The sequence below is a fragment of the Sceloporus occidentalis genome, unplaced genomic scaffold, assembly GCF_023333645.1.
Source record: "Sceloporus occidentalis isolate IW3139 unplaced genomic scaffold, rSceOcc1.0.p SCAF_103, whole genome shotgun sequence".
NCBI classification, from domain to species: Eukaryota; Metazoa; Chordata; class Lepidosauria; order Squamata; family Phrynosomatidae; genus Sceloporus; species Sceloporus occidentalis.
Window position 1 is genome coordinate 617,300 of NW_028317083.1, and position 72,089 is coordinate 689,388.

The 72,089-nt window shown below is 41.9% G+C and overlaps 5 protein-coding genes across 5 annotated transcripts; all 5 read left to right on the forward strand.

The window, feature by feature from the left end:
* Positions 1-4,506: 4,506 nt before the first annotated feature.
* On the forward strand, positions 4,507-5,856 carry LOC149283485 (protein kinase C delta type-like). Its single transcript, XM_089497443.1, has one exon. It carries the CDS (start codon positions 4,507-4,509, stop codon positions 5,854-5,856), a length of 1,350 nt encoding a protein of 449 aa, XP_089353569.1.
* A 4,707-nt stretch (positions 5,857-10,563) lies between these two features.
* Positions 10,564-23,522, forward strand: LOC149283486 (protein kinase C theta type-like). The gene is made up of 9 exons (XM_089497444.1): positions 10,564-10,732; positions 16,958-17,082; positions 17,426-17,593; positions 18,019-18,110; positions 18,280-18,342; positions 19,875-20,013; positions 20,315-20,506; positions 22,628-22,753; positions 23,496-23,522. Exons 1-9 carry the CDS (start codon positions 10,564-10,566, stop codon positions 23,520-23,522), a joined length of 1,101 nt encoding a protein of 366 aa, XP_089353570.1.
* A 10,059-nt stretch (positions 23,523-33,581) lies between these two features.
* On the forward strand, positions 33,582-34,931 carry LOC149283487 (protein kinase C delta type-like). The gene has a single exon (XM_089497445.1). The coding sequence runs from the start codon at positions 33,582-33,584 to the stop codon at positions 34,929-34,931; it is 1,350 nt and encodes a 449-aa protein (XP_089353571.1).
* Positions 34,932-39,645: 4,714 nt separating this feature from the next.
* Positions 39,646-52,316, forward strand: LOC149283488 (protein kinase C delta type-like). The gene is made up of 9 exons (XM_089497446.1): positions 39,646-39,814; positions 46,040-46,164; positions 46,508-46,675; positions 47,101-47,192; positions 47,362-47,424; positions 48,957-49,095; positions 49,397-49,588; positions 51,704-51,829; positions 52,176-52,316. Exons 1-9 carry the CDS (start codon positions 39,646-39,648, stop codon positions 52,314-52,316), a joined length of 1,215 nt encoding a protein of 404 aa, XP_089353572.1.
* A 9,654-nt stretch (positions 52,317-61,970) lies between these two features.
* LOC149283489 (protein kinase C delta type-like) lies at positions 61,971-63,320 on the forward strand. The gene has a single exon (XM_089497448.1). The coding sequence runs from the start codon at positions 61,971-61,973 to the stop codon at positions 63,318-63,320; it is 1,350 nt and encodes a 449-aa protein (XP_089353574.1).
* Positions 63,321-72,089: the final 8,769 nt, after the last annotated feature.

Sequence of the window (72,089 nt, forward strand, 5' to 3'; positions counted from 1 at the left end):
AACATCCTGTTTGTTTATTAAATTATTTTAAATAAATTAAAAATTTACATTCATTTTTTTATCCGATTAATCGAAAAAATAATCGGCCAACTAAAGATGTAGTGTATAACTGCACATACACCTGTCTGCCGGACTTACATCATCATGAGGTCACTCAGCGGTGTAACAAACAGTGACATAGTTACACAAACACATTTACAAACACAGTGAAATACTTACACACGCAGAAACACGCTATTCCAAATATATAAACATACTTACGCATGCTAACATATAAACACACACACTTATATACATTGTAACAAACACACCTCTATCTTTGTTGGCTGAGAAGGGGGGATCCAGCAACATATTTGCACACACATAATAATACATAAAGTAGCGTATTTACACATACTCATACACAAACACAGTAACATACTTACACACACATACTCGCACAAACAGTAACACACTTATACAAATACACACAGCAACATACCTACACATATACGCACACACATACACAAACTGTAACATACACACAGCAACCTAGGGTTTCGGTCTGGAGACATTCTTTAGCAAGACATTGGTCACCTTGGAGGTGTGTTTGGGGTCGTTATCATGTTGGAATACTGCCCTGCGGCCCAGTCTCCGTACGGAGGGGATCATGCTCTGCTTCAGTGTGTCACAGTACATGTTGGCATTCATGGTTCCCGCAATGAACTGTAGCTCCCCGGTGCCGGCAGCACTCCTGCAGGCCCAGACCATGACACTCCCACCACCATGCTTGACTGTAGGCAACACACACTTGTCTTTGTACTCCTCACCTGGTTGCCTTCACACACGCTTGTCATCATCTGAGCCAAATAAGTTTATCTTGGTCTCATCAGACCACAGGACATGGTTCCAGTAATCCATGTCCTTAGTCTTCTTGTCTTCAGCAAACTGTTTGCAAGCTTTCTTGTGCATCATCCTTAGAAAAGTCTTGTGGGACGACAGACATGCAGACCAATTTGATGCGGCGTATGGTCTGAGCACTGACAGGCTGATCTCCCAACCGTTCTACCTCTGCGGCAATGCTGGCAGCACTCATACGTCTATTTCCCAAAGACAACCTCTGGATATGACGCTGAGCACGTGCACTCAACTTCTTTGGTTGACCATGGCGAGGCATGTTCGGAGTGGAACCTGTCCTGTGAAACCGTTGCATGGTCTTGCCCACCGTTCTGCAGCTCAGTTTCAGGGTCTTGGCAAACTTCTTATAGCCTAGGCCACCTTTATGTGGAGCAACAATTTTTTTTCACATCCTCAGGGACTTCCTTGCCATGAGGTGCCATGTTGAACTTCCAGTGACCAGTATGAGAGTGTGAGAGCGACAACATCAAATTTAACACATCTGCTCCCCATTCACACCTGAGACCTTGTAACACCAAAGAGTCACATGTCACCGGGGAGGTAAAATGGCTAATTGGACCTAATTGGGACATTTCCACTTAGGGGTGTACTCACTTTCGTTGCCAAGGTTTATACATTAACGGCTGCGTGTTGAGTTATTTTGAGGGGACAGGAACTTTACACTGTTACTCACTCGTTTACATTGTAGCAGAATGTCACTTGTTCAGTGTTGTCACATGAAAATATATAATACAATATTTACAAAAATGTGAGGGGTGTACTCGCTTGTGTGAGATACTGTATACATATATATATATATATAGGTAAATTGGATCGGGCGGTCTCCAACATGTCCAAAATAGTACATGGGAGCAGAATGACCGGATTTGAACTTATTATCCTATAACTTGCAAAAAAGCAACAACAAAAAAACCATAAAAAGTGGGTATTTTGAAACTCAGGACAAATAGAATGTTTTTAGCATTTTTTGTTTTTCATTAGCTTTTGTAGAGGAGTAAATGATTTTTCAAATGAAAGTGAGAAAAAGGTGCTCTTTTCAATTTATCATCATATTTTATTACTTTTTATGAGAACTTACATGATATGATCCAAATGATATCTGAAGAAAGCCCATCTTGTCCTGTAAAACAACAAGAAATAACTTGTGTGAGTAAACTAAATGAGGGAGGAAAAAAATAACAGCTAAACAGGAGCACCGCAAAACTGTTAAAATAGCCTGGTTTTTAAGGGTTTAATAAAGAAATTGTGATATTCCATTATCAGATTTCCCATTAGATTTAGAGTTTGATCTGATCTGATCTTTTCCATATTGTCAGTTTTCTACTTTTGAAGTACTTTGAATTAATAACTTACAATTATTTCAATAAATAGCGGATATAAACTGTGTTTGAGCTCCTAGAGAAGTAGATTGCTCATCATGGAGTACCTGTACTTTTAAATGGGAGGTTTGGGGACCACAAGCTGCTTGGTAAATCCATGCATTTTATAGCTGGGGTGTCAAGGGGCCAGTTGCCTACTATATATATAGGGTATTTTATTTTGAAAATGACATCACCCAAAAGAGGAAACGTAACTTATTTGGATACAGAACACTCCCTGAGAATCTACACAAAATTCTAAAGCTGTTGAATTTATTGTTTTCTTTTATGTAGGGCTGAAATAACTAATCGATAAAATCAATAATAATCGATAATGAAAATCGTTGTCAACGATTTTCATTATCGATTAATCGAATCGATTTTTATCGATTATAAAAATTATAATCCGACCTCAAACAGAGATCGGATTATAACACTAGAATCCAGATCCCCCGCAACGCTGCAGGGGACCTGGATTCCCCTCACTGTCGGCCGGTCTCTCACTTCCGTCTCTCTCCCCCTCCCATACACCCCTCTGACTCCTCCCCCCTCCCATACATCACTCTGCCTCTCTACCCGGCTCCGTTACTGACAGGAACTTTCACTGCAGCCTCAGCGTAAGTGAAGGGCAGTAACGGAGGCTGGCTGTGCGCATCGTGCAGACCCCCACCGGCTGACAGAGAATCATCCTCTCTGTCAGCCGGTGGGGGTCTGCATCGCACAGACAGCCTCCGTTATTCACCTTCACTTACGTTGAGGCTTCTATGAAGTTGCAGTGAAAGTTCCTGTCAGTAACGGTGCCGGGTAGAGAGGCAGAGCGGTGTATGGGAGGGGGGAGGAGTCAGAGGGGTGTATGGGAGCCACCCTCCCATACACCACTCTGGCTCCTCCCCCTCCCATACGGCACTCTGCCTCTCTACCCGGCTCCCTGGTGTCTTGTGAACCTCCGTTGATGACAGGAGGCAGAGTGGAGTATGGGAGGGGGAGGAGGCAAAGTGATGTATGAGAGGGGGAGGACCAAAGTGATGTATGGGAGGGGGAGGAGGCAGATGGTGTATGGGAGGGGGGAGGAGGCAAAGTGGTATATGGGAGGGGGAGGAGGCAAAGTGGTATATGGGAGGGGGAGGAGGCAAAGTGATGTATGAGAGGGGGAGGACCAAAGTGATGTATGGGAGGGGGAGGAGGCAGATGGTGTATGGGAGGGGGGAGGAGGCAAAGTGGTATATGGGAGGGGGAGGAGGCAAAGTGGTATATGGGAGGGGGAGGAGGCAGAGTGGTGTATGGGAGGGGGGAGGAGCCAGAGTGGTGTATGGGAGGGGGAGGAGCCAGAGTGGTGTATGGGTGAGTTATAGTGGTGTATGGGGGGGTATTATGAATTTCAGGGCATATAGGGGGTATAAGGCATATCGATATTAGGCATATCAGGGGGGCATAAAACATATCTGGGGGTAAAAGGTATATCAGGGGGCTCAGTTGCATATCACTGGCACATAAGAGGTATAAGGCATATATGGGGGCAGAGTGGCAAGCTGGGGGTCAGATGTGCATAACCGAGGGCAGTTTGGTAAATAAAAAAAAATTTAAACAAGGCTTTTTTCTCATAGTTTTTATTAAATATGAAAAATAGTTAACATATGAATTAATATTTACTAATAACTTTGTATTAAAACCTAGTTTGAGAAACACTGTGTTTGGGTTCTTGTAGCTTTTATTATTATGTCAGTAAAATAAGAAGGTGAATAGAGAGAGGCCATTGCGATAAAGAGATGAAAGTGTAAATTGTAAGTTTTTTATTACATTATTTTAAATTGAAAAAAAATTGCATTTTTTTATCCGCTTAATCGATTAATCGAAAAAATAATCGGCCAACTAAAATAATCGTTAGTTGCAGCCCTACTTTTATGTAGGATTTGTTGCCGTATACAAGTGCGTACCATGACAGTCTACTCTCAAAAATTAAACATCAGCTTTCATGTTACATAAATGAAATAATCATTTAAACTTACACATAAAACTGCATTATTGGTTATTTATCATCGCTGTTGGATATCTACAAAAACAGCACAGCAGCACCTTCATTGTTCTATAACCTGGTCAGTGCATTGTGACATTACGAGTGCATTGTGACATCATCACCCCTATAAAGCTGAGCGCCACGCCTCTTTCTCTTTAGTGCAGTTGGGCACCCGGCACTTGCAAGGTACTATCACATAGTGAACTTGAAGTGTTGCTACCAACTACCAAACCAAATATGGACAAGAAAAGCGAACCAATCGCTGTGGAGGATTGCTGCCTCCTTTGTGGACTGAGGTGGTGCGTGAAGAGATGCTGCCCCAAAAGACTGAGAACATTCTGTAAAAGATTCAGAGTAGCTTTCACAAATCTTGTAAGACAGAGAACAAGAGGTGAAAGCAACCAGCGTTCGGCCAGTGGAGTCTTAGTACTCAAAAGCAAGAACGAGACCGCTGCTAATGAGAGAGAGGATAACAGCCAGGATCTGGGGCAGCAGGAGGAAAAACAGGCAAATGAACACCTGGAGCAGCACGTGCAGCGGGGGAGAATGGTTGCCACTAAAAGACGCAGGAGTCAGGAGGAAAGTGGCATTCCTGCTAAACGATTTAGGAGCATTCTCCCAATGTCAGTGCTCTCCTTTACTTTTCATTCAGTGCTGGGAGAAGGCACCTTTGGAAAGGTCATGTTGGCTTCTGTTCCTGGCAGGGATTCCCAGATAGCGGTTAAGATCATCCGCAAGAAAGCTATGCAGCCAACACTCATACTGAAAGAGAGGAGGATCCTGGAGGTGGCTCGAAACAGCCCATTCCTGTGCCATGGATACGCGGCCTTCCAAACAGAGACCTGCGCTTTACTTCTCATGGAGTATTTGGCTGGAAGGAGCCTACGGTCATATCTGAACAGGGTGGGTTGTCTCACTGAGACCTCAGCTGCATTTTATGCAGCTGAAACAGTGTGTGGCATCCAGTTCCTCCACTCTCAGGGAATCATACACCGTGACCTAAAGCCCGACAATGTCTTGCTTGATGCAGAGGGCCATGTAAAGATCTGCGATTTTGGTCTTGCTGCAGAAGGAATTTTTGGAGACGCACAGACAGCAGAATGTTGCGGCACATTTCCGTACATGGCCCCAGAAGTACATCTGAAGAAAGCATACGGTGTTGCTGTGGACTGGTGGTCCTTCGGGGTGATGCTTTTCCAGATGCTTAATGGTGTTTTCCCATTCCGTGTTGGCAGAGATGGGAAGATAAGTGTCTTTTCCATTCTGTTCGACAAACCTAAGTACACCAAAGAGCTCACCGAAGAAACTGTGGATATCTTGAGGCATCTCCTACAGAAGGATCCTCAGCAACGCCTTGGGGTCATAGGAGAAATCAGAGAACATCCGTTCTTTCAGACCATCAAGTGGGATGATATAGAGAGTCGGCGTTCAGCTCCGCCTTACCAGCCGACATTAACATCAAATCGCCACCTAACGAAATGCCAGCCGATTCCATCTGTTCTAAAGATGACAGATGACATTTCCTCTTCATCCAGTAGCCAAAGTCTCCTTGGCTTTTCCTTTGTAACACCAGACTGGATGAATTGAAGGATGGAATGCGTCCTGGCAAAGAGACTCTAGATCTTCTTACCAACATAAAATGACAATAAATTAAGAAAAAAGAGGGTTAGACCTCACAATACAGTTTCTTCCTTTGTGACATCATATACCATGGTACAGTTGATATACTCTGAAATATCTAGACAAGTATGTCCCAAAAGGACAAAAAAATAATAATTCTGCTTTATGTAGCCCGGGATTAACGCAGGGCTCGACAAATCCCAGGCGCCAGGTCGCCATGGCGACAGAGAATTTTGTCCTGGCGCCTAGGTTTTGTCAGCCTCTTACATCCAGAAAAAATTGTGGATGTAAGAGGCTGAGTCACCACACGGGGGCACCACAGCGAGCACAGCCACACAGAGCCCGCCCCCGAGCCTGAGATCACTCCCACGGAGTGATCCTGTAGGCTGAAAACACGGTTGCTGGAAAACCAGCAATCGTGTTTTCAGCTGCCACAGGCAGCTTCAGGGAAGGGGGTTGTGTGTTGATTGGGCCCCCACACAAGTGTGGGGACCTGACCCAACACCCCCCAGCTGCCTGATCGCTCCATGAGAGCGACAGTGCAGCGTTAACCCCTTCAATGCCGCCCTTCATTTAGGGGTTAATTCCCATTTTGTACGGGACTCTGCTGCTTGTGGTCTGCCTGGAAGCCCAGGCAGACCAGCAACAGCAAAAACGAGCCCCCACAAGCCCTTTGATGATTCCTATAGGCATGGAAGCCTACAGTCGTCATCAAAGAGACTCCCCCTGCAATGGCTGGTCTATAGACCAGCAATTGCTTCCCAGCTGCCAGAGGCAGCTTCAGGGACAGGGGAGAGGGTTCTTTGGTCTCCCCATGAGTGTGGAGACCAGCCCCAACACCCCCCTGCTGCCTGATCGCTCCATGAGAGCGACAGTGCAGCGTTAACCCCTTCAATGCCACAATTGTGTATGACACATTCGTGGCATTGCAGGGGTTAACATTTGTCCCCACAAGCTTGTGGGGACTAAATATCAGTCAATGCTGTGCTCCAATGGAACATCAGCATCGAAAGAGTTAAAAAAAAAACCAAAAAAAAACAGCACTGACCTGAAAGTCCAGGGTGCTTCCAGGTCAAACGCTGTGATTTTAGTAAGTGGGCTGATGATGATCAGATCACTCCTGACCAACTGTTAGTTTAAAAAAATCCTGGCTCCTAACTTTTTTACCTGGCGCCTAGATTCACAACAAATTTGTCAAGCCCTGGATTAACGTAACGATGCGATACCGTACACAATAAGGTGCACCGTTCTCAAAGACTTTTCCCATCACAGTAATATTTTATTTCATTATTAGTAACTAGATCATTTAGGGTTTTTAAATGACAAGTGTTTATATATAAAAATGTCATTTTAGGGATCGAAACTCTTCTTTTTCTTACTTTGGTGTCCCTGTACTCTAGGATCTAAGGATTTTGCTGTGGCTGAGTATATTTCACTGAGCTTTAGATGTGTATTAGACGTAAATGAAATGTTTTCTAGATATATTTGCATATATGAAATATGCTATACAACGAAGTTTCTTAGTTATATAAATAAGCAAAGCAGCTCTTGAAGCCAAGTAGGAATGGTTATTAAGGCAGAGGGTGTGCAAATAACAAAGGGTCATCAGTTATTAAAGAGGAATCATCATCTTTTTAACAATCATTCCAATTTTAATAACCTTAAAAACCTTTAATAATTGATTATCAGGGGGGTTTAACCACAGAACTCTAGATACCTATCAAGCATTTCAATAAAACAAAGCAAGACATCTGAGGCATAGATAATGTGGAGTTTGTCACATTATATGGCCGTATATTTTGGTTATCCAGCCACTACGTCGAAGTACAGCAAATTTGGCAAGTCCTTTCTAGGGCTTCAACAACTTATCGATAAAATCGATAATAATCGATCATGAAAATAGTTGTCAACAATTTTCATTATCGAAAAATTGTTACTTGAATTGATTTGTTCAAACATAAGATGAGGGTTTTTTTCCCACAGCAAATGTTATTTACAAAAAAAAATACCCCTCGTCTTATAATAGAGGTCAGGCTACAAGACTAAGATCCAGGGGGGACCTGGATCCTCCTCTCTGGCAGCCGGTGGAGGTGGCATTTCTAGGGGCAGAGTGGTATATCTGGGGCAAATGTGCCAAACTGGGTGTTGGCAAATAAAAGGAAATAAAAACAAGAAATTAATTTTACTCAATCATACCTTTGGATTTACATTTACTGGTAAAACTTTTATAGGTTTTAAAACCTAGTTTGAGAAATATTGTGTATGGGTTCTTGTACCTTTAAAATGTAGCTTTTATTATTATGTCATATTAAAAAAGGAGCCCTTTGTTATTCGCAGCCCTGGTGCTTTCTATTTGCTCGGGTCATATTGCTTTCCAAGGAGCCGAGTCACTGGGACGGCAGTGCATTGTAACCCAAGTGACTCTCAAGCAATTTAAAGCCTTCTCTGGAGACCATTAATGAGACCTCCATGTGGGACGAGGGGCGGCTCAAACCTAAGGTTTGGTCAGAACCTACAAATATACCCAAAAAACAAACAAACTAGGGGAACGCACAACCTACAAAAGCACAAAAGGCTGCTAGAATAATAATGACCAATAAATCATCAAAACAAAGCAAGAATTCAGTGCAAACCCAGCAAAAACCATTCAAAAAAACACGTCAAATTGTTACTGCCGATACCCTTTTCAGTCTCTGATTTGAGGCAGTTTTTAAGGATAGTGGGGTTTTTCTAATGGCTATAAGAAAACTTTAATTTTTGCTCAGTGTGCTAAATATGTGCAACAACATTTTATATTTCCTCATTGTCATAGCTACCAACAGTCCGGTTTTCACTGGACAGTCTCAATTTTGGGGCACTGTGCATTGGTGGAAAGTGGAGAGCATGGCCCATTTGCACAGACCCTGTGATTCCCCTAACCAGACCAGGGAGGTGAGAAATCAGATGAGACCGGGTCCCACTCCTTCACGGCTCATGCCACACCTGAGAAGTTGGTGGGTACGCATTATTGTGCTCAAAGGGATGCACAACACTCTTTGGTCTGTAGACTCAAATAGGTAGTACCAAAAAAGATGACTCAGGCAGTCTGTTTGGGGGCTAAGATGAAAGAAACATAGAATGTGACATCACCCATCGGCCCATCTAGCCTGCTCATGTCTCCTGATGTAAAGAATCAGACCATAATTAGTTATTGGACTTCTCTTAGATTCAGGATAGCTTTATGTCCATCACATGCATGTTTAATTTCCCTTACTGTATTAGCCTCTACTCAGTAAAATATCACGCCCTTACACTACCTCAACACCTTGTTTTGTTGTGTTTTATTTATTTTTATAGTTTCAGGAAAACAAAACAAAAATATAAAAAAACTGAGCTGGTACATCAAACGTTAACCCCAGATAGACAACAAAACCTGCCCTGTGCAAAGAGGGAACAGACAGTCCTTTTAACTCAACAAAGAGACCTAAGCGAGAGGGAAATCACTGGTGGGAGAGTGAACATTTATAAAATAACTTTACAAAGTCTACAGGATGGCCCAGACAAGCTGTTTGGGGCACTAAAAAAGTTGCTTGTGAACAACGGTGACACAGAAAGGCTGTTTGCGGACATTGATAAGCTTTTGTAGTTCCCTACAAATACTATGAAATCTGAAAAGACTTCTGCATGCGCATTGAGCTGATGAAAACTGCAAAAGGGCTGTATCATAAATATTACGGCAAAGATAAAAATTGCAAGAGCCCCTTAGTCTTAATGGCTACCATAAAGGCTACATATTGCTTGTATTACAGCACAAGCTAGTGCAACCTGGGCCTGATACAGTTAAATAATTACACAAATAATCAAAACCATTGCGATCATGCCGGTGGTTCTAATAAATACAGGGCCAATTGTATAAATGGTGCTGTTACATTTAGTTTGATGCAATTTATTTTAATAAATGAATCAAAATAAAATGATTCCTCTTCCATCATGACATGAGTCCCATCAGGCTGGCGCCCAAATGTCATCTACCTTAAAAGGATCTTTCCATTGATGATTAACAAAGCCCTGGATCCTAAGGTTTCGGCTCTTGGAAAGGGGTTACCCAAAAAAACAAAGTGGATCGCAAGGAAAATGTCACAGAAGAAGCTACCTTTGCCCAATGCCGCTACCTTCGAAAACGGCTGCTGGTTGTGTGGCTGTGGACTTGCATGCTAATGCACAACAGCCCCAGTGTGAGCCTTTACCGCAGCACAAAATGATCAAGACGAGACTCCTACTGTCCTGTGAAGAATATCATGCATCTGAAATCATAAGTTTCATGATCAGAAATGATTTTATGTATATCAGTGTTTAATTCTGTCATAATATATACATCTAGTACAAGAGATTGCAACTCGATACATACAGGCTCATCTATAAATGTTACAGCAACTTCAAACTGGCAACTTATTAATTCTGTCAATGTGATCTCTACATATGTTCAATTGTAAAGAAAAGCTACATAATAACACAAATACCTATTTGCCATGCCTAACTGGCATTGCCTTAAACACTCAGTGGCATGTGCCAGGCTGCTCAGCCAATCATAGGCCAGCATGCGGAATTCAAACGGTCATTTTCTTTCACCTCTCAGCGCACTAAGAAGTGTATTCCTTTGAGGTCATTTTCTTTGGGCTTTAAAAGACTACGGCCATGGAAAAACGGAAGAGAGAAGTTGATGGAGAACCTGCAGGTGTGATGGACCAACACCAGGGACAAGAGGATGGACCACCTGCCAAGAAGAACCACCTAGGGGCTGTACATCTTCCAGAACAGCCCCTTGACAACACCATGGGGACACCTGCAGTGGATCCATCAGCAAGTGAAAGAAAGAAAAAGAAAAGGAGAAGACAGAAGAAGAAGAAGCACCACCAAGCCTCAGGAGGAGCTATTTTGTTGAAGAGGCTTTCTTTCCAGAGAGTGCTTGGCGAAGGCGGCTTCGGAAAGGTGCAGAAGGACTATTTATTTCTTTTACATGTAGATTCTCAGACAAACTGCTTTATTTAGTTCATACAGATGATGGTTCTGTCATAGTCATCTTGTTACATGATACATTTCTGTACTCCTTGTACTTACATTGTGAAGGTCTTTGCAGATTGGAAATTAGAGCCATTGGTTACTGTTAATATTTGTACTACTCTTATTATAGGATTGTTTTATAAGTTAATATGTATTAACATCACCTTTATTTGAGGTTACTTACTTTTAAACTGTCTGTTTCTTGGTCACATGGCTGTAATTTATGGGAATATATGTTTCTTTACATTTTTAAGCAATATGCTGTCTTCTGCGCGAATAACTTGTTTGTTGTGAATTTTGCTAATAAAATATCAGTCGTTTATAGCCGTGTAGATGGATGCGTATTTATGTACTGTATGTATCTCTATCTATCTATATATGTTTCTTGCTTCTTACGTGTAATTTGAAATTAATTTAATGAGACAGGATAATTAGGTTACTTATAGCTATGTCTCTAATGGAATCAGGCAGTTGCTGCATGTTTATTATACCTTAACCGAGTGCAGTTATTTGGGACAAGAAAAAAGGGAAAGTTTGGTAATTATTGTACTGTATTGTATGGCTAATATTAAAAATTATTAGTAAACTATTTTCCCAGAGGCTTTATTCTCATATTCTCCTATATAAAGCAATGGGTCTAGCTTGATGGCCATCTAATGCATTTAAAAGGATGTTAAATATGATTAAGTGAGCGGGGGCACTTGGCAGTCGTTGTTACCCTGGGCTTTTATTAATATTGGGCAACTCTGCTGCTTTGGGGTTTATTCACAAAACAGCGAGTTTGACGGTGAGGTCGGGTCAGGTAAAATATTTGAAATCACTTGCATTTTGGATTGTAAAGGCCAACCCTGGGGAGTTTTACTCCTGCAATAAATTGCGTTAACACAATATGTCTGAATAGATTCCATGGGCAGATCGGGTCACAATGAAAGAAGTCATTGGCATTTCGTAACGTTACTTCATGATCTCAGTGACACTGGTTGTTTCTTGCTGTATATTAACACGTTCATTTAATTGGGATAAATAGCATGTTGACATCAACATTCAATGCCTAATGGCACATATCACATTTACTGATACAACACGCTCGGTTACATAACTATATGTTAACCTTGGTAGTATGGCAGCCCGGTAATATATTCTCACATAAACCTTGTTTGGACCTGCTTGGCTTTTCAAATAATGTAGATTGAATGTCATTTTTAACAATTCCCTATATGCCACTCTGCCCCATAATATGCCTTGTAACCCCTTAAATGCTAGTGTGGCATATAGGGGTATTAGGCATTTCTGGAGGCAGAGTGGCACATAGGGGGGTCAAAAGGCATATCATGGGGCACAGTGGCATATAGGGGGTATAAGGCATTTCTGGGGCAGAGTGGCAAGCCTGGGTACAGAGGTGCATAACTGGGGGGCAGGTTGGAAAATAAAAACCAAAAAAATATTTTTCTCAATCATAGCTGTTATTAAAGAAATAATAATTGTTTACATAGTTACATGAATTAACATTTACTAGTAAAACTTATTTCCTATAGGGTCATCTTATATTCAGGCTTTTTCTTTTTTTCCTAAATTAACATACAGATGTTGGGGGGCATCTTATAATCGAGGAAATACGGTAGTTTACATTTGAATTAATATTTACTAGTAAAACGTTTTAGGTATTAAAACCTAGTTAGGGAAATATCGTGTTTGGGTTCTTGTACCTTTTAAGATAGCTTTTACTATTATGTCATAGTAAAATAAAAAGGCGATTAGAGAAATGTCATTGTGATAGAGATTGTGTTGTTTTTAACACTTAGTTTGTTCATTAAATAATTTTAAACAAATACTTAGCATTTTTTTATCCAATTAGTAAAAAAAAAATCAAAAAAAAAATAAATCGGCTAACTTCACATAACGATTCTATATGGATCATTTTGGATTTTTTATTAGCACAGAGCAACCTGCAAAACACTTCATGAAATCCAATTCTAATTGGACTAGACTAGGATCACGACCACCAAACTAATGAACCCTATTCTTATGGAAGATGCAAGTAGTCAATCGTGATGTAGTTCCTTGAGGAAGATTTCAATACGGACCCTAAAACATATGAATAGGACCCCATTGCTTCATGTTCATCACTTTGGTAGATGCCCTCCAACAATGTTGATACTTGGCAGATATGCTGCAGCATCATTATTACATATGACACAGTTCTATTAAATATGAATTGTTTAACATTAGCTTGTCTTTGGACCGTAAAATACCCGGACTCTCATACTGTGAACTAATAGTCTGGTCCGGTTCGGTAGAGGATTTTTCTACCAATACAAAATAGAGCTTTGTTAAAATATCTAAAACGCAGTGATCCGCCCAAAACTCCCAGGTAGGAATACTTAATACTAATCTTGTAAATTGTAAATCCATTCACTTACAGGCATTGGCGAGGCAGAGAAGATTGGAAAGGGCATTAATATAAGGGACAGAACTTAAGGCTATAAATATAGCATTCCTTGGCTGCTTGCATCTTCCATAAGAATAGGGTTCATTAGCTTGGCAGTCGTGATCCTAGTCTATTAATTAGAATTGAGAATTGGATTTCAGGAAGTGTTTTGCAGGTTGCTCTGTGCTAATAAAAAATCCAAAATGATCCATATAGAATCGTTATGTGAAGAAAGCAGGAGGAATATTCTTGTAAAATCCCATTATATTTGGTAAAAGGGGCCCAATAAATGAAGGGGGATGTCCTATTCAAGAGGGACACAGTTTGCTCATTAAGTATGGACGACGCGTTTATTCTTCTCCCTTTAAAGAACAAATCGATTAGTTGGCCGTTTTTTGTTTTTTTTACAAATTGGATAAAAAATGTATTCGTTTATTTTAAATTATTTAATGAACAAACTAGGTGTTAAAAACAACATAAACATGTTTCACTGTACTCTGCACACAATACTTTCATCTCTTTATCACAAGGCATTTCTCTAATCGCCTTTTTATTTTACTATGATAATAATAAAAGCTATATTAAAAGGTACAAAAACCCAAACACAATATTTCCCTAACTAGGTTTTAATACCTAAAAAGTTTTACTAGTAAATATTACCGTATTTGCTCGATTATAAGACAAGGTTTTTTCCAGAGCAAATGCTCTGAAAAACACCCCTCGTCTTATAATCGGGGTCGTCTTATAATCAGACCTCAAATAGGTCTGACTATGAGACTAAGATCCAGATCGACCTGGATCCTCCTGTGTTATGCCCTCCCCCCTCAACTTACCGGTGCTTCTGAGTCCCCGGTGCTTAGTACGGGCAGCGTGTAGAGCTCTACGCGAAGTTGTCTACACGAATTGCGTAGAAATCTACACGCTGCCCGGACTAAGCACCGGGGACTCAGAAGCACCGGTAAGTTTGGAGGAGGGAGGGGGAGGGAGTGTTAAATGGGGGGGGGCATAAGGCATTTATGGAGGCAGAGTGCTCTGTAAAATGCCTTTTAACCCCCTTAATGCCACTCTGCCTCCAGAAATGCCTTTTAACCCTCTATACGCCACTCTGCCTCCTGAAGTGCCTTATACCTCCCTATATGCCACTCTGGCCCCATAATATGCCTTTTAACCCCCTAAATGCCAGAGTGGCATATATGGGTATAAAGCATTTCTGGAGGCAGAGTGGCACATAGGGGGTCAAAAGGCATATCATGGGGCACAGTGGCATTTAGAGGGTTAAAAGGCGTATCATGGGGCATAGTGGCATATATGGGGTATAAGGCATTTCTGGGGCAGAGTGGCAAGCCTGGGGGCAGATGTGCATAACTGGGGGGCCGGTTGAACAACTGGCCCCGCCCCTTCCTTCTCCAGAACCACATGGCTGTGACACTCATCTAACAGTAAGTATAAAATTATTATTTGGGATACTGAAAGTTAGGGGAGGTGGGGGTTAATTTAGGGGCAGTTATGGTTAATGGGGTGTTTAGGATTAATTTAGGGGCAGTTATGGTTAATGGGGTGTTTAAGGTTAATTTAGGGGCAGTTATGGTTATTAGGGTGTTCAGGGTTAATTTAGGGGCAGCTATGGTTAATGGGGTGTTTGGGGTTAATTTAGGAGCAGCTGTGGTTAATGGGGTTAATTTGAGGCAGTTGTGGTTAATGGTGTGTTTAGGGTTAATTTAGGGGATGCTGTGGTTAATGTGGAGTTTAGGGTTAATTTAGGGTACTTGTTTTGATGGGGTATTTAGCGTTAATTTAAGGGTAGTTATGGTTAATGGGGTGTTTAGGGTTAACTTAATGATGAGAACTGAGGGTTAATTTAATTAATTTAATAACGTTAACTTAAGGTGCAGTTAGAGGTGGCAAAACTAAGGGGAATCTAAATCCTGGGGGCAGTGAAGTGACATATCTGTGGGTATAAGGCATATACAGTGTATAAGGCATATGTGGGGAGGGCAGCGTGGCATGTCTGGGGAGGACGGAGTGGTGTATGAGGGTGTATAAGGCATATCTGGGGCCACAGTGGCATATCTGGGGGTAGAGTGGAGTGGCATATCTGGGGAGGGCAGGGTGGCATGTCTGGAAGGCAGGGTGGCATGTCTGGGGAGGATGGAGTGGTGTATCAGGGGTACAAGGCGTATCAGGCACAGTGGCATGTGGGGGGTAGAGTGGAGTGGCAGATGTGGGAGGCAGCGTGGAGCGGTATATGTGGGAGGCAGCGTGGAGTGGCAGATGTGGGAGGCAGCGTGGCGTGGTATATGTGGGAGGCAGCGTGGCGTGGTATATGTGGGAGGCAGCGTGGCGTGGTATATGTGGGAGGCAGCGTGGCATATGTGGGAGGCAGCGTGGCGTGGTATATGTGGGAGGCGGCGTGGCGTGGTATATGTGGGAGGCGGCGTGGAGTGGTATATGTGGGAGGCAGCGTGGAGTGGCAGATGTGGGAGGCAGCGTGGAGTGGTATATGTGGGGGGCAGCGTGGAGTGGTATATGTGGGGGGCAGCGTGGAGTGGTATATGTGGGAGGCAGCGTGGAGTGGTATATGTGGGAGGCAGCGTGGAGTGGTATTTGTGGGAGGCAGCGTGGCAAGCCTGGGCTCAAATGTGTATAAATTGGGAAGGCTGGTTGGGAAAAAAAGACAAGAAATACATTTTATCAAAGTTTTTTTTATTCTGCTGTTTGTATTTAGCATCATTTGTTTATTAAATTATTTTAAATAAATGAAAAATTTACATTCATTTTTTTTATCCGATTAATCGAAAAAAATAATCGGCCAACTAATCAATTATGAAAATAATCGTTAGTTGCAGCCCTAGTTTACATGAATTAACATTTACTGGTAAAACTTTTTTCCTATAGGGTCATCTTATAGTCAGGTGTTTTCTTTTTTTCATAAATTAATATTCAGATTTGGGGGGGGGGTCGTCTTAAAATCGAGCAAATACGGTAATTCAAATGTAAACTACCATACGTGCTCGATTATAAGACGACCCTGATTATAAGTCGACTCCCCAAAATCAGTATATTCATTTAGGAAAAAAGAAAAAGCCTGAAAACGACCCTATAGGAAAAAGGTTTTACTAGTAAATGTTAATTCGTGTACCTATGTAAACTATTTTTTTAATAACAGCTATGATTGAGAAATATATTTTTGGGGTTTTTATTTTCCAACCTGCTCCCCAGTTATGCACATCTGCACCCAGGCTTGCCACTCTGCCCCAGAAATGCCTTATACCCCTATATGCCACTCTAGCATTTAAGGGGTTAAAAGGCATATTATGGGACAGAGTGACATGTAGGGAGGTATAAGGCATTTCAGGAGGCAGAGTGGCGTACAGAAGGTTAAAAGGCATTTCTGGAGGCAATGGCATAAAGGGGGTTAAAATGCATATCTGGAGGCAGAGTGGCATCCAGGGGATTAAAAGGCATATCACAGAGCACTCTGTCTACAGAAATGCCCTATGGGTTGACGGGGTGACCACATCCAAGCACTCTAAAAAGCAGAGGAGCATCAGGACTGTGAGGACTTACCCTCAAACAGAGTCCTCTCCTCTCTGTCCCCAGGGTCATCCCCGGAGGGAATCCCTTGCCGCTCCACCGCTGCAGTGTCTCCGGAGCTGGCAGGTATTCACAACATACCCGCTAACAGGTCACGCAAACGACCAGTCATTCCAACAGTGCTTGATCACGTGATGACATCACATGATCTCGCATGACCTGAAATTGCATTGTTTTCAGCACTAAATTAGCTCAGAAACCTCAGTATCTCATTGTCCTTGCACATTTTTGGCACAAGTTTGTGCCATTTTTTCCATAAATATCTCTGCCATATCATTCGGCACCAACAATGACTGCCTAATCTACCTCTGCACCTTCGCAGTATGTAACATCATTACGATGGAATGCTCTTTGGTCCACCAGCATTATCATCAAAATGCAAAATTCACATTCTCTCCAAAGGTTGTTTGCAATTATAAAGGATTGACCTAGTAACCTACAGACTCCTTTATATGCATACTTTGTCTCTTCCAGGTCTTTCTGGCATCAGACCTGAAGACCAACAAACAGCTGGCAGTAAAAGTTGTGAGAAAGAGAGCCATGCTGCAACGCCTTGAGGGCATTTTTGTTGAACGGAGGGTCCTTGAGGTTGCCACCGGAAGCGCCTTCCTAACACAGGCCTATGGCACCTTCCAGACCAAGGTACCAACAGGACTGTCTCTCCTCCGTCTCCCTGTCTTCCGTTACAATATGATCTGCTTGATCTCAGCGCCTAATGCTTTCCTTGGCCTCCACTCGCTCTGGTCTCTTTTCTACATTCATCTGATACATCTTTCGTTTTTTATTTATGTTACCTTTCATATGGTATTTAACTCACTAGAATAATATATTACTGGAATATATAATAATATATACTAGGGTTAATAAGAAAACACAATACCACAATTTGTGATAGATTTTTGTAACACTAAATGCTTTTACTTATATTTTTTTCTTAGTTTTGTTTGGAAACATTGACAATGTTATAGACAAAAAAAATACATCAATCAATCAATATTCGATAATGAGGTTGTTGGAAAAGAAGGCATTTTAGACGGCTATCTAACTATAACTGACTTGTTACGCAGGACCATCTGTATTTTGTTATGGAGTACGTGAGCGGAGGAGACTTGTTTTCCTATCTGGAGAAGAACGGAAGGCTAGATCTCTGCACCACAACGTAAGAAAACATGATTTTTACAGCAGAGGATTGCCATAGAATTAGCACATGAAAAGTAGACTAATGAAGATGTTACTGTACTACTGAGCCATTATAAATTAAAATGTTAACTCTTTAACGCTGCATTTTTTCAATACTTGTGTCTGATAAATGTTCTGATAATTGTCAGATTCTTTGCTGCGGAGATGGTGTGCGGGATGCAATACCTCCACGAGAGAGGAATTATACATCGGTAAGCATACCTTCTTTCCACATTAGAAAATTGCTTTTGCTCTTCTATCTAGCAATAACATGTATTTATGATCAAACTCCTTGAAGATTGGGCTGTTTTTTACATTTTTTAACTAAATGTTTCTGTGGTGTTTGTGTTTAGCTGTCATTTTCTTCCTTCTCATTTAGTTTACCCACACAAACTATATTTTGATTTAGTAACAAAACTTGTTAAATAGATTCTAATATTTGTTCTGCGCTTCGAAATAATCAGTGTTTTTATTTATTTATTAATTGCAAGTTATAGGGCAATTAGTACAAACAAGTAGCCTATTAAAACTTAATTTCCAGCACCCATGCCCTATTTGGGCCGATACAAAGGGATCACTGCTCACTTTCCACGCTCGCTTAACCCTATAACGTGCCACGCATGTGATCCTTAACGTTATGTTTTTTCTGTGATGTGCCCGGCCCGTCATTGGTCGTTAAAGAGCTAAACATATGGCACAAATCTATGCAGTTTTATTTGTTGAGGCATCGTATTTAGGAGGTAGAAAGGATACACTTAAACAACCGATGTAAGATAACTGAGACAGTCAGCTGCCAGCAGCGAAACTTAGGATCTCCAGTATACGGTCTTCCTGGCTTCAAATATATCCCTTCCAATGGGCCATCTGTCACGGACTGGGTCCATGCTGATGACTGCATTGACCCAGCGCGCCCAAAGATTGTGTGCAGGAGTCACAGTGCAGTAGTGGAGTTGGACAGGGCCTGGTTGCGGGGTGACCGCACTCACCTGGGTGTTGAGTACCCCAGGAACAGGCATGAGACATCTCACAAGACTCATGTGCGGGATGCTGCAGGCTGGGAGAATGGAAGCTAAGCAGGGAAATATAGCAGACACATAACAAGCAAGAGACAGGGAGACCAGGCACGAAACATAACCAGACAAGATATACATGTTACTGAGCACAACAATGAACAAGACAAGGAATAAACATAACCAGACAAGTTATACATAACACAGGGCACAACAGAGAACAAGACAGGGCACCCCGCTGCCGGGGATACAGGACAGGACACCCCGCTGCCGGGGATACAGGACAGACTGACACACATAAATACAGAAACTAGCCTAGGACTGTTTGATAACTATTGGAGATTCCGTCACATCTTCTGGCCATAGTATGCTTAGCCCACCACTACGCCAAAGTACTCCAATGGCGGTGGGTCCTAACGCTAATCCCTGCTGACAAAGGTACGAAACAAACCAAACATGAAATCCAAACACATAGCACTGAGACATACCTTTAGACTGTAGACTGAGATAAACAGAACACACGGGAGGGGCGCACCTTATAAAGGAAACAGAGCTGAAGCAGAAGCAAGGAATGGAAGATCAGAACAGAGCAAAAGGAAATCCAGGAAAGGGAAACTGAAGCAAGAGTGAGATATGCAGCTCCACAGCCCGGGTAGGACACATCTTATTGAACCGATGTTTAGTTATGGGTTTCTGATTAAAATAAACTAAACTCAAACTTTCACTCTTTGCAGAGACCTCAAGCCTGAAAACATCCTGTTGACTAGCGAGGGCCATCTGAAGATCGCCGATTTCGGGCTGGCGCTGGAGGGCATCATCGGACAAAGGACAGCGAGAGGACATGCCGGAACAGTTGGCTTTATCGCACCGGAGGTGAGAAACAGATAATGGATGAAATCTAATAATGTCACCAACTTTCAGGGATGTCACAGGCCTTGTTACAGTAACTACATTTGTAATTAATGTCCTCCAGTATCCTATAGTTATACGGGTGAAGCCTAGTAAGTGGATAGCTTGGATTATGGTGATATATTTATCAACATTGTTAAAACAATTCACATTTTCTAGAGACTTTATATTGAACCTCTTTTTTAAATTATTTGAAAACCCTTAGATATTCATAATTAGTATTTTGTTTTGGTGATTATTTTGGTGACTTTCTGGTATTTGGCAGATCTACCAAGGAGAAAAGTATAACGCCGCAGTGGACTGGTGGTCATTCGGAGTCATCTTGTACGAAATGTCCACCGGAGAAGAACCCTTCTACTGCGGAGACACGCGGGCGCTCGTGGTCACATCAACGCTGCAGGATACACCATTCTATCCCGAGTATCTGAGTCCAGCCACCAAAGATGTACTGATAAAGGTGGGTATAATCAGACTCTGTTGAATGATGTCATATAATGCGTTACATAGAATGATTTTACAAAACTACACAGAATTACACAGTTAAGAATGTTTAGTAAGAGTTACTGCCGCATAGCAGCCTTAAAAAGCTCAAACATTTTATCTTATTACAAAGTACCCTGTTCTTATTTCCTTTACATTTGAAAATGGACCCTTTGGCAAGTATTCTCTTGTATATTTGGGCCCTGACCCTGACATCTGCTCATCGGTAGCATCACCATATAGCAGCTACATTAAGCTTAATGGAGGATGGAGGGGAAAGACTAATGCAAGAAAAGACAAATTGTAGTAATTCAATTATTGGTATATTTGTTTCACTTAATAATTTGTTTCACTTTTTCACTGCTTTGAATATGATTATTTTTAGGGCTGCAACTAACGATTATTTTAATAATCGATTAGTTGGCCGATTAGTTAATTTTTTCGATTAATCGGATAAAAAAAAAATGCAATCTATAATGTACACTTTCATCTCTTTATCGCAATGTCCTCTCTCTATTCACCTTATTTTACTGACATAATAATAAAAGCTACAAGAACCCAAACACTGTGTTTCTCAAACTCGGTTTTAATACAAAGTTATTAGTAAATATTAATTCATATGTTAACTATTTTTCATTTTTAATAAAAACTATGAGAAAAAAGCCGTTTACATTTTTTTTTATTTACCAAACTGCCCCCGGTTATGCACATCTGACCCCCAGCTTGCCACTCTGCCCCCACATATGCCTTATACCTCTTATATGCCAGATTCCACTGTGCCCCCTGATATGCCACTGTGCCCCTGATATGCCTTATACTCCTTATATGCCAGTGATATGCAACTGAGCCCCCGATATACCTTTTACCCCCAGATATGTTTTATGCCCCCCTGATATGCCTAATATCGATATGCCTTATACCCCCTATATGCCACTGAGCCCCCTGATATACCTTTTACCCCCAGATATGTTTTATGTCCCCCTGATATGCCTAATATTGATATGCCTTATACCCCCTATATGCCCTGAAATTCATAATACCCCCCATACACCACTATAACTCACCCATACACCACTCTGGCTCCTCCCCCTCACATACACAACTCTGGCTCCTCCCCCTCCCATACACCACTCTGGCTCCTCCCCCCCATACACCACTCTGCCTCCTCCCCCCTCCCATACTCCACTCTGCCTCCTCCCCCCTCCCATAATCCACTCTGCCTCCTCCCCCCTCCCCATACTCCACTCTGCCTCCTACAGCAACGGAGGTTCACCAGGGAGCCGGGTAGAGAGGGAGAGTGGCGTATGGGAGGGGGAGGAGCCAGAGTGGTGTATGGGAGGGGGAGGAGCCAGAGTGGTGTATGGGAGGGGGAGGGGGAGGGGCCAGAGTGGTGTATGTGAGGGGGAGGAGCCAGAGTGGTGTATGGGTGAGTTATAGTGGTGTATGGGGGGTATTATGAATTTCAGGGCATATAGGGGGTATAAGGCATATCAATATTAGGCATATCAGGGGGACATAAAACAGAATCGAGGTCTCCTGCAGAGGATAATCCTCTCTGTGTCAGCCGGTGGGGGTCTGCATCGCACAGACAGCCTCCGTTACTGCCCTTCACTTACGCTGAGGCTTCTATGAAGCTACAGTGAAAGTGCCTGTCAGTAACGGAGTCGGGAGAGAGACAGAGCGGTGTATGGGAGGAGGGAGGAGTCAAAGGGGTGTATGGGAGGGGGAGAGAGACGGAAGTGAGAGACCGGCCGACAGTGAGGGGGATTCCAGGTCCCCTGCAGTGTTGCGGGGGATCTGGATTCTAGTGTTCTAATCCGATCTCTGTTTGAGATCGGATTATATAAGGAGAGTAGTTTTTCAGAGCATTTGCTCTGAAAAAAACCTCTTTTTATAATCGATAAAAATCGATTCGATTAATCGATAATGAAAATCGTTGACAACGATTTTCATTATCGATTAGTTGTTTCAGCCCTAATTATTTTATTTTTGGAACTGTTTAAATGTATGTTCCCATATAATAGCATTCCTTGTGTTCTGATGTTGCACATATACATGCAGTGACTCTGTTATTCACTCTCCTTCATTCTCTTTACAGCTGCTGTGTAAGAACCCATCCAGGCGGTTGGGGGCCACCGGACACATCAGATCTCATCTCTTTTTCCAGTCTATTGACTGGGAAGAGCTGGAGGCTGGGACATTAGATGCCCCTGTGTCGCTCACAGTAAGAAACCAAACAGAAACATACAACAGATAATAGGGAGTGTGTTAGAACGATAGCATATTCGTCCAATTCACATAATGTCTAGGGGGATACACACTAAGGCCTAGGAGGACAATTTGGGTTTTATTAGTTGTTGCGGTGTCATTAAATTGCCTCAGGGACTGGCTGTGAAACCAGGACAGACAGGACAGAAATGTAACGAGGCAGAGCAGTGAAAGGACGTATGTCTGTAACCTGGTGTTTCTCGCTCTGCTTACATGTTTAGGAACCTAATAATGATCTGGATGCTCTGCACACTTCATTATTTCCTGTATAAAACTAACATCAAGTTTTATTTTTTTCACAGTCATCACTGGACAGTCCAACGCAGCAAGTGGTAGAAGGAAGAGCCATATCGTCATCAGAGGCCATGAAGACACCTCTTGGCTCTACTGAGCAACAACTCTTCAATGGATTTTCTTTTACCAGCAAAAAGTGGGCCATCTAATCAGCTCAAGCTGCAGCCCTTTGAGATGTGACAACACTCAGCCAGATCACCAACCTGCCGCCACCACCCACCCTGTCCGCCGATCTCCAGCCCGCAACGCCCAGAATGCTACGCAGAGAATCTACAGCCGCTCTCTCTCTCCTCCTCTCTCCACGCGATACTCCTATGTTGAAATGTTGTTGTTTTTAAATGGTTTGAAATGAGTTTGTTACATTTACTTAATGGTTAATAGTTCAGTTTTGTCTTTTTTTTTAGGTTAGGATGTCCCGCATCCTGAGTTGAAGTTATAGAACAACGTGGGACATCACATAGTACATAGAAGAAGGGGCATAGAACTTTTAGGAAGTTTATTTAAATGTTATTGATTAAGGACTTGCTTATAGTAGGGGATAGTAGGGCATTAGATAAATATGTATTAAGAGGTAAGTAGCCTTAGGTTTATTTAAGTATCTACACAAGTTAAGATAAGTTAAAGACATATTGATGATAGTAGGGAATTAGATAAATATGTATTAAGAGGTAAGTACCCTGAGGTTTATTTAAATTTCTACACAAATTAAGATAATTTAAAGACATATTGATGATAGTAGGGGATAGTAGGGGATTAGCTAAATATGTATTAAGAGGTAAGTACCATGAGGTTTATTTAAGTACACATATAATACATATTTTAATACCTTTTCACCCTCACTATGCCAAAGTACCCAATTCGGACAGCCCTAACCTAGCTGTATTGCTTACCATGACATCTTTTCTGTTCTCCTAAAAAGCGAAGCCTCCCAGTTCCTTGCCTGGCAGAGTTGGTCTATGTGAAAAACTCTGCAGGGCGGCTAAGACTGTACAGCTTCCATAAATAACGTATCGGCGGATGACAACTGGGTAAGTGCGGAACCCAGTGGGGTAGAAGACGTTTGGAAGCAGGTGCTGGGAATGTAATCGAGCCGCGGTTCTAAGTGAAATGCTGCTTGTTTTATGAGGAAATTTAAAAAATGCGGGCATTTCTGCCCCATCTCCCTAAGCTGTCCTGCAACTTTTACCTCCCCTCAGGCACCAATATTGAGGCACCTGTGTTGGGGAGTGGGTGCTTTGGCATAGTGATGGATTTAACTAATACATTTAAAAAAAAATATATATATATAAAAAAATGTTTATAGATATATTATAGATATGTATAATATTATATTAAAAAAAAGATAATATTAAGATAATATGTTTCATTCACAGAATAATTAATAGATGGCCATACATTGTGACTAAATCCTCAAATTTGACATGTTAGATGTTAGGTGTATATTTTTTCCATCTTTTTTAACGTGACACGTGTATATCTTACATGATGCTCATCACCCTCTGATGTGAAATACCGTAAGGCTTTATGTAGACCCCAGAGGTGAATTTTTTAATCAGATATTTTAATGGAACCACCTTGATTAATTCACCGATTGTCAGCGAAGGGAAGCTACGTATTGCTGTTATGTGCGTTGGTGAGCAGTATGTAAAATGTACGTGTTAAGTTAAAATAGCTCCATGGTAAGCAATAACACTAGGTTAGGACCCACCAAATTGAGGTACTTTGACGTAGTGGTGGGCTAAGCAATCTATGGCCATTCACTAAAGTGTTCATTAGAATTATTTCTAAAAAAATTCAAAATGCTGCAACAAGGAAAAGGTACGAGGATTTGATTCAGCTTTGGGCAATGATATTTCAGTAAATAAAAATCTATAAGTAATCCGCCCATGTCTGTGCAGTCAGTAACTGTCTCTCTATGTAAACTGATTACATTGATCAGGAACAGAAGTGTCACAAATCCCCGTCCAGCAGCGCAATATTTCATTCCGTTACATGAAACTCTTGGTGATTTCTTGGTTTTCTAAGAATTTCAGCAGCAGTTTCAGTTGAGGCTGGAAAAACGCTGCAAACAATTGGTGCAACTATGACATATCAAGAGCTGCCTCAAACAAACTCTTTATGTCTTTCAGAACCTGAACATTCAATGTATGGAACGTATCAGGGGCTTTTGAAGGCCTGCAAGCAAGAGTTTTCGGAAGCTTCAAGGCTACACAAAAGTGTTGCCACAAAACGAAAACCGAGCCTTGTGAGCGTATTTCGCTATTGCCCAATCTCTCTTCTAAAATATAGCATTGGGGAAATCCAGAGCCTGAATGTCCTTGAATCTGCAGCATTTTTGCCTAGCTCTTCCATCCAACAAGACCGAGGATATCTACCTTCCAAGTAGGTATTGTTTGGCGCTATCCTTTGTAGCTGTCCCACTCTCATGATTTTTGTTGGCAGTGGAGATCAAGGGCCAGCTACGGAGATCATCTGATCTGTCGCTGCAGAGACCTACATTACAGCTCCCATGTAGCATCCTCCCAATTCTGAGCACCCAAGGTAGTAATCAGGACAAGGCAGGTGACCCCGCTTTTAACCACGCTCACTTCTGCCCCAATCCCCATCCTAAATATCTCTGACCACACCCCCAACAAAACGCTCCCAATTTGCACACCTGTAACGTAGGGGGTTAAGCTCTAGAAAACCTAAGAAACAGCATGAATAACAGCGCTTCCAATCTTATAGAGTGAGGACTGCCTTGGGGGGCAGGTATAAACATAAGGAGTCATGTTGCTGGCAATCACATAAACCCTACTATTACAGATCCCAAACACAATGACCCTCTGAGTGCCTTCAAGTGTTTACACCACATATAGACTTTGAATCCATTTGTAAATGGTAATCGCATTCCCTTACAGGCTCCTCATTTCCAGAGTAGGAACATTATCTGGATGGACAACAAGACACATTCCTATGAATCCCAATAACCATTACATCACCTGGGAATGGCTCTGCCAGCATTGGAGAGGTTATGGAACCACACTCTGTGCTTTGGAGTGGAGTAGAGCCATCACGTGAAAGGGAAAAAATAAAACGTAATCAGCAGGACCCAGCAGATCCAAAAAGGAGCAGCAATTCCTCTAAACCCTTCCTTATGCTTACACAGCAAAGATTGAAAGAGCCAGATGGACACTTGTTTTTGTGGGCGTGGCTAAAGGTGTGGTCAGGGGAGGGGATTTACGGAAACTTTCAATGTCACTCTAGGATCTATTTATAGAAGGTTATATAGAGGAAAGTATTTGTTCTTTCAGTAAATTATTTCTCAAAACCATTGGAAGCTTTGTGTTGTGTTTATTTTTGAATTTTTACATTTTGGTTTATTTAGTTTGCATTTCGTGTTTTCTTTTTTGTTCCACAACATTTGCCTACAGAAAATATAAAGTGTAATACAAAAGAGTTACAAATAGAGATACACAATAAGGATACTTATACACAATAGAGATACTTTAAGGCTGTGGTACCCTGTGGTCCCTTCATACTCAGCAAACATTCTAAGGACAAGGACTTTCTGAAGAAAGCTATTAGATGGTACGAGCTTTGTGTGGTATATGCCTCCCAAGTGCTACAAATGTTGTCCTGGGTATGATTGAATCTATTTGGCTTACTGGTGTGATAAGAAAAGATACATACAATGCAATGTTACACACTGTAACATACTCACACACAATAACACACTTACACTAATGCACCCACACACATAGTAACATACTTACATGCACACACATTAACATATTATATAGACAGATGCACACAATAACGTACTAACATACTAACACACACACAACCCAACATACAGACATACACATACAGTACAATATTTACATAGGTACACACTTTTAACATACCAGTTTAGTGGAATACATGGCCCTAGGCAAGCAGAGGTTTGAACAGGGTTGGCTGCAAGGGTCTCCATTACACCGCTGCTTCAAAGGACAGATTAATGTCCTAGGGAGCTTTTCCGAAGAAAGAAGCTATTACAGTAATTTGTGACTTCCTAAATATCATATGGCAGGAGATATATTCAGCATAACCCACTGCCTGCACAGTAACTTGCACGGGGAAATGGGGGTGAAAAGGCATATACAGATTATACTGAACATCATGAAAGTGTAAAGGGGCCACTCAGATATGCGTTAAAAAAACTGCCCCTTTTAAATTTGTTTGGAAATAGTCTAATGATGCATCAATAGGGTATGAATAACATAACCATAATCTTATGGGAGAATAGCTGTGTTGCTGTTAGGAGCTGCTCAGTTTAAAAAATATTTCCTTAACCCTTTTTGCTATGGTCTGTTGACACGGTTTACATGGGCATGAAAACATCTGCTGGTGAAAAGTTTTTCAGATTCTTGGGGAAAAGAGGTGCCCACTTCTCCTGCTTGTGGACATCCTGGACCTGATAGCAGCATACATACTGTCACTGATTATACCGTCCACATACCTAGGAAAACTCCAGATTTACCCTGGTCTCTCTCCTGCTTGCCATGGTATCCAAACCAGTTTTGTCATTATCCAGACGGTGGAATGTTGTTTGATCGCACCCATTTCTCGTCTGCTCCTTGCCCACTCCACACCCACTAAAGGCTGCCTGGGGCTAGTCTTCCCCAAATGATAACCAGCCCAGCCGGGTCCAGACTGCTCATCCACCATGATGAGGAAATGCGCCTGGGGCTGGTCGGGTGATGCAGCGTCTAGATATGTCCGGCTGTACGCTGCATGGGCATTAGGGCTGCAACAACTAATCGATAATAATAAATCTTTGCCAACAAATGTCACTATCGATTAGTTGAATCGGTGTTTATTGATTATAAAATGAGGGTTATTTCAGAGCAAATGCTCCCTGAAATACCCCTCGTTTTATATTCCGTTTCATTCAGTGTGACTCACAGCAGCAGTTACTACTTGCAGTTCTTCTCTGCAGTCAGTCACTGATGATTGTCCCGCCCATTTCCTTCTTCTAGTCCCTCCCTGCAGTAAGGGGCAGATTGGCCCCGCCCCTTTCCTTATAGCATCCACATGGCTGTGACACTCATCTAATTGTGAGTATAAAATTAATATTTGGGCTGCTGGAAGTTAGGTGAGGTGGGCGTTAATTAAGGGGCAGTTATGGTTAATGGGGTGTTTAGGGTTAATTTAGAGGCAGCTATGGTTAATGGGGTGTTTATGGCTAATTTAGGGGCAGCTATGGTTAATGGGGTGTTTATGGCTAATTTAGGGGCAGCTATGGTTAATGGGGTGTTTAGGGTTCATTTAGTGGCAGCTGTGGTTGATGGGGTGTTTAGGGGGAGTTGTGGTTAATGGGGTGTTTAGGGTTAATTTAGGGGCAGTTGTGGTCGATGGGGTTTTAAGGGTTAATTTAGGGGCAGTTGTGGTCGATGGGGTGTTTAGGGTTAATTTAGGGGCAGTTGTGGTTGATGGGGTCTTTAGGGTTAATTTAATGCTGAGGACTGAGGGTTAATTTAATTAAAGGGTTAAATTAGTTAACTTAAGGTGCAGTTAGAAGTAAAGGGGAGCAAACTAAGGGGAATCTAAATCCTGGGGGGCAGTGAAGATTAATCCTGTATTTATTTATAAAAGTATTGTGTCAGTGTGATGTGAACGGGTCTGTGAATCCATGAGGGCACTATGGCATATCTGGGGGGTATAAGGCATACTGGGGTATAAGGCATATCTGGGTGTGTGTGGCATATCAGGGGGTATAAGGCATATAGCGGATATAAGACATATGTGTGGAGGGCAGTGTGGCATGTCTGGGAGGCAGTATGGCATGTCAGGGGGCACAGTGGCATATGAGGAGGTATAAGGCATATGTGGGAGGCAGTGTGGCAAGCCTGGGCTCAAATGTGCATAACTGGGGGGGGGGGGGGGCAGGTTGGAAAATAAAAACAAGAAATGCATTTTATAAAAAAAAATGTATTCTGCTGTTTGTTTTTAACATCCTGTTTGTTTATTAAATTATTTTAAATAAATTAAAAATTTACATTCATTTTTTTATCCGATTAATCGAAAAAATAATCGGCCAACTAAAGATGTAGTGTATAACTGCACATACACCTGTCTGCCGGACTTACATCATCATGAGGTCACTCAGCGGTGTAACAAACAGTGACATAGTTACACAAACACATTTACAAACACAGTGAAATACTTACACACGCAGAAACACGCTATTCCAAATATATAAACATACTTACGCATGCTAACATATAAACACACACACTTATATACATTGTAACAAACACACCTCTATCTTTGTTGGCTGAGAAGGGGGGATCCAGCAACATATTTGCACACACATAATAATACATAAAGTAGCGTATTTACACATACTCATACACAAACACAGTAACATACTTACACACACATACTCGCACAAACAGTAACACACTTATACAAATACACACAGCAACATACCTACACATATACGCACACACATACACAAACTGTAACATACACACAGCAACCTAGGGTTTCGGTCTGGAGACATTCTTTAGCAAGACATTGGTCACCTTGGAGGTGTGTTTGGGGTCGTTATCATGTTGGAATACTGCCCTGCGGCCCAGTCTCCGTACGGAGGGGATCATGCTCTGCTTCAGTGTGTCACAGTACATGTTGGCATTCATGGTTCCCGCAATGAACTGTAGCTCCCCGGTGCCGGCAGCACTCCTGCAGGCCCAGACCATGACACTCCCACCACCATGCTTGACTGTAGGCAACACACACTTGTCTTTGTACTCCTCACCTGGTTGCCTTCACACACGCTTGTCATCATCTGAGCCAAATAAGTTTATCTTGGTCTCATCAGACCACAGGACATGGTTCCAGTAATCCATGTCCTTAGTCTTCTTGTCTTCAGCAAACTGTTTGCAAGCTTTCTTGTGCATCATCCTTAGAAAAGTCTTGTGGGACGACAGACATGCAGACCAATTTGATGCGGCGTATGGTCTGAGCACTGACAGGCTGATCTCCCAACCGTTCTACCTCTGCGGCAATGCTGGCAGCACTCATACGTCTATTTCCCAAAGACAACCTCTGGATATGACGCTGAGCACGTGCACTCAACTTCTTTGGTTGACCATGGCGAGGCATGTTCGGAGTGGAACCTGTCCTGTGAAACCGTTGCATGGTCTTGCCCACCGTTCTGCAGCTCAGTTTCAGGGTCTTGGCAAACTTCTTATAGCCTAGGCCACCTTTATGTGGAGCAACAATTTTTTTTCACATCCTCAGGGACTTCCTTGCCATGAGGTGCCATGTTGAACTTCCAGTGACCAGTATGAGAGTGTGAGAGCGACAACATCAAATTTAACACATCTGCTCCCCATTCACACCTGAGACCTTGTAACACCAAAGAGTCACATGTCACCGGGGAGGTAAAATGGCTAATTGGACCTAATTGGGACATTTCCACTTAGGGGTGTACTCACTTTCGTTGCCAAGGTTTATACATTAACGGCTGCGTGTTGAGTTATTTTGAGGGGACAGGAACTTTACACTGTTACTCACTCGTTTACATTGTAGCAGAATGTCACTTGTTCAGTGTTGTCACATGAAAATATATAATACAATATTTACAAAAATGTGAGGGGTGTACTCGCTTGTGTGAGATACTGTATACATATATATATATATAGGTAAATTGGATCGGGCGGTCTCCAACATGTCCAAAATAGTACATGGGAGCAGAATGACCGGATTTGAACTTATTATTTGTACTTATTGCCCTATAACTTGCAAAAAAGCAACAACAAAAAAACCATAAAAAGTGGGTATTTTGAAACTCAGGACAAATAGAATGTTTTTAGCATTTTTTGTTTTTCATTAGCTTTTGTAGAGGAGTAAATGATTTTTCAAATGAAAGTGAGAAAAAGGTGCTCTTTTCAATTTATCATCATATTTTATTACTTTTTATGAGAACTTACATGATATGATCCAAATGATATCTGAAGAAAGCCCATCTTGTCCTGTAAAACAACAAGAAATAACTTGTGTGAGTAAACTAAATGAGGGAGGAAAAAAATAACAGCTAAACAGGAGCACCGCAAAACTGTTAAAATAGCCTGGTTTTTAAGGGTTTAATAAAGAAATTGTGATATTCCATTATCAGATTTCCCATTAGATTTAGAGTTTGATCTGATCTGATCTTTTCCATATTGTCAGTTTTCTACTTTTGAAGTACTTTGAATTAATAACTTACAATTATTTCAATAAATAGCGGATATAAACTGTGTTTGAGCTCCTAGAGAAGTAGATTGCTCATCATGGAGTACCTGTACTTTTAAATGGGAGGTTTGGGGACCACAAGCTGCTTGGTAAATCCATGCATTTTATAGCTGGGGTGTCAAGGGGCCAGTTGCCTACTATATATAGGGTATTTTATTTTGAAAATGACATCACCCAAAAGAGGAAACGTAACTTATTTGGATACAGAACACTCCCTGAGAATCTACACAAAATTCTAAAGCTGTTGAATTTATTGTTTTCTTTTATGTAGGGCTGAAATAACTAATCGATAAAATCAATAATAATCGATAATGAAAATCGTTGTCAACGATTTTCATTATCGATTAATCGAATCGATTTTTATCGATTATAAAAATTATAATCCGACCTCAAACAGAGATTGGATTATAACACTAGAATCCAGATCCCCCGCAACGCTGCAGGGGACCTGGATTCCCCTCACTGTCGGCCGGTCTCTCACTTCCGTCTCTCTCCCCCTCCCATACACCCCTCTGACTCCTCCCCCCTCCCATACATCACTCTGCCTCTCTACCCGGCTCCGTTACTGACAGGAACTTTCACTGCAGCCTCAGCGTAAGTGAAGGGCAGTAACGGAGGCTGGCTGTGCGCATCGTGCAGACCCCCACCGGCTGACAGAGAATCATCCTCTCTGTCAGCCGGTGGGGGTCTGCATCGCACAGACAGCCTCCGTTATTCACCTTCACTTACGTTGAGGCTTCTATGAAGTTGCAGTGAAAGTTCCTGTCAGTAACGGTGCCGGGTAGAGAGGCAGAGCGGTGTATGGGAGGGGGGAGGAGTCAGAGGGGTGTATGGGAGCCACCCTCCCATACACCACTCTGGCTCCTCCCCCTCCCATACGGCACTCTGCCTCTCTACCCGGCTCCCTGGTGTCTTGTGAACCTCCGTTGATGACAGGAGGCAGAGTGGAGTATGGGAGGGGGAGGAGGCAAAGTGATGTATGAGAGGGGGAGGACCAAAGTGATGTATGGGAGGGGGAGGAGGCAGATGGTGTATGGGAGGGGGGAGGAGGCAAAGTGGTATATGGGAGGGGGAGGAGGCAAAGTGGTATATGGGAGGGGGAGGAGGCAAAGTGATGTATGAGAGGGGGAGGACCAAAGTGATGTATGGGAGGGGGAGGAGGCAGATGGTGTATGGGAGGGGGGAGGAGGCAAAGTGGTATATGGGAGGGGGAGGAGGCAAAGTGGTATATGGGAGGGGGAGGAGGCAGAGTGGTGTATGGGAGGGGGGAGGAGCCAGAGTGGTGTATGGGAGGGGGAGGAGCCAGAGTGGTGTATGGGTGAGTTATAGTGGTGTATGGGGGGGTATTATGAATTTCAGGGCATATAGGGGGTATAAGGCATATCGATATTAGGCATATCAGGGGGGCATAAAACATATCTGGGGGTAAAAGGTATATCAGGGGGCTCAGTTGCATATCACTGGCACATAAGAGGTATAAGGCATATATGGGGGCAGAGTGGCAAGCTGGGGGTCAGATGTGCATAACCGAGGGCAGTTTGGTAAATAAAAAAAAATTTAAACAAGGCTTTTTTCTCATAGTTTTTATTAAATATGAAAAATAGTTAACATATGAATTAATATTTACTAATAACTTTGTATTAAAACCTAGTTTGAGAAACACTGTGTTTGGGTTCTTGTAGCTTTTATTATTATGTCAGTAAAATAAGAAGGTGAATAGAGAGAGGCCATTGCGATAAAGAGATGAAAGTGTAAATTGTAAGTTTTTTATTACATTATTTTAAATTGAAAAAAAATTGCATTTTTTTATCCGCTTAATCGATTAATCGAAAAAATAATCGGCCAACTAAAATAATCGTTAGTTGCAGCCCTACTTTTATGTAGGATTTGTTGCCGTATACAAGTGCGTACCATGACAGTCTACTCTCAAAAATTAAACATCAGCTTTCATGTTACATAAATGAAATAATCATTTAAACTTACACATAAAACTGCATTATTGGTTATTTATCATCGCTGTTGGATATCTACAAAAACAGCACAGCAGCACCTTCATTGTTCTATAACCTGGTCAGTGCATTGTGACATTACGAGTGCATTGTGACATCATCACCCCTATAAAGCTGAGCGCCACGCCTCTTTCTCTTTAGTGCAGTTGGGCACCCGGCACTTGCAAGGTACTATCACATAGTGAACTTGAAGTGTTGCTACCAACTACCAAACCAAATATGGACAAGAAAAGCGAACCAATCGCTGTGGAGGATTGCTGCCTCCTTTGTGGACTGAGGTGGTGCGTGAAGAGATGCTGCCCCAAAAGACTGAGAACATTCTGTAAAAGATTCAGAGTAGCTTTCACAAATCTTGTAAGACAGAGAACAAGAGGTGAAAGCAACCAGCGTTCGGCCAGTGGAGTCTTAGTACTCAAAAGCAAGAACGAGACCGCTGCTAATGAGAGAGAGGATAACAGCCAGGATCTGGGGCAGCAGGAGGAAAAACAGGCAAATGAACACCTGGAGCAGCACGTGCAGCGGGGGAGAATGGTTGCCACTAAAAGACGCAGGAGTCAGGAGGAAAGTGGCATTCCTGCTAAACGATTTAGGAGCATTCTCCCAATGTCAGTGCTCTCCTTTACTTTTCATTCAGTGCTGGGAGAAGGCACCTTTGGAAAGGTCATGTTGGCTTCTGTTCCTGGCAGGGATTCCCAGATAGCGGTTAAGATCATCCGCAAGAAAGCTATGCAGCCAACACTCATACTGAAAGAGAGGAGGATCCTGGAGGTGGCTCGAAACAGCCCATTCCTGTGCCATGGATACGCGGCCTTCCAAACAGAGACCTGCGCTTTACTTCTCATGGAGTATTTGGCTGGAAGGAGCCTACGGTCATATCTGAACAGGGTGGGTTGTCTCACTGAGACCTCAGCTGCATTTTATGCAGCTGAAACAGTGTGTGGCATCCAGTTCCTCCACTCTCAGGGAATCATACACCGTGACCTAAAGCCCGACAATGTCTTGCTTGATGCAGAGGGCCATGTAAAGATCTGCGATTTTGGTCTTGCTGCAGAAGGAATTTTTGGAGACGCACAGACAGCAGAATGTTGCGGCACATTTCCGTACATGGCCCCAGAAGTACATCTGAAGAAAGCATACGGTGTTGCTGTGGACTGGTGGTCCTTCGGGGTGATGCTTTTCCAGATGCTTAATGGTGTTTTCCCATTCCGTGTTGGCAGAGATGGGAAGATAAGTGTCTTTTCCATTCTGTTCGACAAACCTAAGTACACCAAAGAGCTCACCGAAGAAACTGTGGATATCTTGAGGCATCTCCTACAGAAGGATCCTCAGCAACGCCTTGGGGTCATAGGAGAAATCAGAGAACATCCGTTCTTTCAGACCATCAAGTGGGATGATATAGAGAGTCGGCGTTCAGCTCCGCCTTACCAGCCGACATTAACATCAAATCGCCACCTAACGAAATGCCAGCCGATTCCATCTGTTCTAAAGATGACAGATGACATTTCCTCTTCATCCAGTAGCCAAAGTCTCCTTGGCTTTTCCTTTGTAACACCAGACTGGATGAATTGAAGGATGGAATGCGTCCTGGCAAAGAGACTCTAGATCTTCTTACCAACATAAAATGACAATAAATTAAGAAAAAAGAGGGTTAGACCTCACAATACAGTTTCTTCCTTTGTGACATCATATACCATGGTACAGTTGATATACTCTGAAATATCTAGACAAGTATGTCCCAAAAGGACAAAAAAATAATAATTCTGCTTTATGTAGCCCGGGATTAACGCAGGGCTCGACAAATCCCAGGCGCCAGGTCGCCATGGCGACAGAGAATTTTGTCCTGGCGCCTAGGTTTTGTCAGCCTCTTACATCCAGAAAAAATTGTGGATGTAAGAGGCTGAGTCACCACACGGGGGCACCACAGCGAGCACAGCCACACAGAGCCCGCCCCCGAGCCTGAGATCACTCCCACGGAGTGATCCTGTAGGCTGAAAACACGGTTGCTGGAAAACCAGCAATCGTGTTTTCAGCTGCCACAGGCAGCTTCAGGGAAGGGGGTTGTGTGTTGATTGGGCCCCCACACAAGTGTGGGGACCTGACCCAACACCCCCCAGCTGCCTGATCGCTCCATGAGAGCGACAGTGCAGCGTTAACCCCTTCAATGCCGCCCTTCATTTAGGGGTTAATTCCCATTTTGTACGGGACTCTGCTGCTTGTGGTCTGCCTGGAAGCCCAGGCAGACCAGCAACAGCAAAAACGAGCCCCCACAAGCCCTTTGATGATTCCTATAGGCATGGAAGCCTACAGTCGTCATCAAAGAGACTCCCCCTGCAATGGCTGGTCTATAGACCAGCAATTGCTTCCCAGCTGCCAGAGGCAGCTTCAGGGACAGGGGAGAGGGTTCTTTGGTCTCCCCATGAGTGTGGAGACCAGCCCCAACACCCCCCTGCTGCCTGATCGCTCCATGAGAGCGACAGTGCAGCGTTAACCCCTTCAATGCCACAATTGTGTATGACACATTCGTGGCATTGCAGGGGTTAACATTTGTCCCCACAAGCTTGTGGGGACTAAATATCAGTCAATGCTGTGCTCCAATGGAACATCAGCATCGAAAGAGTTAAAAAAAAACCAAAAAAAAACAGCACTGACCTGAAAGTCCAGGGTGCTTCCAGGTCAAACGCTGTGATTTTAGTAAGTGGGCTGATGATGATCAGATCACTCCTGACCAACTGTTAGTTTAAAAAAATCCTGGCTCCTAACTTTTTTACCTGGCGCCTAGATTCACAACAAATTTGTCAAGCCCTGGATTAACGTAACGATGCGATACCGTACACAATAAGGTGCACCGTTCTCAAAGACTTTTCCCATCACAGTAATATTTTATTTCATTATTAGTAACTAGATCATTTAGGGTTTTTAAATGACAAGTGTTTATATATAAAAATGTCATTTTAGGGATCGAAACTCTTCTTTTTCTTACTTTGGTGTCCCTGTACTCTAGGATCTAAGGATTTTGCTGTGGCTGAGTATATTTCACTGAGCTTTAGATGTGTATTAGACGTAAATGAAATGTTTTCTAGATATATTTGCATATATGAAATATGCTATACAACGAAGTTTCTTAGTTATATAAATAAGCAAAGCAGCTCTTGAAGCCAAGTAGGAATGGTTATTAAGGCAGAGGGTGTGCAAATAACAAAGGGTCATCAGTTATTAAAGAGGAATCATCATCTTTTTAACAATCATTCCAATTTTAATAACCTTAAAAACCTTTAATAATTGATTATCAGGGGGGTTTAACCACAGAACTCTAGATACCTATCAAGCATTTCAATAAAACAAAGCAAGACATCTGAGGCATAGATAATGTGGAGTTTGTCACATTATATGGCCGTATATTTTGGTTATCCAGCCACTACGTCGAAGTACAGCAAATTTGGCAAGTCCTTTCTAGGGCTTCAACAACTTATCGATAAAATCGATAATAATCGATCATGAAAATAGTTGTCAACAATTTTCATTATCGAAAAATTGTTACTTGAATTGATTTGTTCAAACATAAGATGAGGTTTTTTTTCCCACAGCAAATGTTATTTACAAAAAAAAATACCCCTCGTCTTATAATAGAGGTCAGGCTACAAGACTAAGATCCAGGGGGGACCTGGATCCTCCTCTCTGGCAGCCGGTGGAGGTGGCATTTCTAGGGGCAGAGTGGTATATCTGGGGCAAATGTGCCAAACTGGGTGTTGGCAAATAAAAGGAAATAAAAACAAGAAATTAATTTTACTCAATCATACCTTTGAATTTACATTTACTGGTAAAACTTTTATAGGTTTTAAAACCTAGTTTGAGAAATATTGTGTATGGGTTCTTGTACCTTTAAAATGTAGCTTTTATTATTATGTCATATTAAAAAAGGAGCCCTTTGTTATTCGCAGCCCTGGTGCTTTCTATTTGCTCGGGTCATATTGCTTTCCAAGGAGCCGAGTCACTGGGACGGCAGTGCATTGTAACCCAAGTGACTCTCAAGCACTTTAAAGCCTTCTCTGGAGACCATTAATGAGACCTCCATGTGGGACGAGGGGCGGCTCAAACCTAAGGTTTGGTCAGAACCTACAAATATACCCAAAAAACAAACAAACTAGGGGAACGCACAACCTACAAAAGCACAAAAGGCTGCTAGAATAATAATGACCAATAAATCATCAAAACAAAGCAAGAATTCAGTGCAAACCCAGCAAAAACCATTCAAAAAAACACGTCAAATTGTTACTGCCGATACCCTTTTCAGTCTCTGATTTGAGGCAGTTTTTAAGGATAGTGGGGTTTTTCTAATGGCTATAAGAAAACTTTAATTTTTGCTCAGTGTGCTAAATATGTGCAACAACATTTTATATTTCCTCATTGTCATAGCTACCAACAGTCCGGTTTTCACTGGACAGTCTCAATTTTGGGGCACTGTGCATTGGTGGAAAGTGGAGAGCATGGCCCATTTGCACAGACCCTGTGATTCCCCTAACCAGACCAGGGAGGTGAGAAATCAGATGAGACCGGGTCCCACTCCTTCACGGCTCATGCCACACCTGAGAAGTTGGTGGGTACGCATTATTGTGCTCAAAGGGATGCACAACACTCTTTGGTCTGTAGACTCAAATAGGTAGTACCAAAAAAGATGACTCAGGCAGTCTGTTTGGGGGCTAAGATGAAAGAAACATAGAATGTGACATCAGACAAGAACCCATCGGCCCATCTAGCCTGCTCATGTCTCCTGATGTAAAGAATCAGACCATAATTAGTTATTGGACTTCTCTTAGATTCAGGATAGCTTTATGTCCATCACATGCATGTTTAATTTCCCTTACTGTATTAGCCTCTACTCGGTAAAATATCACGCCCTTACACTACCTCAACACCTTGTTTTGTTGTGTTTTATTTATTTTTATAGTTTCAGGAAAACAAAACAAAAATATAAAAAAACTGAGCTGGTACATCAAACGTTAACCCCAGATAGACAACAAAACCTGCCCTGTGCAAAGAGGGAACAGACAGTCCTTTTAACTCAACAAAGAGACCTAAGCGAGAGGGAAATCACTGGTGGGAGAGTGAACATTTATAAAATAACTTTACAAAGTCTACAGGATGGCCCAGACAAGCTGTTTGGGGCACTAAAAAAGTTGCTTGTGAACAACGGTGACACAGAAAGGCTGTTTGCGGACATTGATAAGCTTTTGTAGTTCCCTACAAATACTATGAAATCTGAAAAGACTTCTGCATGCGCATTGAGCTGATGAAAACTGCAAAAGGGCTGTATCATAAATATTACGGCAAAGATAAAAATTGCAAGAGCCCCTTAGTCTTAATGGCTACCATAAAGGCTACATATTGCTTGTATTACAGCACAAGCTAGTGCAACCTGGGCCTGATACAGTTAAATAATTACACAAATAATCAAAACCATTGCGATCATGCCGGTGGTTCTAATAAATACAGGGCCAATTGTATAAATGGTGCTGTTACATTTAGTTTGATGCAATTTATTTTAATAAATGAATCAAAATAAAATGATTCCTCTTCCATCATGACATGAGTCCCATCAGGCTGGCGCCCAAATGTCATCTACCTTAAAAGGATCTTTCCATTGATGATTAACAAAGCCCTGGATCCTAAGGTTTCGGCTCTTGGAAAGGGGTTACCCAAAAAAACAAAGTGGATCGCAAGGAAAATGTCACAGAAGAAGCTACCTTTGCCCAATGCCGCTACCTTCGAAAACGGCTGCTGGTTGTGTGGCTGTGGACTTGCATGCTAATGCACAACAGCCCCAGTGTGAGCCTTTACCGCAGCACAAAATGATCAAGACGAGACTCCTACTGTCCTGTGAAGAATATCATGCATCTGAAATCATAAGTTTCATGATCAGAAATGATTTTATGTATATCAGTGTTTAATTCTGTCATAATATATACATCTAGTACAAGAGATTGCAACTCGATACATACAGGCTCATCTATAAATGTTACAGCAACTTCAAACTGGCAACTTATTAATTCTGTCAATGTGATCTCTACATATGTTCAATTGTAAAGAAAAGCTACATAATAACACAAATACCTATTTGCCATGCCTAACTGGCATTGCCTTAAACACTCAGTGGCATGTGCCAGGCTGCTCAGCCAATCATAGGCCAGCATGCGGAATTCAAACGGTCATTTTCTTTCACCTCTCAGCGCACTAAGAAGTGTATTCCTTTGAGGTCATTTTCTTTGGGCTTTAAAAGACTACGGCCATGGAAAAACGGAAGAGAGAAGTTGATGGAGAACCTGCAGGTGTGATGGACCAACACCAGGGACAAGAGGATGGACCACCTGCCAAGAAGAACCACCTAGGGGCTGTACATCTTCCAGAACAGCCCCTTGACAACACCATGGGGACACCTGCAGTGGATCCATCAGCAAGTGAAAGAAAGAAAAAGAAAAGGAGAAGACAGAAGAAGAAGAAGCACCACCAAGCCTCAGGAGGAGCTATTTTGTTGAAGAGGCTTTCTTTCCAGAGAGTGCTTGGCGAAGGCGGCTTCGGAAAGGTGCAGAAGGACTATTTATTTCTTTTACATGTAGATTCTCAGACAAACTGCTTTATTTAGTTCATACAGATGATGGTTCTGTCATAGTCATCTTGTTACATGATACATTTCTGTACTCCTTGTACTTACATTGTGAAGGTCTTTGCAGATTGGAAATTAGAGCCATTGGTTACTGTTAATATTTGTACTACTCTTATTATAGGATTGTTTTATAAGTTAATATGTATTAACATCACCTTTATTTGAGGTTACTTACTTTTAAACTGTCTGTTTCTTGGTCACATGGCTGTAATTTATGGGAATATATGTTTCTTTACATTTTTAAGCAATATGCTGTCTTCTGCGCGAATAACTTGTTTGTTGTGAATTTTGCTAATAAAATATCAGTCGTTTATAGCCGTGTAGATGGATGCGTATTTATGTACTGTATGTATCTCTATCTATCTATATATGTTTCTTGCTTCTTACGTGTAATTTGAAATTAATTTAATGAGACAGGATAATTAGGTTACTTATAGCTATGTCTCTAATGGAATCAGGCAGTTGCTGCATGTTTATTATACCTTAACCGAGTGCAGTTATTTGGGACAAGAAAAAAGGGAAAGTTTGGTAATTATTGTACTGTATTGTATGGCTAATATTAAAAATTATTAGTAAACTATTTTCCCAGAGGCTTTATTCTCATATTCTCCTATATAAAGCAATGGGTCTAGCTTGATGGCCATCTAATGCATTTAAAAGGATGTTAAATATGATTAAGTGAGCGGGGGCACTTGGCAGTCGTCGTTACCCTGGGCTTTTATTAATATTGGGCAACTCTGCTGCTTTGGGGTTTATTCACAAAACAGCGAGTTTGACGGTGAGGTCGGGTCAGGTAAAATATTTGAAATCACTTGCATTTTGGATTGTAAAGGCCAACCCTGGGGAGTTTTACTCCTGCAATAAATTGCGTTAACACAATATGTCTGAATAGATTCCATGGGCAGATCGGGTCACAATGAAAGAAGTCATTGGCATTTCGTAACGTTACTTCATGATCTCAGTGACACTGGTTGTTTCTTGCTGTATATTAACACGTTCATTTAATTGGGATAAATAGCATGTTGACATCAACATTCAATGCCTAATGGCACATATCACATTTACTGATACAACACGCTCGGTTACATAACTATATGTTAACCTTGGTAGTATGGCAGCCCGGTAATATATTCTCACATAAACCTTGTTTGGACCTGCTTGGCTTTTCAAATAATGTAGATTGAATGTCATTTTTAACAATTCCCTATATGCCACTCTGCCCCATAATATGCCTTGTAACCCCTTAAATGCTAGTGTGGCATATAGGGGTATTAGGCATTTCTGGAGGCAGAGTGGCACATAGGGGGGTCAAAAGGCATATCATGGGGCACAGTGGCATATAGGGGGTATAAGGCATTTCTGGGGCAGAGTGGCAAGCCTGGGTACAGAGGTGCATAACTGGGGGGCAGGTTGGAAAATAAAAACCAAAAAAATATTTTTCTCAATCATAGCTGTTATTAAAGAAATAATAATTGTTTACATAGTTACATGAATTAACATTTACTAGTAAAACTTATTTCCTATAGGGTCATCTTATATTCAGGCTTTTTCTTTTTTTCCTAAATTAACATACAGATGTTGGGGGGCATCTTATAATCGAGGAAATACGGTAGTTTACATTTGAATTAATATTTACTAGTAAAACGTTTTAGGTATTAAAACCTAGTTAGGGAAATATCGTGTTTGGGTTCTTGTACCTTTTAAGATAGCTTTTACTATTATGTCATAGTAAAATAAAAAGGCGATTAGAGAAATGTCATTGTGATAGAGATTGTGTTGTTTTTAACACTTAGTTTGTTCATTAAATAATTTTAAACAAATACTTAGCATTTTTTTATCCAATTAGTAAAAAAAAAATCAAAAAAAAAATAAATCGGCTAACTTCACATAACGATTCTATATGGATCATTTTGGATTTTTTATTAGCACAGAGCAACCTGCAAAACACTTCATGAAATCCAATTCTAATTGGACTAGACTAGGATCACGACCACCAAACTAATGAACCCTATTCTTATGGAAGATGCAAGTAGTCAATCGTGATGTAGTTCCTTGAGGAAGATTTCAATACGGACCCTAAAACATATGAATAGGACCCCATTGCTTCATGTTCATCACTTTGGTAGATGCCCTCCAACAATGTTGATACTTGGCAGATATGCTGCAGCATCATTATTACATATGACACAGTTCTATTAAATATGAATTGTTTAACATTAGCTTGTCTTTGGACCGTAAAATACCCGGACTCTCATACTGTGAACTAATAGTCTGGTCCGGTTCGGTAGAGGATTTTTCTACCAATACAAAATAGAGCTTTGTTAAAATATCTAAAACGCAGTGATCCGCCCAAAACTCCCAGGTAGGAATACTTAATACTAATCTTGTAAATTGTACATCCATTCACTTACAGGCATTGGCGAGGCAGAGAAGATTGGAAAGGGCATTAATATAAGGGACAGAACTTAAGGCTATAAATATAGCATTCCTTGGCTGCTTGCATCTTCCATAAGAATAGGGTTCATTAGCTTGGTAGTCGTGATCCTAGTCTATTAATTAGAATTGAGAATTGGATTTCAGGAAGTGTTTTGCAGGTTGCTCTGTGCTAATAAAAAATCCAAAATGATCCATATAGAATCGTTATGTGAAGAAAGCAGGAGGAATATTCTTGTAAAATCCCATTATATTTGGTAAAAGGGGCCCAATAAATGAAGGGGGATGTCCTATTCAAGAGGGACACAGTTTGCTCATTAAGTATGGACGACGCGTTTATTCTTCTCCCTTTAAAGAACAAATCGATTAGTTGGCCGTTTTTTGTTTTTTTTACAAATTGGATAAAAAATGTATTCGTTTATTTTAAATTATTTAATGAACAAACTAGGTGTTAAAAACAACATAAACATGTTTCACTGTACTCTGCACACAATACTTTCATCTCTTTATCACAAGGCATTTCTCTAATCGCCTTTTTATTTTACTATGATAATAATAAAAGCTATATTAAAAGGTACAAAAACCCAAACACAATATTTCCCTAACTAGGTTTTAATACCTAAAAAGTTTTACTAGTAAATATTACCGTATTTGCTCGATTATAAGACAAGGTTTTTTCCAGAGCAAATGCTCTGAAAAACACCCCTCGTCTTATAATCGGGGTCGTCTTATAATCAGACCTCAAATAGGTCTGACTATGAGACTAAGATCCAGATCGACCTGGATCCTCCTGTGTTATGCCCTCCCCCCTCAACTTACCGGTGCTTCTGAGTCCCCGGTGCTTAGTACGGGCAGCGTGTAGAGCTCTACGCGAAGTTGTCTACACGAATTGCGTAGAAATCTACACGCTGCCCGGACTAAGCACCGGGGACTCAGAAGCACCGGTAAGTTTGGAGGAGGGAGGGGGAGGGAGTGTTAAATGGGGGGGGGCATAAGGCATTTATGGAGGCAGAGTGCTCTGTAAAATGCCTTTTAACCCCCTTAATGCCACTCTGCCTCCAGAAATGCCTTTTAACCCTCTATACGCCACTCTGCCTCCTGAAGTGCCTTATACCTCCCTATATGCCACTCTGGCCCCATAATATGCCTTTTAACCCCCTAAATGCCAGAGTGGCATATATGGGTATAAAGCATTTCTGGAGGCAGAGTGGCACATAGGGGGTCAAAAGGCATATCATGGGGCACAGTGGCATTTAGAGGGTTAAAAGGCGTATCATGGGGCATAGTGGCATATATGGGGTATAAGGCATTTCTGGGGCAGAGTGGCAAGCCTGGGGGCAGATGTGCATAACTGGGGGGCCGGTTGAACAACTGGCCCCGCCCCTTCCTTCTCCAGAACCACATGGCTGTGACACTCATCTAACAGTAAGTATAAAATTATTATTTGGGATACTGAAAGTTAGGGGAGGTGGGGGTTAATTTAGGGGCAGTTATGGTTAATGGGGTGTTTAGGATTAATTTAGGGGCAGTTATGGTTAATGGGGTGTTTAAGGTTAATTTAGGGGCAGTTATGGTTATTAGGGTGTTCAGGGTTAATTTAGGGGCAGCTATGGTTAATGGGGTGTTTGGGGTTAATTTAGGAGCAGCTGTGGTTAATGGGGTTAATTTGAGGCAGTTGTGGTTAATGGTGTGTTTAGGGTTAATTTAGGGGATGCTGTGGTTAATGTGGAGTTTAGGGTTAATTTAGGGTACTTGTTTTGATGGGGTATTTAGCGTTAATTTAAGGGTAGTTATGGTTAATGGGGTGTTTAGGGTTAACTTAATGATGAGAACTGAGGGTTAATTTAATTAATTTAATAACGTTAACTTAAGGTGCAGTTAGAGGTGGCAAAACTAAGGGGAATCTAAATCCTGGGGGCAGTGAAGTGACATATCTGTGGGTATAAGGCATATACAGTGTATAAGGCATATGTGGGGAGGGCAGCGTGGCATGTCTGGGGAGGACGGAGTGGTGTATGAGGGTGTATAAGGCATATCTGGGGCCACAGTGGCATATCTGGGGGTAGAGTGGAGTGGCATATCTGGGGAGGGCAGGGTGGCATGTCTGGAAGGCAGGGTGGCATGTCTGGGGAGGATGGAGTGGTGTATCAGGGGTACAAGGCGTATCAGGCACAGTGGCATGTGGGGGGTAGAGTGGAGTGGCAGATGTGGGAGGCAGCGTGGAGCGGTATATGTGGGAGGCAGCGTGGAGTGGCAGATGTGGGAGGCAGCGTGGCGTGGTATATGTGGGAGGCAGCGTGGCGTGGTATATGTGGGAGGCAGCGTGGCGTGGTATATGTGGGAGGCAGCGTGGCATATGTGGGAGGCAGCGTGGCGTGGTATATGTGGGAGGCGGCATGGCGTGGTATATGTGGGAGGCGGCGTGGAGTGGTATATGTGGGAGGCAGCGTGGAGTGGCAGATGTGGGAGGCAGCGTGGAGTGGTATATGTGGGGGGCAGCGTGGAGTGGTATATGTGGGGGGCAGCGTGGAGTGGTATATGTGGGAGGCAGCGTGGAGTGGTATATGTGGGAGGCAGCGTGGAGTGGTATTTGTGGGAGGCAGCGTGGCAAGCCTGGGCTCAAATGTGTATAAATTGGGAAGGCTGGTTGGGAAAAAAAGACAAGAAATACATTTTATCAAAGTTTTTTTTATTCTGCTGTTTGTATTTAGCATCATTTGTTTATTAAATTATTTTAAATAAATGAAAAATTTACATTCATTTTTTTTATCCGATTAATCGAAAAAAATAATCGGCCAACTAATCAATTATGAAAATAATCGTTAGTTGCAGCCCTAGTTTACATGAATTAACATTTACTGGTAAAACTTTTTTCCTATAGGGTCATCTTATAGTCAGGTGTTTTCTTTTTTTCATAAATTAATATTCAGATTTGGGGGGGGGGTCGTCTTAAAATCGAGCAAATACGGTAATTCAAATGTAAACTACCATACGTGCTCGATTATAAGACGACCCTGATTATAAGTCGACTCCCCAAAATCAGTATATTCATTTAGGAAAAAAGAAAAAGCCTGAAAACGACCCTATAGGAAAAAGGTTTTACTAGTAAATGTTAATTCGTGTACCTATGTAAACTATTTTTTTAATAACAGCTATGATTGAGAAATATATTTTTGGGGTTTTTATTTTCCAACCTGCTCCCCAGTTATGCACATCTGCACCCAGGCTTGCCACTCTGCCCCAGAAATGCCTTATACCCCTATATGCCACTCTAGCATTTAAGGGGTTAAAAGGCATATTATGGGACAGAGTGACATGTAGGGAGGTATAAGGCATTTCAGGAGGCAGAGTGGCGTACAGAAGGTTAAAAGGCATTTCTGGAGGCAATGGCATAAAGGGGGTTAAAATGCATATCTGGAGGCAGAGTGGCATCCAGGGGATTAAAAGGCATATCACAGAGCACTCTGTCTACAGAAATGCCCTATGGGTTGACGGGGTGACCACATCCAAGCACTCTAAAAAGCAGAGGAGCATCAGGACTGTGAGGACTTACCCTCAAACAGAGTCCTCTCCTCTCTGTCCCCAGGGTCATCCCCGGAGGGAATCCCTTGCCGCTCCACCGCTGCAGTGTCTCCGGAGCTGGCAGGTATTCACAACATACCCGCTAACAGGTCACGCAAACGACCAGTCATTCCAACAGTGCTTGATCACGTGATGACATCACATGATCTCGCATGACCTGAAATTGCATTGTTTTCAGCACTAAATTAGCTCAGAAACCTCAGTATCTCATTGTCCTTGCACATTTTTGGCACAAGTTTGTGCCATTTTTTCCATAAATATCTCTGCCATATCATTCGGCACCAACAATGACTGCCTAATCTACCTCTGCACCTTCGCAGTATGTAACATCATTACGATGGAATGCTCTTTGGTCCACCAGCATTATCATCAAAATGCAAAATTCACATTCTCTCCAAAGGTTGTTTGCAATTATAAAGGATTGACCTAGTAACCTACAGACTCCTTTATATGCATACTTTGTCTCTTCCAGGTCTTTCTGGCATCAGACCTGAAGACCAACAAACAGCTGGCAGTAAAAGTTGTGAGAAAGAGAGCCATGCTGCAACGCCTTGAGGGCATTTTTGTTGAACGGAGGGTCCTTGAGGTTGCCACCGGAAGCGCCTTCCTAACACAGGCCTATGGCACCTTCCAGACCAAGGTACCAACAGGACTGTCTCTCCTCCGTCTCCCTGTCTTCCGTTACAATATGATCTGCTTGATCTCAGCGCCTAATGCTTTCCTTGGCCTCCACTCGCTCTGGTCTCTTTTCTACATTCATCTGATACATCTTTCGTTTTTTATTTATGTTACCTTTCATATGGTATTTAACTCACTAGAATAATATATTACTGGAATATATAATAATATATACTAGGGTTAATAAGAAAACACAATACCACAATTTGTGATAGATTTTTGTAACACTAAATGCTTTTACTTATATTTTTTTCTTAGTTTTGTTTGGAAACATTGACAATGTTATAGACAAAAAAAATACATCAATCAATCAATATTCGATAATGAGGTTGTTGGAAAAGAAGGCATTTTAGACGGCTATCTAACTATAACTGACTTGTTACGCAGGACCATCTGTATTTTGTTATGGAGTACGTGAGCGGAGGAGACTTGTTTTCCTATCTGGAGAAGAACGGAAGGCTAGATCTCTGCACCACAACGTAAGAAAACATGATTTTTACAGCAGAGGATTGCCATAGAATTAGCACATGAAAAGTAGACTAATGAAGATGTTACTGTACTACTGAGCCATTATAAATTAAAATGTTAACTCTTTAACGCTGCATTTTTTCAATACTTGTGTCTGATAAATGTTCTGATAATTGTCAGATTCTTTGCTGCGGAGATGGTGTGCGGGATGCAATACCTCCACGAGAGAGGAATTATACATCGGTAAGCATACCTTCTTTCCACATTAGAAAATTGCTTTTGCTCTTCTATCTAGCAATAACATGTATTTATGATCAAACTCCTTGAAGATTGGGCTGTTTTTTACATTTTTTAACTAAATGTTTCTGTGGTGTTTGTGTTTAGCTGTCATTTTCTTCCTTCTCATTTAGTTTACCCACACAAACTATATTTTGATTTAGTAACAAAACTTGTTAAATAGATTCTAATATTTGTTCTGCGCTTCGAAATAATCAGTGTTTTTATTTATTTATTAATTGCAAGTTATAGGGCAATTAGTACAAACAAGTAGCCTATTAAAACTTAATTTCCAGCACCCATGCCCTATTTGGGCCGATACAAAGGGATCACTGCTCACTTTCCACGCTCGCTTAACCCTATAACGTGCCACGCATGTGATCCTTAACGTTATGTTTTTTCTGTGATGTGCCCGGCCCGTCATTGGTCGTTAAAGAGCTAAACATATGGCACAAATCTATGCAGTTTTATTTGTTGAGGCATCGTATTTAGGAGGTAGAAAGGATACACTTAAACAACCGATGTAAGATAACTGAGACAGTCAGCTGCCAGCAGCGAAACTTAGGATCTCCAGTATACGGTCTTCCTGGCTTCAAATATATCCCTTCCAATGGGCCATCTGTCACGGACTGGGTCCATGCTGATGACTGCATTGACCCAGCGCGCCCAAAGATTGTGTGCAGGAGTCACAGTGCAGTAGTGGAGTTGGACAGGGCCTGGTTGCGGGGTGACCGCACTCACCTGGGTGTTGAGTACCCCAGGAACAGGCATGAGACATCTCACAAGACTCATGTGCGGGATGCTGCAGGCTGGGAGAATGGAAGCTAAGCAGGGAAATATAGCAGACACATAACAAGCAAGAGACAGGGAGACCAGGCACGAAACATAACCAGACAAGATATACATGTTACTGAGCACAACAATGAACAAGACAAGGAATAAACATAACCAGACAAGTTATACATAACACAGGGCACAACAGAGAACAAGACAGGGCACCCCGCTGCCGGGGATACAGGACAGGACACCCCGCTGCCGGGGATACAGGACAGACTGACACACATAAATACAGAAACTAGCCTAGGACTGTTTGATAACTATTGGAGATTCCGTCACATCTTCTGGCCATAGTATGCTTAGCCCACCACTACGCCAAAGTACTCCAATGGCGGTGGGTCCTAACGCTAATCCCTGCTGACAAAGGTACGAAACAAACCAAACATGAAATCCAAACACATAGCACTGAGACATACCTTTAGACTGTAGACTGAGATAAACAGAACACACGGGAGGGGCGCACCTTATAAAGGAAACAGAGCTGAAGCAGAAGCAAGGAATGGAAGATCAGAACAGAGCAAAAGGAAATCCAGGAAAGGGAAACTGAAGCAAGAGTGAGATATGCAGCTCCACAGCCCGGGTAGGACACATCTTATTGAACCGATGTTTAGTTATGGGTTTCTGACTAAAATAAACTAAACTCAAACTTTCACTCTTTGCAGAGACCTCAAGCCTGAAAACATCCTGTTGACTAGCGAGGGCCATCTGAAGATCGCCGATTTCGGGCTGGCGCTGGAGGGCATCATCGGACAAAGGACAGCGAGAGGACATGCCGGAACAGTTGGCTTTATCGCACCGGAGGTGAGAAACAGATAATGGATGAAATCTAATAATGTCACCAACTTTCAGGGATGTCACAGGCCTTGTTACAGTAACTACATTTGTAATTAATGTCCTCCAGTATCCTATAGTTATACGGGTGAAGCCTAGTAAGTGGATAGCTTGGATTATGGTGATATATTTATCAACATTGTTAAAACAATTCACATTTTCTAGAGACTTTATATTGAACCTCTTTTTTAAATTATTTGAAAACCCTTAGATATTCATAATTAGTATTTTGTTTTGGTGATTATTTTGGTGACTTTCTGGTATTTGGCAGATCTACCAAGGAGAAAAGTATAACGCCGCAGTGGACTGGTGGTCATTCGGAGTCATCTTGTACGAAATGTCCACCGGAGAAGAACCCTTCTACTGCGGAGACACGCGGGCGCTCGTGGTCACATCAACGCTGCAGGATACACCATTCTATCCCGAGTATCTGAGTCCAGCCACCAAAGATGTACTGATAAAGGTGGGTATAATCAGACTCTGTTGAATGATGTCATATAATGCGTTACATAGAATGATTTTACAAAACTACACAGAATTACACAGTTAAGAATGTTTAGTAAGAGTTACTGCCGCATAGCAGCCTTAAAAAGCTCAAACATTTTATCTTATTACAAAGTACCCTGTTCTTATTTCCTTTACATTTGAAAATGGACCCTTTGGCAAGTATTCTCTTGTATATTTGGGCCCTGACCCTGACATCTGCTCATCGGTAGCATCACCATATAGCAGCTACATTAAGCTTAATGGAGGATGGAGGGGAAAGACTAATGCAAGAAAAGACAAATTGTAGTAATTCAATTATTGGTATATTTGTTTCACTTAATAATTTGTTTCACTTTTTCACTGCTTTGAATATGATTATTTTTAGGGCTGCAACTAACGATTATTTTAATAATCGATTAGTTGGCCGATTAGTTAATTTTTTCGATTAATCGGATAAAAAAAAAATGCAATCTATAATGTACACTTTCATCTCTTTATCGCAATGTCCTCTCTCTATTCACCTTATTTTACTGACATAATAATAAAAGCTACAAGAACCCAAACACTGTGTTTCTCAAACTCGGTTTTAATACAAAGTTATTAGTAAATATTAATTCATATGTTAACTATTTTTCATTTTTAATAAAAACTATGAGAAAAAAGCCGTTTACATTTTTTTTTATTTACCAAACTGCCCCCGGTTATGCACATCTGACCCCCAGCTTGCCACTCTGCCCCCACATATGCCTTATACCTCTTATATGCCAGATTCCACTGTGCCCCCTGATATGCCACTGTGCCCCTGATATGCCTTATACTCCTTATATGCCAGTGATATGCAACTGAGCCCCCGATATACCTTTTACCCCCAGATATGTTTTATGCCCCCCTGATATGCCTAATATCGATATGCCTTATACCCCCTATATGCCACTGAGCCCCCTGATATACCTTTTACCCCCAGATATGTTTTATGTCCCCCTGATATGCCTAATATTGATATGCCTTATACCCCCTATATGCCCTGAAATTCATAATACCCCCCATACACCACTATAACTCACCCATACACCACTCTGGCTCCTCCCCCTCACATACACAACTCTGGCTCCTCCCCCTCCCATACACCACTCTGGCTCCTCCCCCCCATACACCACTCTGCCTCCTCCCCCCTCCCATACTCCACTCTGCCTCCTCCCCCCTCCCATAATCCACTCTGCCTCCTCCCCCCTCCCCATACTCCACTCTGCCTCCTACAGCAACGGAGGTTCACCAGGGAGCCGGGTAGAGAGGGAGAGTGGCGTATGGGAGGGGGAGGAGCCAGAGTGGTGTATGGGAGGGGGAGGAGCCAGAGTGGTGTATGGGAGGGGGAGGGGCCAGAGTGGTGTATGTGAGGGGGAGGAGCCAGAGTGGTGTATGGGTGAGTTATAGTGGTGTATGGGGGGTATTATGAATTTCAGGGCATATAGGGGGTATAAGGCATATCAATATTAGGCATATCAGGGGGACATAAAACAGAATCGAGGTCTCCTGCAGAGGATAATCCTCTCTGTGTCAGCCGGTGGGGGTCTGCATCGCACAGACAGCCTCCGTTACTGCCCTTCACTTACGCTGAGGCTTCTATGAAGCTACAGTGAAAGTGCCTGTCAGTAACGGAGTCGGGAGAGAGACAGAGCGGTGTATGGGAGGAGGGAGGAGTCAAAGGGGTGTATGGGAGGGGGAGAGAGACGGAAGTGAGAGACCGGCCGACAGTGAGGGGGATTCCAGGTCCCCTGCAGTGTTGCGGGGGATCTGGATTCTAGTGTTCTAATCCGATCTCTGTTTGAGATCGGATTATATAAGGAGAGTAGTTTTTCAGAGCATTTGCTCTGAAAAAAACCTCTTTTTATAATCGATAAAAATCGATTCGATTAATCGATAATGAAAATCGTTGACAACGATTTTCATTATCGATTAGTTGTTTCAGCCCTAATTATTTTATTTTTGGAACTGTTTAAATGTATGTTCCCATATAATAGCATTCCTTGTGTTCTGATGTTGCACATATACATGCAGTGACTCTGTTATTCACTCTCCTTCATTCTCTTTACAGCTGCTGTGTAAGAACCCATCCAGGCGGTTGGGGGCCACCGGACACATCAGATCTCATCTCTTTTTCCAGTCTATTGACTGGGAAGAGCTGGAGGCTGGGACATTAGATGCCCCTGTGTCGCTCACAGTAAGAAACCAAACAGAAACATACAACAGATAATAGGGAGTGTGTTAGAACGATAGCATATTCGTCCAATTCACATAATGTCTAGGGGGATACACACTAAGGCCTAGGAGGACAATTTGGGTTTTATTAGTTGTTGCGGTGTCATTAAATTGCCTCAGGGACTGGCTGTGAAACCAGGACAGACAGGACAGAAATGTAACGAGGCAGAGCAGTGAAAGGACGTATGTCTGTAACCTGGTGTTTCTCGCTCTGCTTACATGTTTAGGAACCTAATAATGATCTGGATGCTCTGCACACTTCATTATTTCCTGTATAAAACTAACATCAAGTTTTATTTTTTTCACAGTCATCACTGGACAGTCCAACGCAGCAAGTGGTAGAAGGAAGAGCCATATCGTCATCAGAGGCCATGAAGACACCTCTTGGCTCTACTGAGCAACAACTCTTCAATGGATTTTCTTTTACCAGCAAAAAGTGGGCCATCTAATCAGCTCAAGCTGCAGCCCTTTGAGATGTGACAACACTCAGCCAGATCACCAACCTGCCGCCACCACCCACCCTGTCCGCCGATCTCCAGCCCGCAACGCCCAGAATGCTACGCAGAGAATCTACAGCCGCTCTCTCTCTCCTCCTCTCTCCACGCGATACTCCTATGTTGAAATGTTGTTGTTTTTAAATGGTTTGAAATGAGTTTGTTACATTTACTTAATGGTTAATAGTTCAGTTTTGTCTTTTTTTTTAGGTTAGGATGTCCCGCATCCTGAGTTGAAGTTATAGAACAACGTGGGACATCACATAGTACATAGAAGAAGGGGCATAGAACTTTTAGGAAGTTTATTTAAATGTTATTGATTAAGGACTTGCTTATAGTAGGGGATAGTAGGGCATTAGATAAATATGTATTAAGAGGTAAGTAGCCTTAGGTTTATTTAAGTATCTACACAAGTTAAGATAAGTTAAAGACATATTGATGATAGTAGGGAATTAGATAAATATGTATTAAGAGGTAAGTACCCTGAGGTTTATTTAAATTTCTACACAAATTAAGATAATTTAAAGACATATTGATGATAGTAGGGGATAGTAGGGGATTAGCTAAATATGTATTAAGAGGTAAGTACCATGAGGTTTATTTAAGTACACATATAATACATATTTTAATACCTTTTCACCCTCACTATGCCAAAGTACCCAATTCGGACAGCCCTAACCTAGCTGTATTGCTTACCATGACATCTTTTCTGTTCTCCTAAAAAGCGAAGCCTCCCAGTTCCTTGCCTGGCAGAGTTGGTCTATGTGAAAAACTCTGCAGGGCGGCTAAGACTGTACAGCTTCCATAAATAACGTATCGGCGGATGACAACTGGGTAAGTGCGGAACCCAGTGGGGTAGAAGACGTTTGGAAGCAGGTGCTGGGAATGTAATCGAGCCGCGGTTCTAAGTGAAATGCTGCTTGTTTTATGAGGAAATTTAAAAAATGCGGGCATTTCTGCCCCATCTCCCTAAGCTGTCCTGCAACTTTTACCTCCCCTCAGGCACCAATATTGAGGCACCTGTGTTGGGGAGTGGGTGCTTTGGCATAGTGATGGATTTAACTAATACATTTAAAAAAATATATATATATATAAAAAAATGTTTATAGATATATTATAGATATGTATAATATTATATTAAAAAAAAGATAATATTAAGATAATATGTTTCATTCACAGAATAATTAATAGATGGCCATACATTGTGACTAATCCTCAAATTTGACATGTTAGATGTTAGGTGTATATTTTTTCCATCTTTTTTAACGTGACACGTGTATATCTTACATGATGCTCATCACCCTCTGATGTGAAATACCGTAAGGCTTTATGTAGACCCCAGAGGTGAATTTTTTAATCAGATATTTTAATGGAACCACCTTGATTAATTCACCGATTGTCAGCGAAGGGAAGCTACGTATTGCTGTTATGTGCGTTGGTGAGCAGTATGTAAAATGTACGTGTTAAGTTAAAATAGCTCCATGGTAAGCAATAACACTAGGTTAGGACCCACCAAATTGAGGTACTTTGACGTAGTGGTGGGCTAAGCAATCTATGGCCATTCACTAAAGTGTTCATTAGAATTATTTCTAAAAAAATTCAAAATGCTGCAACAAGGAAAAGGTACGAGGATTTGATTCAGCTTTGGGCAATGATATTTCAGTAAATAAAAATCTATAAGTAATCCGCCCATGTCTGTGCAGTCAGTAACTGTCTCTCTATGTAAACTGATTACATTGATCAGGAACAGAAGTGTCACAAATCCCCGTCCAGCAGCGCAATATTTCATTCCGTTACATGAAACTCTTGGTGATTTCTTGGTTTTCTAAGAATTTCAGCAGCAGTTTCAGTTGAGGCTGGAAAAACGCTGCAAACAATTGGTGCAACTATGACATATCAAGAGCTGCCTCAAACAAACTCTTTATGTCTTTCAGAACCTGAACATTCAATGTATGGAACGTATCAGGGGCTTTTGAAGGCCTGCAAGCAAGAGTTTTCGGAAGCTTCAAGGCTACACAAAAGTGTTGCCACAAAACGAAAACCGAGCCTTGTGAGCGTATTTCGCTATTGCCCAATCTCTCTTCTAAAATATAGCATTGGGGAAATCCAGAGCCTGAATGTCCTTGAATCTGCAGCATTTTTGCCTAGCTCTTCCATCCAACAAGACCGAGGATATCTACCTTCCAAGTAGGTATTGTTTGGCGCTATCCTTTGTAGCTGTCCCACTCTCATGATTTTTGTTGGCAGTGGAGATCAAGGGCCAGCTACGGAGATCATCTGATCTGTCGCTGCAGAGACCTACATTACAGCTCCCATGTAGCATCCTCCCAATTCTGAGCACCCAAGGTAGTAATCAGGACAAGGCAGGTGACCCCGCTTTTAACCACGCTCACTTCTGCCCCAATCCCCATCCTAAATATCTCTGACCACACCCCCAACAAAACGCTCCCAATTTGCACACCTGTAACGTAGGGGGTTAAGCTCTAGAAAACCTAAGAAACAGCATGAATAACAGCGCTTCCAATCTTATAGAGTGAGGACTGCCTTGGGGGGCAGGTATAAACATAAGGAGTCATGTTGCTGGCAATCACATAAACCCTACTATTACAGATCCCAAACACAATGACCCTCTGAGTGCCTTCAAGTGTTTACACCACATATAGACTTTGAATCCATTTGTAAATGGTAATCGCATTCCCTTACAGGCTCCTCATTTCCAGAGTAGGAACATTATCTGGATGGACAACAAGACACATTCCTATGAATCCCAATAACCATTACATCACCTGGGAATGGCTCTGCCAGCATTGGAGAGGTTATGGAACCACACTCTGTGCTTTGGAGTGGAGTAGAGCCATCACGTGAAAGGGAAAAAATAAAACGTAATCAGCAGGACCCAGCAGATCCAAAAAGGAGCAGCAATTCCTCTAAACCCTTCCTTATGCTTACACAGCAAAGATTGAAAGAGCCAGATGGACACTTGTTTTTGTGGGCGTGGCTAAAGGTGTGGTCAGGGGAGGGGATTTACGGAAACTTTCAATGTCACTCTAGGATCTATTTATAGAAGGTTATATAGAGGAAAGTATTTGTTCTTTCAGTAAATTATTTCTCAAAACCATTGGAAGCTTTGTGTTGTGTTTATTTTTGAATTTTTACATTTTGGTTTATTTAGTTTGCATTTCGTGTTTTCTTTTTTGTTCCACAACATTTGCCTACAGAAAATATAAAGTGTAATACAAAAGAGTTACAAATAGAGATACACAATAAGGATACTTATACACAATAGAGATACTTTAAGGCTGTGGTACCCTGTGGTCCCTTCATACTCAGCAAACATTCTAAGGACAAGGACTTTCTGAAGAAAGCTATTAGATGGTACGAGCTTTGTGTGGTATATGCCTCCCAAGTGCTACAAATGTTGTCCTGGGTATGATTGAATCTATTTGGCTTACTGGTGTGATAAGAAAAGATACATACAATGCAATGTTACACACTGTAACATACTCACACACAATAACACACTTACACTAATGCACCCACACACATAGTAACATACTTACATGCACACACATTAACATATTATATAGACAGATGCACACAATAACGTACTAACATACTAACACACACACAACCCAACATACAGACATACACATACAGTACAATATTTACATAGGTACACACTTTTAACATACCAGTTTAGTGGAATACATGGCCCTAGGCAAGCAGAGGTTTGAACACTAAAGGCTGCCTGGGGCTAGTCTTCCCCAAATGATAACCAGCCCAGCCGGGTCCAGACTGCTCATCCACCATGATGAGGAAATGCGCCTGGGGCTGGTCGGGTGATGCAGCGTCTAGATATGTCCGGCTGTACGCTGCATGGGCATTAGGGCTGCAACAACTAATCGATAATAATAAATCTTTGCCAACAAATGTCACTATCGATTAGTTGAATCGGTGTTTAGTGATTATAAAATGAGGGTTATTTCAGAGCAAATGCTCCCTGAAATACCCCTCGTTTTATATTCCGTTTCATTCAGTGTGACTCACAGCAGCAGTTACTACTTGCAGTTCTTCTCTGCAGTCAGTCACTGATGATTGTCCCGCCCATTTCCTTCTTCTAGTCCCTCCCTGCAGTAAGGGGCAGATTGGCCCCGCCCCTTTCCTTATAGCATCCACATGGCTGTGACACTCATCTAATTGTGAGTATAAAATTAATATTTGGGCTGCTGGAAGTTAGGTGAGGTGGGCGTTAATTAAGGGGCAGTTATGGTTAATGGGGTGTTTAGGGTTAATTTAGAGGCAGCTATGGTTAATGGGGTGTTTATGGCTAATTTAGGGGCAGCTATGGTTAATGGGGTGTTTATGGCTAATTTAGGGGCAGCTATGGTTAATGGGGTGTTTAGGGTTCATTTAGTGGCAGCTGTGGTTGATGGGGTGTTTAGGGGGAGTTGTGGTTAATGGGGTGTTTAGGGTTAATTTAGGGGCAGTTGTGGTCGATGGGGTTTTAAGGGTTAATTTAGGGGCAGTTGTGGTCGATGGGGTGTTTAGGGTTAATTTAGGGGCAGTTGTGGTTGATGGGGTCTTTAGGGTTAATTTAATGCTGAGGACTGAGGGTTAATTTAATTAAAGGGTTAAATTAGTTAACTTAAGGTGCAGTTAGAGGTAAAGGGGAGCAAACTAAGGGGAATCTAAATCCTGGGGGGCAGTGAAGATTAATCCTGTATTTATTTATAAAAGTATTGTGTCAGTGTGATGTGAACGGGTCTGTGAATCCATGAGGGCACTATGGCATATCTGGGGGGTATAAGGCATACTGGGGTATAAGGCATATCTGGGTGTGTGTGGCATATCAGGGGGTATAAGGCATATAGCGGATATAAGACATATGTGTGGAGGGCAGTGTGGCATGTCTGGGAGGCAGTATGGCATGTCAGGGGGCACAGTGGCATATGAGGAGGTATAAGGCATATGTGGGAGGCAGTGTGGCAAGCCTGGGCTCAAATGTGCATAACTGGGGGGGGGGGGGGCAGGTTGGAAAATAAAAACAAGAAATGCATTTTATAAAAAAAAATGTATTCTGCTGTTTGTTTTTAACATCCTGTTTGTTTATTAAATTATTTTAAATAAATTAAAAATTTACATTCATTTTTTTATCCGATTAATCGAAAAAATAATCGGCCAACTAAAGATGTAGTGTATAACTGCACATACACCTGTCTGCCGGACTTACATCATCATGAGGTCACTCAGCGGTGTAACAAACAGTGACATAGTTACACAAACACATTTACAAACACAGTGAAATACTTACACACGCAGAAACACGCTATTCCAAATATATAAACATACTTACGCATGCTAACATATAAACACACACACTTATATACATTGTAACAAACACACCTCTATCTTTGTTGGCTGAGAAGGGGGGATCCAGCAACATATTTGCACACACATAATAATACATAAAGTAGCGTATTTACACATACTCATACACAAACACAGTAACATACTTACACACACATACTCGCACAAACAGTAACACACTTATACAAATACACACAGCAACATACCTACACATATACGCACACACATACACAAACTGTAACATACACACAGCAACCTAGGGTTTCGGTCTGGAGACATTCTTTAGCAAGACATTGGTCACCTTGGAGGTGTGTTTGGGGTCGTTATCATGTTGGAATACTGCCCTGCGGCCCAGTCTCCGTACGGAGGGGATCATGCTCTGCTTCAGTGTGTCACAGTACATGTTGGCATTCATGGTTCCCGCAATGAACTGTAGCTCCCCGGTGCCGGCAGCACTCCTGCAGGCCCAGACCATGACACTCCCACCACCATGCTTGACTGTAGGCAACACACACTTGTCTTTGTACTCCTCACCTGGTTGCCTTCACACACGCTTGTCATCATCTGAGCCAAATAAGTTTATCTTGGTCTCATCAGACCACAGGACATGGTTCCAGTAATCCATGTCCTTAGTCTTCTTGTCTTCAGCAAACTGTTTGCAAGCTTTCTTGTGCATCATCCTTAGAAAAGTCTTGTGGGACGACAGACATGCAGACCAATTTGATGCGGCGTATGGTCTGAGCACTGACAGGCTGATCTCCCAACCGTTCTACCTCTGCGGCAATGCTGGCAGCACTCATACGTCTATTTCCCAAAGACAACCTCTGGATATGACGCTGAGCACGTGCACTCAACTTCTTTGGTTGACCATGGCGAGGCATGTTCGGAGTGGAACCTGTCCTGTGAAACCGTTGCATGGTCTTGCCCACCGTTCTGCAGCTCAGTTTCAGGGTCTTGGCAAACTTCTTATAGCCTAGGCCACCTTTATGTGGAGCAACAATTTTTTTTCACATCCTCAGGGACTTCCTTGCCATGAGGTGCCATGTTGAACTTCCAGTGACCAGTATGAGAGTGTGAGAGCGACAACATCAAATTTAACACATCTGCTCCCCATTCACACCTGAGACCTTGTAACACCAAAGAGTCACATGTCACCGGGGAGGTAAAATGGCTAATTGGACCTAATTGGGACATTTCCACTTAGGGGTGTACTCACTTTCGTTGCCAAGGTTTATACATTAACGGCTGCGTGTTGAGTTATTTTGAGGGGACAGGAACTTTACACTGTTACTCACTCGTTTACATTGTAGCAGAATGTCACTTGTTCAGTGTTGTCACATGAAAATATATAATACAATATTTACAAAAATGTGAGGGGTGTACTCGCTTGTGTGAGATACTGTATACATATATATATATATATAGGTAAATTGGATCGGGCGGTCTCCAACATGTCCAAAATAGTACATGGGAGCAGAATGACCGGATTTGAACTTATTATTTGTACTTATTGCCCTATAACTTGCAAAAAAGCAACAACAAAAAAACCATAAAAAGTGGGTATTTTGAAACTCAGGACAAATAGAATGTTTTTAGCATTTTTTGTTTTTCATTAGCTTTTGTAGAGGAGTAAATGATTTTTCAAATGAAAGTGAGAAAAAGGTGCTCTTTTCAATTTATCATCATATTTTATTACTTTTTATGAGAACTTACATGATATGATCCAAATGATATCTGAAGAAAGCCCATCTTGTCCTGTAAAACAACAAGAAATAACTTGTGTGAGTAAACTAAATGAGGGAGGAAAAAAATAACAGCTAAACAGGAGCACCGCAAAACTGTTAAAATAGCCTGGTTTTTAAGGGTTTAATAAAGAAATTGTGATATTCCATTATCAGATTTCCCATTAGATTTAGAGTTTGATCTGATCTGATCTTTTCCATATTGTCAGTTTTCTACTTTTGAAGTACTTTGAATTAATAACTTACAATTATTTCAATAAATAGCGGATATAAACTGTGTTTGAGCTCCTAGAGAAGTAGATTGCTCATCATGGAGTACCTGTACTTTTAAATGGGAGGTTTGGGGACCACAAGCTGCTTGGTAAATCCATGCATTTTATAGCTGGGGTGTCAAGGGGCCAGTTGCCTACTATATATAGGGTATTTTATTTTGAAAATGACATCACCCAAAAGAGGAAATGTAACTTATTTGGATACAGAACACTCCCTGAGAATCTACACAAAATTCTAAAGCTGTTGAATTTATTGTTTTCTTTTATGTAGGGCTGAAATAACTAATCGATAAAATCAATAATAATCGATAATGAAAATCGTTGTCAACGATTTTCATTATCGATTAATCGAATCGATTTTTATCGATTATAAAAATTATAATCCGACCTCAAACAGAGATTGGATTATAACACTAGAATCCAGATCCCCCGCAACGCTGCAGGGGACCTGGATTCCCCTCACTGTCGGCCGGTCTCTCACTTCCGTCTCTCTCCCCCTCCCATACACCCCTCTGACTCCTCCCCCCTCCCATACATCACTCTGCCTCTCTACCCGGCTCCGTTACTGACAGGAACTTTCACTGCAGCCTCAGCGTAAGTGAAGGGCAGTAACGGAGGCTGGCTGTGCGCATCGTGCAGACCCCCACCGGCTGACAGAGAATCATCCTCTCTGTCAGCCGGTGGGGGTCTGCATCGCACAGACAGCCTCCGTTATTCACCTTCACTTACGTTGAGGCTTCTATGAAGTTGCAGTGAAAGTTCCTGTCAGTAACGGTGCCGGGTAGAGAGGCAGAGCGGTGTATGGGAGGGGGGAGGAGTCAGAGGGGTGTATGGGAGCCACCCTCCCATACACCACTCTGGCTCCTCCCCCTCCCATACGGCACTCTGCCTCTCTACCCGGCTCCCTGGTGTCTTGTGAACCTCCGTTGATGACAGGAGGCAGAGTGGAGTATGGGAGGGGGAGGAGGCAAAGTGATGTATGAGAGGGGGAGGACCAAAGTGATGTATGGGAGGGGGAGGAGGCAGATGGTGTATGGGAGGGGGGAGGAGGCAAAGTGGTATATGGGAGGGGGAGGAGGCAAAGTGGTATATGGGAGGGGGAGGAGGCAAAGTGATGTATGAGAGGGGGAGGACCAAAGTGATGTATGGGAGGGGGAGGAGGCAGATGGTGTATGGGAGGGGGGAGGAGGCAAAGTGGTATATGGGAGGGGGAGGAGGCAAAGTGGTATATGGGAGGGGGAGGAGGCAGAGTGGTGTATGGGAGGGGGGAGGAGCCAGAGTGGTGTATGGGAGGGGGAGGAGCCAGAGTGGTGTATGGGTGAGTTATAGTGGTGTATGGGGGGGTATTATGAATTTCAGGGCATATAGGGGGTATAAGGCATATCGATATTAGGCATATCAGGGGGGCATAAAACATATCTGGGGGTAAAAGGTATATCAGGGGGCTCAGTTGCATATCACTGGCACATAAGAGGTATAAGGCATATATGGGGGCAGAGTGGCAAGCTGGGGGTCAGATGTGCATAACCGAGGGCAGTTTGGTAAATAAAAAAAAATTTAAACAAGGCTTTTTTCTCATAGTTTTTATTAAATATGAAAAATAGTTAACATATGAATTAATATTTACTAATAACTTTGTATTAAAACCTAGTTTGAGAAACACTGTGTTTGGGTTCTTGTAGCTTTTATTATTATGTCAGTAAAATAAGAAGGTGAATAGAGAGAGGCCATTGCGATAAAGAGATGAAAGTGTAAATTGTAAGTTTTTTATTACATTATTTTAAATTGAAAAAAAATTGCATTTTTTTATCCGCTTAATCGATTAATCGAAAAAATAATCGGCCAACTAAAATAATCGTTAGTTGCAGCCCTACTTTTATGTAGGATTTGTTGCCGTATACAAGTGCGTACCATGACAGTCTACTCTCAAAAATTAAACATCAGCTTTCATGTTACATAAATGAAATAATCATTTAAACTTACACATAAAACTGCATTATTGGTTATTTATCATCGCTGTTGGATATCTACAAAAACAGCACAGCAGCACCTTCATTGTTCTATAACCTGGTCAGTGCATTGTGACATTACGAGTGCATTGTGACATCATCACCCCTATAAAGCTGAGCGCCACGCCTCTTTCTCTTTAGTGCAGTTGGGCACCCGGCACTTGCAAGGTACTATCACATAGTGAACTTGAAGTGTTGCTACCAACTACCAAACCAAATATGGACAAGAAAAGCGAACCAATCGCTGTGGAGGATTGCTGCCTCCTTTGTGGACTGAGGTGGTGCGTGAAGAGATGCTGCCCCAAAAGACTGAGAACATTCTGTAAAAGATTCAGAGTAGCTTTCACAAATCTTGTAAGACAGAGAACAAGAGGTGAAAGCAACCAGCGTTCGGCCAGTGGAGTCTTAGTACTCAAAAGCAAGAACGAGACCGCTGCTAATGAGAGAGAGGATAACAGCCAGGATCTGGGGCAGCAGGAGGAAAAACAGGCAAATGAACACCTGGAGCAGCACGTGCAGCGGGGGAGAATGGTTGCCACTAAAAGACGCAGGAGTCAGGAGGAAAGTGGCATTCCTGCTAAACGATTTAGGAGCATTCTCCCAATGTCAGTGCTCTCCTTTACTTTTCATTCAGTGCTGGGAGAAGGCACCTTTGGAAAGGTCATGTTGGCTTCTGTTCCTGGCAGGGATTCCCAGATAGCGGTTAAGATCATCCGCAAGAAAGCTATGCAGCCAACACTCATACTGAAAGAGAGGAGGATCCTGGAGGTGGCTCGAAACAGCCCATTCCTGTGCCATGGATACGCGGCCTTCCAAACAGAGACCTGCGCTTTACTTCTCATGGAGTATTTGGCTGGAAGGAGCCTACGGTCATATCTGAACAGGGTGGGTTGTCTCACTGAGACCTCAGCTGCATTTTATGCAGCTGAAACAGTGTGTGGCATCCAGTTCCTCCACTCTCAGGGAATCATACACCGTGACCTAAAGCCCGACAATGTCTTGCTTGATGCAGAGGGCCATGTAAAGATCTGCGATTTTGGTCTTGCTGCAGAAGGAATTTTTGGAGACGCACAGACAGCAGAATGTTGCGGCACATTTCCGTACATGGCCCCAGAAGTACATCTGAAGAAAGCATACGGTGTTGCTGTGGACTGGTGGTCCTTCGGGGTGATGCTTTTCCAGATGCTTAATGGTGTTTTCCCATTCCGTGTTGGCAGAGATGGGAAGATAAGTGTCTTTTCCATTCTGTTCGACAAACCTAAGTACACCAAAGAGCTCACCGAAGAAACTGTGGATATCTTGAGGCATCTCCTACAGAAGGATCCTCAGCAACGCCTTGGGGTCATAGGAGAAATCAGAGAACATCCGTTCTTTCAGACCATCAAGTGGGATGATATAGAGAGTCGGCGTTCAGCTCCGCCTTACCAGCCGACATTAACATCAAATCGCCACCTAACGAAATGCCAGCCGATTCCATCTGTTCTAAAGATGACAGATGACATTTCCTCTTCATCCAGTAGCCAAAGTCTCCTTGGCTTTTCCTTTGTAACACCAGACTGGATGAATTGAAGGATGGAATGCGTCCTGGCAAAGAGACTCTAGATCTTCTTACCAACATAAAATGACAATAAATTAAGAAAAAAGAGGGTTAGACCTCACAATACAGTTTCTTCCTTTGTGACATCATATACCATGGTACAGTTGATATACTCTGAAATATCTAGACAAGTATGTCCCAAAAGGACAAAAAAATAATAATTCTGCTTTATGTAGCCCGGGATTAACGCAGGGCTCGACAAATCCCAGGCGCCAGGTCGCCATGGCGACAGAGAATTTTGTCCTGGCGCCTAGGTTTTGTCAGCCTCTTACATCCAGAAAAAATTGTGGATGTAAGAGGCTGAGTCACCACACGGGGGCACCACAGCGAGCACAGCCACACAGAGCCCGCCCCCGAGCCTGAGATCACTCCCACGGAGTGATCCTGTAGGCTGAAAACACGGTTGCTGGAAAACCAGCAATCGTGTTTTCAGCTGCCACAGGCAGCTTCAGGGAAGGGGGTTGTGTGTTGATTGGGCCCCCACACAAGTGTGGGGACCTGACCCAACACCCCCCAGCTGCCTGATCGCTCCATGAGAGCGACAGTGCAGCGTTAACCCCTTCAATGCCGCCCTTCATTTAGGGGTTAATTCCCATTTTGTACGGGACTCTGCTGCTTGTGGTCTGCCTGGAAGCCCAGGCAGACCAGCAACAGCAAAAACGAGCCCCCACAAGCCCTTTGATGATTCCTATAGGCATGGAAGCCTACAGTCGTCATCAAAGAGACTCCCCCTGCAATGGCTGGTCTATAGACCAGCAATTGCTTCCCAGCTGCCAGAGGCAGCTTCAGGGACAGGGGAGAGGGTTCTTTGGTCTCCCCATGAGTGTGGAGACCAGCCCCAACACCCCCCTGCTGCCTGATCGCTCCATGAGAGCGACAGTGCAGCGTTAACCCCTTCAATGCCACAATTGTGTATGACACATTCGTGGCATTGCAGGGGTTAACATTTGTCCCCACAAGCTTGTGGGGACTAAATATCAGTCAATGCTGTGCTCCAATGGAACATCAGCATCGAAAGAGTTAAAAAAAAACCAAAAAAAAACAGCACTGACCTGAAAGTCCAGGGTGCTTCCAGGTCAAACGCTGTGATTTTAGTAAGTGGGCTGATGATGATCAGATCACTCCTGACCAACTGTTAGTTTAAAAAAATCCTGGCTCCTAACTTTTTTACCTGGCGCCTAGATTCACAACAAATTTGTCAAGCCCTGGATTAACGTAACGATGCGATACCGTACACAATAAGGTGCACCGTTCTCAAAGACTTTTCCCATCACAGTAATATTTTATTTCATTATTAGTAACTAGATCATTTAGGGTTTTTAAATGACAAGTGTTTATATATAAAAATGTCATTTTAGGGATCGAAACTCTTCTTTTTCTTACTTTGGTGTCCCTGTACTCTAGGATCTAAGGATTTTGCTGTGGCTGAGTATATTTCACTGAGCTTTAGATGTGTATTAGACGTAAATGAAATGTTTTCTAGATATATTTGCATATATGAAATATGCTATACAACGAAGTTTCTTAGTTATATAAATAAGCAAAGCAGCTCTTGAAGCCAAGTAGGAATGGTTATTAAGGCAGAGGGTGTGCAAATAACAAAGGGTCATCAGTTATTAAAGAGGAATCATCATCTTTTTAACAATCATTCCAATTTTAATAACCTTAAAAACCTTTAATAATTGATTATCAGGGGGGTTTAACCACAGAACTCTAGATACCTATCAAGCATTTCAATAAAACAAAGCAAGACATCTGAGGCATAGATAATGTGGAGTTTGTCACATTATATGGCCGTATATTTTGGTTATCCAGCCACTACGTCGAAGTACAGCAAATTTGGCAAGTCCTTTCTAGGGCTTCAACAACTTATCGATAAAATCGATAATAATCGATCATGAAAATAGTTGTCAACAATTTTCATTATCGAAAAATTGTTACTTGAATTGATTTGTTCAAACATAAGATGAGGTTTTTTTTCCCACAGCAAATGTTATTTACAAAAAAAAATACCCCTCGTCTTATAATAGAGGTCAGGCTACAAGACTAAGATCCAGGGGGGACCTGGATCCTCCTCTCTGGCAGCCGGTGGAGGTGGCATTTCTAGGGGCAGAGTGGTATATCTGGGGCAAATGTGCCAAACTGGGTGTTGGCAAATAAAAGGAAATAAAAACAAGAAATTAATTTTACTCAATCATACCTTTGAATTTACATTTACTGGTAAAACTTTTATAGGTTTTAAAACCTAGTTTGAGAAATATTGTGTATGGGTTCTTGTACCTTTAAAATGTAGCTTTTATTATTATGTCATATTAAAAAAGGAGCCCTTTGTTATTCGCAGCCCTGGTGCTTTCTATTTGCTCGGGTCATATTGCTTTCCAAGGAGCCGAGTCACTGGGACGGCAGTGCATTGTAACCCAAGTGACTCTCAAGCAATTTAAAGCCTTCTCTGGAGACCATTAATGAGACCTCCATGTGGGACGAGGGGCGGCTCAAACCTAAGGTTTGGTCAGAACCTACAAATATACCCAAAAAACAAACAAACTAGGGGAACGCACAACCTACAAAAGCACAAAAGGCTGCTAGAATAATAATGACCAATAAATCATCAAAACAAAGCAAGAATTCAGTGCAAACCCAGCAAAAACCATTCAAAAAAACACGTCAAATTGTTACTGCCGATACCCTTTTCAGTCTCTGATTTGAGGCAGTTTTTAAGGATAGTGGGGTTTTTCTAATGGCTATAAGAAAACTTTAATTTTTGCTCAGTGTGCTAAATATGTGCAACAACATTTTATATTTCCTCATTGTCATAGCTACCAACAGTCCGGTTTTCACTGGACAGTCTCAATTTTGGGGCACTGTGCATTGGTGGAAAGTGGAGAGCATGGCCCATTTGCACAGACCCTGTGATTCCCCTAACCAGACCAGGGAGGTGAGAAATCAGATGAGACCGGGTCCCACTCCTTCACGGCTCATGCCACACCTGAGAAGTTGGTGGGTACGCATTATTGTGCTCAAAGGGATGCACAACACTCTTTGGTCTGTAGACTCAAATAGGTAGTACCAAAAAAGATGACTCAGGCAGTCTGTTTGGGGGCTAAGATGAAAGAAACATAGAATGTGACATCACCCATCGGCCCATCTAGCCTGCTCATGTCTCCTGATGTAAAGAATCAGACCATAATTAGTTATTGGACTTCTCTTAGATTCAGGATAGCTTTATGTCCATCACATGCATGTTTAATTTCCCTTACTGTATTAGCCTCTACTCGGTAAAATATCACGCCCTTACACTACCTCAACACCTTGTTTTGTTGTGTTTTATTTATTTTTATAGTTTCAGGAAAACAAAACAAAAATATAAAAAAACTGAGCTGGTACATCAAACGTTAACCCCAGATAGACAACAAAACCTGCCCTGTGCAAAGAGGGAACAGACAGTCCTTTTAACTCAACAAAGAGACCTAAGCGAGAGGGAAATCACTGGTGGGAGAGTGAACATTTATAAAATAACTTTACAAAGTCTACAGGATGGCCCAGACAAGCTGTTTGGGGCACTAAAAAAGTTGCTTGTGAACAACGGTGACACAGAAAGGCTGTTTGCGGACATTGATAAGCTTTTGTAGTTCCCTACAAATACTATGAAATCTGAAAAGACTTCTGCATGCGCATTGAGCTGATGAAAACTGCAAAAGGGCTGTATCATAAATATTACGGCAAAGATAAAAATTGCAAGAGCCCCTTAGTCTTAATGGCTACCATAAAGGCTACATATTGCTTGTATTACAGCACAAGCTAGTGCAACCTGGGCCTGATACAGTTAAATAATTACACAAATAATCAAAACCATTGCGATCATGCCGGTGGTTCTAATAAATACAGGGCCAATTGTATAAATGGTGCTGTTACATTTAGTTTGATGCAATTTATTTTAATAAATGAATCAAAATAAAATGATTCCTCTTCCATCATGACATGAGTCCCATCAGGCTGGCGCCCAAATGTCATCTACCTTAAAAGGATCTTTCCATTGATGATTAACAAAGCCCTGGATCCTAAGGTTTCGGCTCTTGGAAAGGGGTTACCCAAAAAAACAAAGTGGATCGCAAGGAAAATGTCACAGAAGAAGCTACCTTTGCCCAATGCCGCTACCTTCGAAAACGGCTGCTGGTTGTGTGGCTGTGGACTTGCATGCTAATGCACAACAGCCCCAGTGTGAGCCTTTACCGCAGCACAAAATGATCAAGACGAGACTCCTACTGTCCTGTGAAGAATATCATGCATCTGAAATCATAAGTTTCATGATCAGAAATGATTTTATGTATATCAGTGTTTAATTCTGTCATAATATATACATCTAGTACAAGAGATTGCAACTCGATACATACAGGCTCATCTATAAATGTTACAGCAACTTCAAACTGGCAACTTATTAATTCTGTCAATGTGATCTCTACATATGTTCAATTGTAAAGAAAAGCTACATAATAACACAAATACCTATTTGCCATGCCTAACTGGCATTGCCTTAAACACTCAGTGGCATGTGCCAGGCTGCTCAGCCAATCATAGGCCAGCATGCGGAATTCAAACGGTCATTTTCTTTCACCTCTCAGCGCACTAAGAAGTGTATTCCTTTGAGGTCATTTTCTTTGGGCTTTAAAAGACTACGGCCATGGAAAAACGGAAGAGAGAAGTTGATGGAGAACCTGCAGGTGTGATGGACCAACACCAGGGACAAGAGGATGGACCACCTGCCAAGAAGAACCACCTAGGGGCTGTACATCTTCCAGAACAGCCCCTTGACAACACCATGGGGACACCTGCAGTGGATCCATCAGCAAGTGAAAGAAAGAAAAAGAAAAGGAGAAGACAGAAGAAGAAGAAGCACCACCAAGCCTCAGGAGGAGCTATTTTGTTGAAGAGGCTTTCTTTCCAGAGAGTGCTTGGCGAAGGCGGCTTCGGAAAGGTGCAGAAGGACTATTTATTTCTTTTACATGTAGATTCTCAGACAAACTGCTTTATTTAGTTCATACAGATGATGGTTCTGTCATAGTCATCTTGTTACATGATACATTTCTGTACTCCTTGTACTTACATTGTGAAGGTCTTTGCAGATTGGAAATTAGAGCCATTGGTTACTGTTAATATTTGTACTACTCTTATTATAGGATTGTTTTATAAGTTAATATGTATTAACATCACCTTTATTTGAGGTTACTTACTTTTAAACTGTCTGTTTCTTGGTCACATGGCTGTAATTTATGGGAATATATGTTTCTTTACATTTTTAAGCAATATGCTGTCTTCTGCGCGAATAACTTGTTTGTTGTGAATTTTGCTAATAAAATATCAGTCGTTTATAGCCGTGTAGATGGATGCGTATTTATGTACTGTATGTATCTCTATCTATCTATATATGTTTCTTGCTTCTTACGTGTAATTTGAAATTAATTTAATGAGACAGGATAATTAGGTTACTTATAGCTATGTCTCTAATGGAATCAGGCAGTTGCTGCATGTTTATTATACCTTAACCGAGTGCAGTTATTTGGGACAAGAAAAAAGGGAAAGTTTGGTAATTATTGTACTGTATTGTATGGCTAATATTAAAAATTATTAGTAAACTATTTTCCCAGAGGCTTTATTCTCATATTCTCCTATATAAAGCAATGGGTCTAGCTTGATGGCCATCTAATGCATTTAAAAGGATGTTAAATATGATTAAGTGAGCGGGGGCACTTGGCAGTCGTCGTTACCCTGGGCTTTTATTAATATTGGGCAACTCTGCTGCTTTGGGGTTTATTCACAAAACAGCGAGTTTGACGGTGAGGTCGGGTCAGGTAAAATATTTGAAATCACTTGCATTTTGGATTGTAAAGGCCAACCCTGGGGAGTTTTACTCCTGCAATAAATTGCGTTAACACAATATGTCTGAATAGATTCCATGGGCAGATCGGGTCACAATGAAAGAAGTCATTGGCATTTCGTAACGTTACTTCATGATCTCAGTGACACTGGTTGTTTCTTGCTGTATATTAACACGTTCATTTAATTGGGATAAATAGCATGTTGACATCAACATTCAATGCCTAATGGCACATATCACATTTACTGATACAACACGCTCGGTTACATAACTATATGTTAACCTTGGTAGTATGGCAGCCCGGTAATATATTCTCACATAAACCTTGTTTGGACCTGCTTGGCTTTTCAAATAATGTAGATTGAATGTCATTTTTAACAATTCCCTATATGCCACTCTGCCCCATAATATGCCTTGTAACCCCTTAAATGCTAGTGTGGCATATAGGGGTATTAGGCATTTCTGGAGGCAGAGTGGCACATAGGGGGGTCAAAAGGCATATCATGGGGCACAGTGGCATATAGGGGGTATAAGGCATTTCTGGGGCAGAGTGGCAAGCCTGGGTACAGAGGTGCATAACTGGGGGGCAGGTTGGAAAATAAAAACCAAAAAAATATTTTTCTCAATCATAGCTGTTATTAAAGAAATAATAATTGTTTACATAGTTACATGAATTAACATTTACTAGTAAAACTTATTTCCTATAGGGTCATCTTATATTCAGGCTTTTTCTTTTTTTCCTAAATTAACATACAGATGTTGGGGGGCATCTTATAATCGAGGAAATACGGTAGTTTACATTTGAATTAATATTTACTAGTAAAACGTTTTAGGTATTAAAACCTAGTTAGGGAAATATCGTGTTTGGGTTCTTGTACCTTTTAAGATAGCTTTTACTATTATGTCATAGTAAAATAAAAAGGCGATTAGAGAAATGTCATTGTGATAGAGATTGTGTTGTTTTTAACACTTAGTTTGTTCATTAAATAATTTTAAACAAATACTTAGCATTTTTTTATCCAATTAGTAAAAAAAAAATCAAAAAAAAAATAAATCGGCTAACTTCACATAACGATTCTATATGGATCATTTTGGATTTTTTATTAGCACAGAGCAACCTGCAAAACACTTCATGAAATCCAATTCTAATTGGACTAGACTAGGATCACGACCACCAAACTAATGAACCCTATTCTTATGGAAGATGCAAGTAGTCAATCGTGATGTAGTTCCTTGAGGAAGATTTCAATACGGACCCTAAAACATATGAATAGGACCCCATTGCTTCATGTTCATCACTTTGGTAGATGCCCTCCAACAATGTTGATACTTGGCAGATATGCTGCAGCATCATTATTACATATGACACAGTTCTATTAAATATGAATTGTTTAACATTAGCTTGTCTTTGGACCGTAAAATACCCGGACTCTCATACTGTGAACTAATAGTCTGGTCCGGTTCGGTAGAGGATTTTTCTACCAATACAAAACAGAGCTTTGTTAAAATATCTAAAACGCAGTGATCCGCCCAAAACTCCCAGGTAGGAATACTTAATACTAATCTTGTAAATTGTACATCCATTCACTTACAGGCATTGGCGAGGCAGAGAAGATTGGAAAGGGCATTAATATAAGGGACAGAACTTAAGGCTATAAATATAGCATTCCTTGGCTGCTTGCATCTTCCATAAGAATAGGGTTCATTAGCTTGGTAGTCGTGATCCTAGTCTATTAATTAGAATTGAGAATTGGATTTCAGGAAGTGTTTTGCAGGTTGCTCTGTGCTAATAAAAAATCCAAAATGATCCATATAGAATCGTTATGTGAAGAAAGCAGGAGGAATATTCTTGTAAAATCCCATTATATTTGGTAAAAGGGGCCCAATAAATGAAGGGGGATGTCCTATTCAAGAGGGACACAGTTTGCTCATTAAGTATGGACGACGCGTTTATTCTTCTCCCTTTAAAGAACAAATCGATTAGTTGGCCGTTTTTTGTTTTTTTTACAAATTGGATAAAAAATGTATTCGTTTATTTTAAATTATTTAATGAACAAACTAGGTGTTAAAAACAACATAAACATGTTTCACTGTACTCTGCACACAATACTTTCATCTCTTTATCACAAGGCATTTCTCTAATCGCCTTTTTATTTTACTATGATAATAATAAAAGCTATATTAAAAGGTACAAAAACCCAAAATGGGGAGGACGGAGTGGTGTATGAGGGTGTATAAGGCATATCTGGGGCCACAGTGGCATATCTGGGGGTAGAGTGGAGTGGCATATCTGGGGAGGGCAGGGTGGCATGTCTGGAAGGCAGGGTGGCATGTCTGGGGAGGATGGAGTGGTGTATCAGGGGTACAAGGCGTATCAGGCACAGTGGCATGTGGGGGGTAGAGTGGAGTGGCAGATGTGGGAGGCAGCGTGGAGCGGTATATGTGGGAGGCAGCGTGGAGTGGCAGATGTGGGAGGCAGCGTGGCGTGGTATATGTGGGAGGCAGCGTGGCGTGGTATATGTGGGAGGCAGCGTGGCGTGGTATATGTGGGAGGCAGCGTGGAGTGGTATATGTGGGGGGCAGCGTGGAGTGGTATATGTGGGGGGCAGCGTGGAGTGGTATATGTGGGAGGCAGCGTGGAGTGGTATATGTGGGAGGCAGCGTGGAGTGGTATATGTGGGAGGCAGCGTGGAGTGGTATTTGTGGGAGGCAGCGTGGCAAGCCTGGGCTCAAATGTGTATAAATTGGGAAGGCTGGTTGGGAAAAAAAGACAAGAAATACATTTTATCAAAGTTTTTTTTATTCTGCTGTTTGTATTTAGCATCATTTGTTTATTAAATTATTTTAAATAAATGAAAAATTTACATTC

Bases quoted from the DNA above. Each gene is read 5' to 3' on its own strand.
- LOC149283485 (XM_089497443.1), top strand. From the start codon at position 4,507: ATGGACAAGAAAAGCGAACCAATCGCTGTGGAGGATTGCTGCCTCCTT.
- LOC149283486 (XM_089497444.1), top strand. From the start codon at position 10,564: ATGGAAAAACGGAAGAGAGAAGTTGATGGAGAACCTGCAGGTGTGATG. The intron at 18,111-18,279 runs GTAAGAAAACAT...GATAATTGTCAG, and splicing joins CTAGATCTCTGCACCACAAC to ATTCTTTGCTGCGGAGATGG. The intron at 20,507-22,627 runs GTGGGTATAATC...TTCTCTTTACAG, and splicing joins CCAAAGATGTACTGATAAAG to CTGCTGTGTAAGAACCCATC.
- LOC149283487 (XM_089497445.1), top strand. From the start codon at position 33,582: ATGGACAAGAAAAGCGAACCAATCGCTGTGGAGGATTGCTGCCTCCTT.
- LOC149283488 (XM_089497446.1), top strand. From the start codon at position 39,646: ATGGAAAAACGGAAGAGAGAAGTTGATGGAGAACCTGCAGGTGTGATG. The intron at 46,165-46,507 runs GTGATGACATCA...TGTCTCTTCCAG, and splicing joins TTCCAACAGTGCTTGATCAC to GTCTTTCTGGCATCAGACCT. The intron at 46,676-47,100 runs GTACCAACAGGA...CTTGTTACGCAG, and splicing joins ATGGCACCTTCCAGACCAAG to GACCATCTGTATTTTGTTAT.
- LOC149283489 (XM_089497448.1), top strand. From the start codon at position 61,971: ATGGACAAGAAAAGCGAACCAATCGCTGTGGAGGATTGCTGCCTCCTT.